This window comes from Peromyscus californicus, unplaced genomic scaffold, assembly GCF_007827085.1.
Source record: "Peromyscus californicus insignis strain IS unplaced genomic scaffold, ASM782708v3 Scaffold_5__1_contigs__length_169319896, whole genome shotgun sequence".
In the NCBI taxonomy this organism is placed as follows: Eukaryota; Metazoa; Chordata; class Mammalia; order Rodentia; family Cricetidae; genus Peromyscus; species Peromyscus californicus.
The window spans coordinates 119,907,592-119,979,680 of record NW_026294573.1 but is presented as its reverse complement, the minus strand read 5'-3'; the positions used below and the strand labels follow the sequence as shown (position 1 = coordinate 119,979,680).

Below are 72,089 nucleotides of genomic sequence, written 5' to 3'. Positions count from 1 at the left end.
ATAGCTTAGGCTTGTTCCACTAGCTCTTATTACTTAACCCATTTATATTAATCTACATTTTCCCGCATGATTTTTTATCTCTCTTCCATGTTGTATCTCCTGTTGCCTCTCTGTGTCCTCTGGAGTCTCTCTCATGCCTAGATTATCTCCTTTTTTCTCTTTGCCTGGAAGTTCCACCTAACCTCTTTTTGCCTAGCTATTGGCCATTTAGCTCTTTATTAAACCAATCAGAAGGTACCTTGGCAAAGACATCTTCACAGTGTACAAAAAAGATTATTCCACAACATTTCCCCCTTTTTGTCTAACGAAAAAGAAAAGTTTTTAACTCTAACACAAGAAAACTATAAACAATAAGAACAATTATCAGGTAAGAATTACATTCACAATGTCCAGTCCATTTGTATTTGGTGTATTCAGAGAAACTACTCTATTATCTATCCTAGCTTGGTGAGTCCAAAGTTTTGTACCTAATTCCTTTTATATCCTAAATTGTATTACCAATCCAAAACTAATGTTTTAGACATCAAAACATTTTCTTATATAAACAATTTAAGCTATTATGTCTCTCAATCTTATACACTTTACATCTCTTTTGTGAGTTTCTTCTCTGGATTTGATAACAAGGAAAGCTGACTATAACTATCTAGTCTTCAACTCTGTCAGAGACCTGAGAAGGATATAATATAACCTTAGTAAACAGGAAGTACAGAGTAAAATACTTTCAAAACTGAGAAATGACAGAAAGAACTGGCTGTCTGGACAGAGACCCAAAGTTCCTCTGCAGCATTGGGGATCCATCTTTAGCCTACAGGCCTAAAATATCTGACAGACTTTTTTGTGAAGCAAAATTTTGAAGGACTGTCCTATTTTGTCTTGGAAAAATTCAGCAGTCATTTTCTTTAGTGTACTGTTTACCCAATTTGGACATCATACTGTCAGCAGTTGAGGCAACAGCAGTGTCTTGCCCAGTGGCTAACTTTTGCTACAAAGAAAGCAAACTCCATACACAGGTTCTTTGATGCTCACCATCTCCTCTGAAGTAGATTGATGCTATCAGGAGCAAACATGTCTCGTTGTCATAAAAAGCTTTATGTCATTAAAGTCTCTAAAATGCCATATTCTGTAGATCTCTGAAGTGTTTGAAAACCATCTGTCTATCTAAAATATACCTTTGTTTGACCTTGAATGCATACCTAACATGGCTACAAATTTGATTGTTTTAGATGACTAACTACTAACTTACATTTCTTAATTATCTTAAACAATTTGTAATAATAAGCTTTGAGGACTAGAACTTTACATTACATTTTTAAATGAGCTTCATAGGTACATACCCTAAATAAGAGTAGAAACATATATATATAGTATAACAATGATAACCTTAAATTTGTATAAATATACAAAAATTCATAACAATATAAAATATTTGCTTAAAAGTGGTTGCTTAAAAATAGACTCAACAATCTAATTTTTCATCCCATTATTTCTATACTATACTCCCTTTTTTTCAGAGTGAGATCCCTGAATCTAATCACCTTTGTTTACTGACCTTGACCAGTAAAAGTTTGTAACCAGCCTCCCTAAATGACAACACACATGCATAAACCACTGAACAACCAAAACCCATCCACCTGACCTCTTTGAATGTGGGCATTGTGTTCTCTAGACTGCTTCCTGCTATCTGTGGATGATACCATTTTTAGGGAACCTTAGAAAATTGAGATAATGCTCAAGTTCTGGGTAAACTAGCCATAACATTTGCTGTCAAGTCTCTGCGCAATAGAAAAGCATAAGGCTTACCCGTAGCCCTGGCTAGAATAGTCTGTGAGGTTGGACCATCTCAGTCAGCAGCCTTGAAGGTGTTCTGGATGTAGAACTCTGAGAAGCTGGATTACCTGGGCCACCCATTTCATTGTTGTCTGGTTCCCTTGCTCTGAAAACATACAAACATTCATATCTGCATTAACATATATCTAATCTGCATTGTACACAAGCCAGCCATAAATGATTTTTTTGTTTTATGTTTGAGCAGGCAAAATATACATCACCAGTCTTGTAGTTTTTCTAGGTTCTCTGACCCTCTAAGACAAATCTTAACCTGCCATGTCAGCTGCCACATGGCTCAGCTTAGCACATGGTGCTGGCAGCTGTTTCCAGCCTCTGTATGCTGAGCACCATCCTACCCAAGAGACTGCAGGACTAGAAAGCCACATCTGGCTCCTTGTCCAGAAATTTTGTTAGCTTTCTCAGGCCCTATGTTTGGATATTCAAACTCCCACACTGGACACCACATGTAGCATACCTTTTTGGACCTCTAGCCCCAAAGTCATGACACAGAGACTTATTATTAATTACAAAAGCTATGCTAATAGCTTATGCTTATCCCACTATATCTTATAACTTAAATTAATCTATTTATATTAATCTATGTTTTGCCTCATGGCTTTTTATATCTCTTCCATCTTGCAGAGGATAATGAGGCACATGAAAGCAGAAAGATATCTGTTGGGTAGAGAAGGAGATCAACCAGAGTTAGGCTGGAGAAGAGAATTGACAAGGTCAAGGAATAATGAATAATAGAAGGAAAAACAATAATCCAGCCCATTGCTTTGCATGATCATCTTAAAACTGGTTGTTAAAAAAAGTGTTGTCTGGACTCTGAACTCTCTTCACAGACCATAGCTAGCTGCCTCTGGAGGTTTGAGAGGGTGCTAACTTAAGAGCTTGCTTCAGGGGCCCTGTGCAAGGCCTGCCTCTAAGAGGTTTCCCATTGCTAAGGATGTCAAATCATCATTCTAACAAACAGACATAAATTCTCTCACATTGTTATTGAAGACTGCTAATGAGAAATAAAATGTAGTTAAAAGATTGATCTCCATTTAAGTATTTAATAAAATTGAAAGTGATTTGTGCTATTTAGCAACACTTGGTTCATTTTTATATGTCCTAGGGTTCGGAGTAAAGCTCAGTGGTAGAAATTTACACATATCCATATCAACAAGCTAGAATCCTTTCATTCACCAAAGCAAATTTGAACCAACATCTATTCCTTCACTGTCTACAATACAGTAGGTGATTAACTTGGGCCACCTTGAAGCTACACTGGCATAAATATATTTTCTTAATTTGTTTTCACTAACCATACAGATTTTTACCAGTGAATCTCAGCTTGACTTCATATAATATTAGCATACTTACATATGTTTTACATGTTTATTCTTAATCTCTTACTATCTTAGCTATAATTAAGGTCAGTACTTCATTATAAAATTCCATTCCCTAAGTTTTACAGCATGACAAAAAATGTCCCCTGAAATCACAGTAAGGAACCTAGCCATTCAAATTTCTATATTGAAATGTACATTTGCTTCTTACACACATACGTGTGCTTTATCCAAACATGAGCATGTAAGAAATTCAGAAAGTTTTATATTTTTGTGTTGTTTTTATTTCTTAGGATCATGTAGAAGGTTAATCCAGGTCTACAATTTCTAATCATGTCCACTCTATCTTTTCTGCAAGCAATTTAGGTCATATATATCCAAAGCAAAGTTGTCTGTGTCAGAGCCGTGTTGAATCACATCTCCCATTTTGTGACTTGTGTGACTTATACATACTTTCACTAATTTAGTCTTCTCACAGTAGAAAGATCACTCACCAGAACTTTGCTCAAGGGCTATGTTTAGTAGACTAATCAGTAACTTTAAAGGCTTAGGGAACTAACTCCAAAATACTAATATAATTTATATTAAAAATATAAACCATATCTTCCCTCTGTTTTTTAACATGTATTTATTTTTTATTTTCTATGTATGAGTGTGTCTGTGAAGTCACATGCATTCAGTGCCTGCAGAGGCCAGAAGAGGGCCTTAGATCCATTGGAACTGGAGATAAAGACAGTTATGAGCCACTTGTGAGTGCTCAGAATTGAACCACAAATCTTCTAGAAGAGCAACCAATGTTCTTAACCACTGAACCATTTTTCTAGCCCCCTCATCTTTTTTATTTTATTCTATTTTTTCCAATGTTGATGGAAATCGTCCAAAAAATTCATGGTTATTTGAACTTACTGTCAAGAGATTTAACTCCTAACTGGCAGTCTGATCTTGAGCATTCTAGCCTGTTTATTTTTTTTTTCAGTTCAAAATATCAGAGTTTGGCGAAATAATTTCTAGAACATTATATTATTTTAAACTTCTGAAATTCTTATAATTGAAATTTCAATATCACAATGCTGTTATCTGAATCCCAAACACATTCAGAGTAGCATTTTCAATTAGCCAATTACATCTTTAGGGTTAGATTTTTTTTTTTCATCTATGAAACGAAAGGTTATCTGAACCTCTATCAGCCTTTCTAGTGTAACACCGAGGAGTTGTGTGGCCAGATTTGTATATATCCCTGAACAAAATGAAGACTCACCCACAGCGATGATATAGTGAAGAAATAAATGCATATGTGTGCATGGATGTATGCATGTATGCATATATGTATGTATAATGCTTTGAGATCTCCTAAGAGCTCATTTAATGATCAAAAAAAGTTGTGATGAGGCAGAGGATAAAAGTAGCAGATAAAATAAAATTTGGAAGCTGAAAGACTAAAGTACAGGGGTTACTAATTTGATTCATTCAAGAAAAGAAAACTCTAAGTCAACAATGGGTAAAGCAGGCCCTCCAAGATGCTCTGGTAACAGCTATTCTTGGATATGTGGATCCTCATCAAACTGTATGGCCTGAGTGCAGGTGGATTCCTGCACATATACCTATTTTTCTCCCTCAGCTGGGTGAAAGTTCCATCTCCAGCCAGACAACAAATAAGCTTCTAAGTTTCGGAATTAAATAAAACTATGAGTATCTGCTCTAGCATGAAGCAGGATGTGCTCAAGTTTGGGATTCATTAAAGATGAAAAGTCAATAAGAGTATTCACACTGATTGATGACTCCCCAAACCTCCTGACTTTGCATTAAGGAATTTTTAGTTCTTTCCAGGATACCCTGATACCTGAAAGGTGTATTTAAAATGAAAGACAGAATGCTAAAAACAGTGAGAATTAACTTGGAGAAAAGTGATTCAAGATGAGAAAAATTCCTTCAAAATCGCTAGGTTTACCTTTGTCAAAACACTAGGAATCATTCAAAAGTTGTCATTGAATCATGTGCATGCCTAAACTCTCTTTCCTCTCTCCTCTCTCTCTCTCAATTCTCCCTCTCGTGTGTGTGTGTGTGTGTGTGTGTGTGTGTGTGTGTGTGTGTGTGTGTGTGATTTTTTTAAAGGTAAAATGGGGCTAAAGAGATACATCAGCAAGCTAGTGCTTGCTGTGAAAGCCTGACAACTGACTTAAACCTATAGCACCTATGCAAAAAAAGGGGACATTGATCTGGTGTCTGGAGACAGAAAGATGTTTGGTGCTACTAGCCTGAGTCCAGGTTCAGTGAGAGACCATGTTCAAAGATAATAAGTTGAAGGACAATAGAGCAAAGCATCCAATGTACTCCTACGTCCTCTGGGCATATGTGCAGCACACACACACACACACACACACACACACACACACACACACACACATCAAAGTGACTAAGTTACCAAAAAGATTAAAAATATGAGGGGGGAATGGAGTGATGGAGGAGTGTAAAGGAGGAAGGGAGACAGAGAAAAAAGGAGCCCAGCAAGGGAAGGAGACTTATGTCCATCCTCCAGGTAAATAATGAATAAACTGGGCCACATTTTCAGCAATTAATGGCCCCCAAAGAACATTGCTCTATATTTTCTTGAGTTCTAGAAGCTATTTCATGTGTTTAATGTGGAGAAATCAATGGAGCCATGTAATGGAAGTGGTAAATTTCAGACTTAAGAGATAGGCAGTGAAATCCTAATCTAAGACTTTGCAATCAGCTTTCACTGGAAAGATCCTTCTGCTTTGACTTATTTGGGTCTACAGCCTCATTTTGTTGCTAAACTTCATGAGAAAAATTCCCATTACATTGACTTAAATATATTGAAATCTTTCATCTGTGCTCATTTGACAACTAATATCAATAACATTTACTTTTTGCACGTTATTATCTTCTTCCTCTTCTTTTATAATTGTTATTTTATTGCTTTGTCTGCATGTATGTCTGTGTACTTTGTTATGCCATGACAATGGAGGCCAGAAGAGGGAGGCAAATTCCAGAAATAGAGTTACAGGTGGTTATTAGCCTACATGTAGGTGCTGGGAGTGAACCAAGGTCTCTGGAAGGGTAGCCAGTACTCCTCGCTGCTGAGTCATCTCTCCAGCCCCTGGTAAAAATGTAAACAATCTGTATCAAGAATATTAGGGAAGGCTTTGCAAGGTATTTCCTAAGGGAAGGGCTACATCTATATTTAGGGATATCTTACTTATTCATTTTCATTCACCCATTCTGTGGTGAGGCAAAGCCTGAATGTTGGAAGTGTGAAGTTAGCAGCGATCATACTACATGAGTGGTGATGCCACTAATATCAGTTGGCAATGGTGAGGACAGTCACATTCTGTGCTCCGGTACCTAAGCAGGAAGCATCTAGCTGAGGTCGTGAAAGGAAGCACATACACACAGGCCTCTTCCAGATTTTACACAATAGCTTGATCTCACACATCATGGAGCAGAAAGGCATAAAAACAAGACCCAGGTCCAGCTTATTCCTTTCCAACCTGCCTCCAACAGGAGCCCCATCCAGGTCAAGGCATGCAGCCACATATGTGATGGCCAATATTCCTATTTATTTACATAATTCTATTTCCCCACCTTCACCTAAGGTCTTATCAAGGTCCTAGAGTGTCCCTCCCTGGCCATGGTGGGGGGAGGTTAGCAGAAGAGGAAGGCAACACATATTAAAATATTCTAAAGAATATTGTGGAAAGGGGATCAGTTTGTGTTTTTGTAAGTCTCCCTGGCACTGCATTCTTATTCATACGCAGGAGAGTGATGAATCTGCTGTAATCAGTGGGCTTCTTGTTTCATAGTTTTAAAGAGAGAAATGTGATTTAATCACATAGTTAGCCATGATGATGTTTCTTCTTGCTCCAACATTTTCTACTTTACAGTGGTTGAGATGATTGTCACAGTTCAGTGAAGGATCCTTCATAAATTGCAAGTGCTAGTTTGAGAAAGCTGACATTTGAGGATCCATGCTGCGTTTCCATGGAAACCACTTGCAGTTATAAGAACAACTCTTAGTGCCAGATTTTAATCTGAGATGCAGGAAGTGCAGAACTGCACCCTCTAAATGGAGACTAGGACTGGGGTACTGGAGCACATGCTAAGAGGAAGGCAGAGAGAGGGTTTCTGCGAGCTTACCACTTCTTTCTAAAGTTCTGTGCATTTTTATATACAGGTGCACACCTTAGGCATAACATATTTGTTTCATTTTGTGAAATGCCGAGGTATTTTCGAAAAGTCCTTTTTAATGAGTTACTGATTTTCATTTGTTAGAGGGAATTCAAGAAAGTCATTTACAAGCAGGGCAATTTTATGTTTGCAGTACCAATTGTGAGGTTATAATAGATTGGAATAGATTCATAGACTCATTCTTTTGAGAACACAAGAACATTCCCAGGATTAAATGAAGCACTGGTTGTGTTTACAATTATGTGCAAACTACAGAATTTGAGAAGTATGTTAAAGACACAGAGTAAATGCATAGGATTATTCTGTGATGTTAAATGCAAACAGCAATAGAAGACAAATGAAAATTTTTGTGATCTTCTGAATATCATTCATGGGAAAGGTGGAAGGAGGTAGGAGGCATTGCCAGCTAGGACAAAGCCAAGTGATTTTATAATATTACAAAAAATCTTTTGAAAGATTTTCTATTTGGTGAATGTTAAGGATAACCAAAGGATTGCTGATGAGGTAATAAACTACAAAATTTTTTAACTAATTATTTTTCCTTATTCAAAGTCCTGGAATACAAAATAATCAATTGATAATTTGAGACAGAGTGAGAGAGAGAGAGAGAGAGAGAGAGAGAGAGAGAGAGAGAGAGAGAGAGAGAGAGAAATACACAGGACATACACTTTTGTGATAGATCCCAGAGATAAATGATGAATTGTTTTAAGCAAATCATGACATTTAGGAATAAAGTGAATAGGAAAAAAGCTCTGAAGTTCTATTTTTAAATTTTATGAAATTTTGGTGCTATAAATAGAGCTGGAGGCCTCATGCATGATAGACAAGTGCTCTAACTTTCTACCGTTAACACTCAGCTCTTTCAATTTCAAGACAAGGCCCCGTTAGTTGGCCTTAAAATCACTTAGTAGCCAAGATAAGTCTTTAATTCCTGCTTCAACTTCATGAGTACTTAGGATTATAAGCCTGTGTCACCAGACTCAGCAAGTACCCCACTTTCTTCTAGAAGGGGAAAAGCCTAAAACAACAGTTATCCTTAAATAGTTATTCTCAAGTGTTGGACTTGATGCATTATAACAAATTGTTCAATCTATCAACATTTAGGGGAAATTTGACTTCCTTTGTTGACATTAATAACTTGTCTCTTTGCTTATGCTTCACCTACTGCCACCCAGGACTTGTCTACATTTTGATGCACAATGAGGACACAAAGTACCTAACAGGATATTAAATCGCTACTTCAAAATGTTTGACAGGTGCTATCATCTTAGCCCCATACTATTGTCTCTTGGTGAAATTATCCTTTAAGAAGAATGAGGTAGTATAAGAAAATACAATGGATGAGGACTGATATTTTGAAGAAGAGACGATTGAAACTTTTTTGCTTGCACTTAAATGTAGCAGGGATCAGTAATCTATAGAGAAAAGCATTATGAGAAGGAGGAGTCACAGAACAAAGAAAGGACTCACATGAGGAACACCTCTGAATAGGACAGGAACAGTATAGAGGTGTATGAAACTGAGGAGAGTGGGCAGGACAAACACAAGGACTCAGTTCTGTAAGCTGCCATAATTCTTGTAAATATGCTGTTGTTCTTGGTGATAAGGGAAGTTATTGGATGGCCATAAAAACTTAAATACCATGGTGTTACTTAAACATTTTAGAGAAAGATTATATAGTTACTAAAAGTCAAGTGGGTATCAGGTGTCAAAGAGAGAATCAGGCTGAGAAACTGAATGAATAGCCAGAGAAGACACATTGGCTACAGCTAAAATAATCCCAAATACTGTTGTGAGAAAGTTTCACATTTTGAACACAACTTGAAGGTGAAACTATAAGATGTTGAACAAAGGGATGTAAGTGGGATGTGAAATCAAGATGGATTCTAAAGATTTTGTCACAAGGAACAGAGAATATACTGATCTACTCCTTTGGGGGGGGCGGCAAATGTTTACGAAGTGGTGAAATTAATATCTCAATTTTAAATATTCAACTTTGAGCTAATATTTCAAGACCCAAGTGCTGATTAGACACATGAACCTGGAATACCAGAAAAAAAAATCACAAGTGAAGAGGCAGTTTGGAAGCTGTGTGCAGACCTGTGATTGGTTTGTTTGTTTGTTTGTTTGTCTTGGGGTGGTTTTTTTTTTTTTTGAGGCAGGGTTTCTCTGTGTAGTTTTGGTGCCTGTTCTGGATCTCACTCTGTAAAGCAGGCTTGCCTCAAACTCACAGAGATCTGGCCTGGCTCTGCACCCACCACCACCTGGCTTCGTATCTGTGATTGAAGCCATGAGATTAGAAAAATCAGTGAGGAAGGGAATGTTGATAGAAAGGAGAAGATTTACAGGAAGAGAGCCCAGAAACGTTGCAACTGTCAGTGCCAAGAAAGGAAACAGTATGCCAGAGAGAGAACAACAGGGGTTAATGTTAGAAGGAAAACATTGGGGTGGTTCATTTCACTGAAACCTGAGAAAAGACTGCTTCAAGGAGCACCTGATCAGCTCTTTCCCTGCTTGGAGTTTAAATAGAGCATAAATTGAAAAATGTGTTGAAGTTAGCAGTCTGGGGGTCATTAGGAGTCTTCAGAAGACACTCTCAGTATAATAGTGAGGAAAGATCAATAAAATTAAAAGTAAAATAGCCAGAAGTCTATGAGCTATTCAGCAATAAGGTTTCCCATTATGTTCTGGAAGGGTAACCAATAAAATTGGCAATACCCTGTAAATATTTGAGGGTCTATGGCAAGTAACTGTAACTACAATTTTTTTTTTTCTTTTTTTTTTTGGTTTTTCGAGACAGGGTTTCTCTGTGTAGCTTTGCGCCTGTCCTGGAACTCACTTGGTAGCCCAGGCTGGCCTCGAACTCACAGAGATCCGCCTGCCTCTGCCTCCCGAGTGCTGGGATTAAAGGCGTGCACCACCACCGCCCGGCCAACTACAAATTTTAACCCATTCGTGGCACTAGGCTTTTAATTCATTAGCGCTGGTGCCTAGTATGCTAATTGTACACACACACACACACACACACACACACACACACACACACACATCCCACACCTATCTATAATAAATATGAATATATAATATTTGTATATTCATATGTACAGAAGGATGTTTCCATATGACTTTTTTGAAAGATCTTTGGTGTTATTTATCATTCCTCATATATCCCCATCTTCCTTCACCCTCTGATCCTCCACCTTATTGGCAAAGATACCATATACTTGAGCCATAGAATATGAAGAAATCAATCTGGTACTCACTTAGCATCTTCATCCCTATTGATTAGCTCCCATAGTAATGGACGGCTCTATGCACAGTGCCTGAGGAAAAAAGTCATCAACCTTATCCAGCTGTGAACCCTGTGAGTTATAATAGTAACTGGCCTGGCAAAACATCCCATCAGTGCAATCGTGGCACAAATTTGATAACTTTTATTGGACTTAAAGTCTTCTCCAGAAGATGGAGCCCATACATGCCCTTGTCATAGGGGACAAGAACCTGTGGCTAAACAGGTCTTTGGCCTTAGGGGACAATGTACCACTAATAATCTGCTAAATGGTTATAGTATTAAACTGACTCTTAACTTATCCTTATACCCATGAATTAGCACATCTCTCAGTCTCATCTTTTATTTGCGGTGATTCATCCAGATAACCTGAACTAGTCAAGGTATAGAGAATAAGAGACTGAGGAATTTTCAGTCATAAATGGGATGTCTATATCACTCCCCCTCCTATCATAGCTGAGTGATCATTGCAGAAGAGGGTTTGTAAGAGAGTAACAACTACAGACAGTAAAAGATTACCAAGAAAGAATGTCTTCCAGTCAGACACAACAGTATAGTGGCACATATGGCCTCAAAGCAGCTGTGTCATCATGCACAAGTACACACTCAAGTCAGCCAAAATCCCAATACGGAGAGGGAACGTGTAATAAAGTTCTACCCCTAGCAGAGGAGCTAATAGCAATTGGTAGAGAGATGTGGGAGAGAGAAAGTCCGTTTTCTTTGAGGATGAAATGGCCCTTGGGTTCTACAGTAAAGGCCACATAATGAAGTGCAAGTTATGTCTGATGAAACTAAAGGAAAAAGAAGGTACAAAGTTACATAGAGTAGGGAAGGGCAGATGGATGTGCAGGAGGAGTTTAATGCAACAAAAATTGTAGGAAACTCACAAAGAGCATGTAGTCATACACATATGTGTGTGTGTGTGTGTGTGTGTGTGTGTGTGTGTGTGTGTGTGTGTGCATGTGTGTGTGTGTGTGTGTGTGTGTGTGTGTGTGTGTGTGTGTGTGTGTGATGATATATGATTGGATTTGTGGTTATACAAGTAAAAGTTTGTAAAACATCTAAAATCATGCAGGGCATCATTAAAGATGATCAGTGCTCTCTGTGTTATGTTAATAATATATTATTTCAGAATGCTGAACACAAAGAAGCAGCTGCCAATAATGAAAGATGCCTTAATTAAAGGAAAAAAATCTTCAGGCATTTCTTTAACTATAGAGATTGCTGAGCAACCTACGGCACTATGATCACATTTGTAATAAGTCAGATATTTGAATAAAATGAATGGATTATTCTATAAGTAGACTACTCATTGAAGTAAAAGTTAAAGGATATTTAGTACATTGAAAAAAATTTACATCAACTGGTGTGAGGTGCTATTAGTTTTTGGGAAGCAAGTAAAAATGTTCTAAAATTCACTCAAAGCTGTCAGCTTTTACAGGAATGCCTCAACATTTGCTGCTTGTACCATTTGTAAAAAATTTCCATATTATCAAAACAAAACTACTAAAAAGGCATCACTTAAAATGTTACTCCATTATTTTTTTCTTGTTTAAGTTGAAATTTGGAAACATCCCAGTTCTGACTCCACATTTGAGAAACAACAGAAGAAATACTGATTCCCATAAGTATCTGTGCATTCTTGTACTGCTCCATTCAGGAGTTAGAAGCCCCACTGACTCCAGTTAAAGTTTTTCATATATGTTTAGAACTGACCTCTTGGGATTGGATAACGTGTCAGGTGGCTTGGCCCATGGAGAAAACTAATTCCCCCTCTATCAGCAGCGGTTGACTAAATCCTATTTAGTATTGAGTATGTCTCTTAAGTATTTATCCTACTCTCCATCCACAGTGTCTTTGATGAAATCCAAGACACCATATTCTCTCCCATGACCCATTATAATAACTCAACTATTTCATAGTACCTACATCATTGCCTAATTCAAAGTGCTCTTTAACTCAGAATCTATGTCATTCCCTTGCTTCAAGATCCTTCAGTGACTACCAAGTACCTACAGAATAAAGCAAGTAGCTTCAGGGGACGTGTTCTCGAGTATGATTGTACATATATACCAATCTTCTTCCTCTTCAACTTTTCTGCAAAAATAGTATCTGATTCTGTACAACTCACCAACATGTTCATGTCACAGTGCTATGAAGATTTCACGTGTAGTGTCATCATATGCTTCCGACTGCTCTTCAGTTTGTTTATTTCTATTGCAAAGAGGAAATACTCTGGCTACTACCAGATTAACTTATAGAGAACTTTTTTTCTACAGGTACCCTCCTTTGATGCCATCACAGACAATCGGAGTAAACAATACTCTAAAACTCATCAGTACTTTGCAGTGAGGTAGGCATTATTTATGGACATAGCTATCTCAAATCTAAACACTAAGATCATTACTTTTGGTCCACATTTCTTGTGTTAAGGGAGGATTAAAAGGTGTGTGTGTGTGTGTGTGTGTGTGTGTGTGTGTGTGTGAAGTCATAAAGGTGTGGCAGTGCTATTGTGCAAGTCAGAAGACAACTTGCAGAAGTTAGTTCTCTCCTTTCTACTATATGAGTCCCAGTGATCAAGCTCAGGTCATTTGACTTGTGAGCAAGTGGCTCTACCCACTGCACCATCTTCTGAGTCTGTACATTTTTAAAAAGATAGGGACCCAACACCAATTTTAATAGACTGCACCTTGAAAACCTGGCTACTAGTGACAATGTCATCCAACTGATATTCTCAGTGCATGAAACAGAACAGATTATAGATTAAATGCATGTTGAAGTGAAGAAGGAGTCATATGATACTTTACATATACAAAAATGTCACACAGAAGATTCTTTATCAGTATTTTTACTGTTATCTGCTTCATTTTTTAGCTACTTATAAGTGTATTCTGTATGAATTCCATGATTTAATGTTTCTAGTTAACTGCTATACTGCACAGACATTTTCTTTTTATATCTGTTTACTAAAATAGTTAAAAAAAATGTCGTCTTATTTCATGAGTTTTCTTAATGGGCCTTCCATATAAAGTAAATACCAAGACAGGAAGGTTCTGTAAATAAAATAAACAGACAAAGAAAAAGCACAAATATCATTGCATTTTTAACAATAAACCAATTATGTTGGGTTAGGATTAAAGTAATATAAATTCTGGAAGCAGTCCCTTATTTAAGCTACTTTTAATCAGTCATACACTGAGTTACTTACATAGATCCTGTGTTCTCTCTATGAACACTTTTGGTAACTTTAGTAAAGCTATTAGAATAACATGTGCCAGAGACCTTTTTTTAAAGACTATTATGTTTATTTTATGTGTATGGATGTTTTTCTTGAAGGTATTCTGTGTGCCATGTATGTGTCTGGTACTCAGGGAGGCTAGAAAAGGGGGTTAGATCCCCTCGAATTGAAGTTATAGACAGTTATTAGTTGCCACATAGGTTCTGGTAATGGGATCTGGATCCTTTGAAAAAGTAGCCAGTGCTCTTAACTGCTGAGCTGTCTCTCTAGCCAACTTTTAAAAGTCAATATAAATGTTTCAGTCAATATAAATGTTTCAGTCAACCTTTTGTAGAATATTGGCTTCACTTCTCCATAACGACCATCTTTTAGTAATCAATATTTTGAATAGAATAAAAAAGTACTTTCTTGTTGATGACAGATTCCATAAATACTGCTCAGAATATTTGTATTTGACAACAGGATGGCAATGGGTTGGATAAACCATTATCTTCAATGCTTAGAAACCACACAAATTTTAAGCGCTTACTTAACGTCAAAAATTGTCTTCTTTCCTATTTATCTTGATCCCTTTCCCATTTGCTGAAGCCCAAACATCCTTGTCCTCAATTCTCTCATCCAGCTGGTGATCTTGCTGCCTACTTAACTGAGAAAACTGAAGTAACTGGAGATGGCATACTCCAAGCCAGGCTTTTGTACATCCCCATCACATGCTGGGCAAGAAAAAATAACTTGTCTTTAACAAAAAGTTAAGTTGAAGAGATTTTAGTGCCACTGAAAACTTTAAGCAAAAAGTGAATAAGCCTGGGAGGTGAGGTCTGTAAAAGCATCGTAGGCATTAAAGATTGAAAATAAGTCTTTCCTTCTAGCTTTAAAGGAGTGGGCTAAGAATACTACTGTAGTTTTAGGGGAAAGTATTCTATCGACACCAGTGTAGGTTTGGAAAGAGGACTACACCAGTCACTGCGAGCTGAAAAAATACCTAAGAAAAACAATTCAGAATGGGGAAAAATTTGAATTTGGTTCATTGCTTTAGAGCCACTGGCTCCCTTCTTGTGACATCAAAACAGGATGTCATGACAGAACCGATGTGATGTAGTAGAGCTTATCAGATTACAGCCAAGGAACAGAAGGGGACTAGGGACAAAATACACCTTCCCAGTACCTTCCCTCAGTGACCTACTTCCTCCATCCAGGCTTGACCTACTCATTTCTACCATTTTTTTTTTAAATAATTCCATTAAGTAGTAAATGCATATATGTATGAATTTGTTGTTGAAATCAGGCCCCTTCCTGCATGATCTAATCCCTTCCCCCAAACTCCACCTATCACTTATAGATGTTGCTGCATTGGGAACTAATGACTTCAATATGTCATCTTTTGAGGAGAATTCATGTGGAAATCACACACTTTTCTGAAGTCATTAATACTTGCTGACATCAGAAGTATTGGCATGTAAGATCATCAGCAGAGGATTCAGTTGAGTCATACCTGGATACATGGAAACTTTGAAAAGATAAGCATACATCAATTAAAGCTGTTCAAATTGTAATAATTTGTAACTCATACATAAGACAAAGGAAAAGACACTCAAAGCACTCCTTGTGTTTTCTCCCATGGTCTGTATTCATGTGCTCTGCAAGCCTTCCTTCTCTGTGAATGAACAGTCTATTTTCATCCAGAAGCAAGACCTCCCCCTGGGTTCTAAATCCTATTTCCTCTTTTCTGCTTGAAAGCACTTTGTCCTCTCTCACTCTATCATTAAATCACCTTTCTCTGGTGAACAATTCTTATCAGCAAACAAGATTTGTTTTCTCCTGGTTTTGTATAGCCTAGCCAAGTTCTCTCTCTCTCTCTCTCTCTCTCTCTCTCTCTCTCTCTCTCTCTCTCTCTCTCTCAGATTTCCTGCTGTAATACTCTTCCCCAAACAGAAATAAAACAAAAGCAAATGAAAACTTCAGTCTAGTTACACTAAAAATAAAATAGAATTTCAAATTGATGAATGTTCCAGAATCGGTCTAAAAGAAATGCACAAAAATATCCACATCCCATATTAAAGATAGCTTGAGAAATGGTCATAGACTAGCTTTAAGCCATAATTGGTCTCCTGATTTAGGGCATGGTGTAATATGGTTTCTGTGTATTGATCATAAGCAACCAAAAGGCAGTAAAGGAAAGATGCTGGTATCTGAATAAAATCTTAATGATTAATGTTGGCTTACTAGTCTTAATTAATTTGCCAGGGTAAACCATCACTTTCCCCAGGTATTTTCACAATTTCTTAGGATTTTTTATGGTCACTGGATTTGAAATAGTTAGTGTTTCTATTGCAGTAATAAAACATCATTGATGAAAGCAACTATAGCTTATAGTCCATCATCCGTGGAAGTCAGGGGAAGATATAAGACATGAATCTGGAGGCCATTGTAGAGAAGAGTGCTGCTTATTGGTTTGCACTCCATGACTTAATAAGGCTGTTTTCTTATACTATCCAGTACTATCATCACCCTTAGTGGGCTGGACCCACACACATCAATCATTAATTAAGAAAATGGCCTGAAGGCTTGCTTACTGGACAATCTAGTAAGGGTATTTCCTTAGTTGACATTCTCTCTTCCCAAATGACTGTAGCTTGGGACAAGTTTACATGAAACTAACAAGCACAATTGATGCCTTGTCCACTTGACACACAAACACATTGCTATTCAATTATAACCTTTTATTTCTCAGTTGCTCCCAATGTGACATGTTTATATTTATAACACAATATAAGACATTGTAACTTTTCAAAGACATAGATTTCTAAAAATTCAAATACATGTAAATTTCAGTCTTTTTAAAAACATTCAAAATCTCTTTCAAAGTTAAAAGCCTCTCTAAAATATCCAAATTCTCTCTCTAAAAATGAAAAAATTCCCTAAAATTTCAAAGTATTTTTCAAAGTTCAAAGTCTCTCAAGTGTGGGCTCCTATAAAATCAAACTAAATAAATTAGATACTTTCTTATTCTAAGAAGGAATAAGTAGGGCACAGTCACATTCAAATCAAAGAAAACACGTAGTCCAGCAGTATAAATAACTGTGTCCAACATCTGGGATTTACTCATGAAAGGGCTTGGGCATCTGACTTATCTAGGTCTGCCATTTACAGCGTATAAACATAGCTTATTCCATAGACTCAGGCAAGCTCCTCTCCATAGAGGCTTCTGTACTAAGTGGTCATTCTATGGTGTTAGCATCTCCAAAATGCTGAGGTCTCTACTGCAACTGGGTGGCAACTTCACCAACGGCCTCTCCTAGGTTTTCTCTGGGACTCTAACCCTGCCACACAGTGCCAGGCCTCAATTTCTTTTCCTTATCCCTTCAGTGTGGGGTCTGTACGGCAACTTTAGCTGCCCCTTCACCAATGAACTCTCCTGGTCTGTCATGCTGCCAAGTCCCATCTAGTTTCCATGATCCCTTCAGGCCTTCAAAACCAGTACCATCTGAGGAATTCTTACACATTAGCAAGTTGTGCTGCTAGCAAGAGGTACAGCCTTAGGCACCTCTGGAACAAAGCTGTGTGCTGATCCTCCAGAAACTGTTGCCAGAAAATTTTCCCTTAATGCTGCTCTCATCTTATTCACAACTGATTATTAAATCCCAGCTGTCAAGAAACACAGATTATTCAAAATATTAAATGGCCCCAATAGAATCTTTATGGTACTCTCAAAACTTCCTCCTGAAGCATCACAAGCCATGCCTCCATCTGTGATGCTATGGGTGTTATCTTCCAAGGTCCTACAATAGCTCATAATCTCTGATCATTCAACAGCTTTTCCAGCCAAAAGTTCCAAACTCTGTTCACAATCACCCCTCAAAATAACATGGAGCCTTTACTTTCATTTAACAAGTAAATTAAACACATTGTGTTCATTTTTAGGAGTTTTAAGTTTAACTACAATATTTTCTTTAGGAGGTATCTATTGGTGTTGTTTATTAAATGTTTCCTAGCACTTCGACACACACACGCACACACACACACACACACACACACAGAGAGAGAGAGAGAGAGAGAGAGAGAGAGAGAGAGAGAGAGACAGACAGACAGACAGACAGACAGACAGACAGACAGACAGATCTTTTAACTTTTGAGGAATCACATTTCCCAATTCAGTGAGATGGTTGGGTTTGTTAAGCCTGTGTCCTTGGGTTTGGTGTACAACTGTCTGATAAATTGCCCCACTCCCTTTGTTGTGGAATGGAATCATGGTTCAGCCTGAAAATCAAGCCTCACTTGAAGCATTTCACAGACACTTTCATCTAACATAGAGACCAAAACACAGAGGGAGACAAAAGCATGAGGGAAAGAGTTGAAGCTTTGATGGCGTATTTTGAACACTCACATTCTGCCCTGAATAAGTGTGTCCTTGGGAATTTCTATTTAACCAGTAAACTTTTCTTTTGATGAAGCTAATAGGAGTTGGGTTTGTGCCCTGGAACTCAGACAGTTGTGATTAATTGTCTGTGAGGACACATGACAAACAAAGGAACATGGCAGTTACAGAAGTATTCTGAGTGCCAGACACTATCTCAATTCTACATACATCATGGAATAGAATGTAACATTACTTCCAGTGTCCTACTTCAGAGAAAGCAGTTAAGATCTAGGCCAAGTCAACCCCTGAGAATTCCAGTCTTGTCAACTTTACCCATTATGCTTTTTCCAGAGAAGCTCATTGAGAGCTACTTGCCATTGTGTGCTAAGATCTCATTACACTAATGTCCAAATTCTTACCACAGACTGAGATTTCTTACAAATGGATGCAATTGAGGCCTGAAGCCTTCTTACTTGGATCTAATTAAGATGAAGAATGTTCCAAAGATCAAAGGATAAAACAGAAGTATGACATAGTTTAGAACAGAAGGAGATATCTAATTTACCAGCATTCTACCCGCTGAAGGCTTCTAAGTCCTGAACGGAGCAGTCATTGCTGCATGTGCACATCATACAAATACTTAGGAGAATCAAGTATTTCTTCTTGTGTTTCCAAAATATGGGGTGAGAACTTGGGTATTAATCATAATTTCAACTTAAATATGGAAAGTATAATGGAGAGATGTTTGGCTGGTGCGTTTTTTAGTAGTTTGGTTTTAAGTAATAAAGAAAATTTTACAAATGATAGATTAATTTTTATAAAGACAAGCAGCAAATGTCAAAGGGTGAATCCTACTACAAAAGCTGACAGATTTGAGAGAATTCTAGAACATTTTTACTTACTTCCAAAAACTAATGGCACCTCATACTAGTCGATATAGATATTTTCTTTTTCCCCCTTTATTGAAAATAATTTTTCCTCATACAATATGTACATTCTGATTATATTTTTCTCTCACTCTGTTCCTTCAGTTCCTCTCCACCTCCCATTACCTCTAGATTGACTCCCTTTCTATCTCTCATTTCAAAAGAACATAGTTTTAAGAAATAACAACCAAATATGACAAAATAAAACATAGTAAAATGAAGCAAAAACTATCATATTGAAGTTGTATACTGCAGCCCAACAGGAGGAAAAGAGTCCCAAGAACAGGTACAAGAGTCAGAGACCCACTTGTTCTCACAGTCAGGAGTCCCATAGAAATACTAAGCTTATAGCTATAATAGATACACAGAGGACCTGGTGAAGATGCATGTGGGCTCTGTGCTTGCTGCTTCAGTCTCTGTGCATTCATATGCACCTTGCATAGTGGATTCACAGGGCCTTGAATCCCTTGTGTCCTCCATCTTCTCTGACTTTTAAAATCTTACCTCCTCTGCTTCCTCCAGTTTCCCTGAGCTCTGTGCAGAGGGATTTCATGGAGACCACCAATTTAAACTCTCTCTTTGGGTAATGTCTGGATGTGGGTCCCTGCATCTGTTCCCATCTGCTGCCAGAGGTAACTTCTCTGATGTTAACTGGATAAAGCCCTCATCTATGAGTAGAGAAGAATATCATTAGGAATATATCTATATCTACCTATTTCATTCTCTTTCTCTCTCTCTCTCTCTCTCTCTCTCTCTCTCTCTCTCTCTCTCTCTCTGTGTGTGTGTGTGTGTGTGTGTGTGTGTGTGTGTGTGTGTGTATCAATAGTGTTTACTTTTACCCTAAGTCTCTGGGTAGTTCTCTATTATGGTCTCTGCTCTTAGTTACCCAAGACATGTAGGTATGGGAGGTATGGTTCCTTCATGTATAGTGATCCTTAAGTAAAATCATATATTGGTTGGTTACTCCCACAAGTTCTGTGTGACCATTGACCTAACATATTTTGTAAGCAGGATACATTGTATGTCAAAGGTTTTATGGCTGGGTTGGTGTCCATATTCCTCTTTTGGTAGCCTTTAGAGTACCTTCATGAACCAAAAAGACAAAACTGTAAGGGTAAAGATTCAGTGTAGGCATGAGCTTTGACTTCTCCATGTTCAATTAGTTGTGTGGTGTTGTCCTTGGTAATTTGGTAATGGGCCGCCAATGTTGGTTTGTAGAGAACAATCCTTTGTCTTAGCAACAGCCTGAATTCTTTGGAAATTTCCACGGGACCCCCTTGGCCAATAATTCAATTGAATGCAAATCCATCCCATCATTAGAAGCCTTGCCTAGCAACAAGAGATGGCCAGTTAAGACTCCATATCCCTTATTAATAGAAGTCCTCATTAGATCACCTTCATATATTGCAGGACATTTCCACTACACTATTTCCACACCTCACTCCAGATATAGCCAAATTCTAGCCATCTCTCCCTGTATTGTCTCCCTACACTCTATTTCCCCTGGCACCAGATTCCACCCCACTGTTGCTCCTTTCCACACCCTATCCCAATATGCCTGTAAAATCTATTCTATTTTCAACTGCTAGCAAGATCCATGTGTCCCCCTCAGACTACTCCTCTTTACATAACTTCTCTGGGTCTATGAATTTTAGTTTGGTTGTCTTTTCCTTAATGGCTAATATCTGCTTAAACCAAATACATACATTTATATTTCTGAGTCTGGGCTACCTCACACACAATAATTTTTTTGTAGTTCCATCCATTTGCCTACAAATTTCATGATGTCATTTTTTTTAACAGCTGAGTACCATTCCATCATTACATTGTGTAAAGTACATTCTCTTTATCCATTCATCAATTAAGTGACATCTAGGTTGTTTCCAGTTTCTGGCTATTATGAATAAATCTGCAATGAACATGTTTGAACAAGAGTCCTTGTGGTAGGAAGAAGTATCCTTTGAGTATATTCCCAAGAGTGGTATAGCTGGGTACTGAGGTAGATCAATTCCCAGTTTTCTGGAAAACTGTCATATTGATTTCCATAGTGTGTGTACATGTTTGTACTCCCACCAGCAATGAAGGAGTGTTCCCCTTGCTCCATACCCTCACCAGGAATGAGTTATCACTTGTGTTATTAATCTCAACCATTCTGACAGGTGTAAGATAGAATCTCAAAGTAGTTTTGATTTTCATTTCCTTAATGGCTAAAGATATTGAAACTTTCTTTAAGTGTTTCTCAGCCATTTGAGTTTCTTCTATTGAGAAATTTCTGTTTAGAGATGAACCACATTTTTAAATTGGATTATTTGGGGGGTTTTGAAATCTAGTTTCTTGAGTTCTTCATATATTTTGGATACTAGTTCCCTATCTAATATGGAATTGGTAAAAATCTTTTACCATTCTGTGGGCTGCTACTTTGTCCAAATGTCTGTGTTCTTTGCCTTATAGAAGTTGTTCAGTTTGATGAGGTCCTATTTATTGATTGTTGATATTAGTACCTAAACTAATTGTATTCTATTCAGGAAGTCTTCCTCTTTGCCAATGAGTTCAAGGATATTCTCCTCTCTCTTCTATTAGCTTTCATTTATCTGATTATATGTTGAGGTCTATGATCCATTTAGGTTTGTACAGAGTGGTTAGTATGGATTTATTTGCATTCTTCTAGAAGTAGACATGAAATTTGACCAGCACTGTTTTTTGAGGATGCTATCTTTTTTTCCAGTGAGTATTTCTGGATTCTTTATAAAAAAAAAAAATAGGTGTCCATAAGGTGTATGGATATATGTTTGTATCATCAATTCCATTCATCATGCTTGTTTTATGATAATACCATACTGGCTTTATTAGTATACCTCTGTAGTACAACTTCAAATAGGGAATGATGAAACCTGCAATTCTCTTAATGTTCAGTATTGTTTTGGCTATCCTGTTTTTTTCCCCCTACCAAATTGAGGATTTTCTTTTCAAAGTCTCTGAAGAATTGTGTTGGGATTTTTATGGGGATTAAATTAAATCTGTGGGTTACTTTTGGTAGGATGGCCATTATTACTATATTAATCCTACCAATCCATGAGCATGGAAGTTCTTTCTATCTTCTGATATCTTCTTTAATTTCTTTCTTCAATGACATGAAGTTTGTATCACACATGTCTTTCACTTGCTTGGTTAGAGTTACCCAAAGATATTTGTATTATTTGAGCCTGTTGTGAGGGTGTTGTTTCCATGATTTCTTTCTCAGTCTGTCATTGATATATAGGAGGGATACAGATTTTTTTTGAGTTAATCTTCTATTCTACTATTTTGCTAAAAGTGCTTATTAGCTCTGTTCCCTGGTAGAATATTTAGGGTCACTTCTCCATGCCATCACATCATCTGCAAATAGTAATACTTAGAAAGTCTGGTAGACTTCTTCAGTTTCAATTTTTATCCCTTTGATCTTCAATTGTCTTATTTCTCTACGTAAGACTTCAAGTACTTAGCTATAGAAAATAGATACGGAAAGAGTGGAAAACCTTGTCTTTCTCTTGATTTTAGTAGAATTGTTTTGAGTCTCTCTACATTGAATTTGATGCTGGTTATAGGCTTGCTGTAAACTGCCTTTATTATGTTGAAGTGTGACCTTTATATCCCTAATGCTTCCATGACTTTTATTACAAAGGAATATTGGATTTTGTGAAAAGCTTTTTCTGCTTCTAACTAGATTATTCCTTTTTTTCTTTTGGTTTGTTTATATGGTGGATTATATTAATTAGTTTTCATATGTTGAATGATCTCTGCATCTCTGGAATGAAGTCTACTTGATCATTTTGATGTGTTCTTTGATTCAGTTTGCAAGTGTTTCATTGAGTAATTTTGTATCTTTGTTCTTAAGGGAAATTGGTCTGTAATTCTCTTTCTTTGTAAAGTCTTTATGTGGTTTGTGTATCAGGGTAAATGTGTCTTCATACAACGAATTGGGCATTGCTTCCTTCTGTTTCTATTGTATGGAATAATTTGAGGAATGTTGACATTAACTTCTCTTTGAAAGTCTGGGGAACTCTATGCTCAAACCATCTGTCCATGGGTATTATTTTTTATTTTTTGACTGGGAGATTTTAATGTCTGCTTTTACTTCACTAGAGGTTGTAGATCTATTTAAGTTGTTTATCTGATCTCAATTTAATATTGATAAGTGGTATCTATTGATAAAAGTATCCATTCACTTTAGATTTTCCAAATTTGGTGAGGTTCTGCATTTCCTTGGTGTCCCTTGCTATTTACCCTGTACTTTTATAATTTTGTTACTTTGGATATTCTCTCTACTTTCCAGTTAGTTTGAATAAAAATTTGTATATTTTGTTGACTTACTCAAAGAACCAACTATTCCTTTTATTGATTGTTTGTATTGTTCTGTTTCTATTTTTGAGGATGCTATCTTTTTTTTCCAGTGTGTATTTCTAGATTCTTTATAAAAAAAATAGGTGTCCATAAGGTGTGTGGATATATGTTTGTATCATCAATTCCATTCATCATGCTTGTTTTATGATAATACCATACTGGCTTTATTAGTATACCTCTGTAGTACAACTTCAAATAGGGAATGATGAAACCTGCAATTCTCTTAATGTTCAGTATTGTTTTGGCTATCCTGTTTTTTTCCCCCTACCAAGTTGAGGATTTTCTTTTCAAAGTCTCTGAAGAATTGTGTTGGAATTTCAGCCTTCAGTTTGATTATTTCTCCCTGCCTACTCCTCTTGGATATGATTACTTCTCTTTGTTTTAGAACTTTGAAGTGTGCCATTAAGTTGCTGGCATGAGAACTCTCAATTTTTTCATTTATTCTTCTCCATTTTTTTTTTTTTTATATAGGCACATAGCGCTATGACCTTTCCTCTTAGCACTACTTTCATTGTGTCACCTGAGGTTGGGTATGCTGTATATTCATTTTCATTCAATTTTAGAAAGTCTTTAGTTTCTTTATTTCTGTCTTAATCCATTTTTCATTCAGTAGATTGTTGCTCATTTTCCAAGAGTTTGCAAGTTTTCTGTTTTTTTTTCTGTCATTTTTGATGTCTAGCTTTATCCCATGGTGCTCTGATAGAATAAAGGGAGTTATTTCAATTTTCTTGTATTTGTTTTTTGTCCAATTATGTGTTAAATTTTGGAGAAAGTTCCTTGAGGTTCAGAGAAGAAGGTATATTCTTTTGTATTTGGGTGAAATGTTCTATAAATATCTGTTAGGCCCATTTGGTTTATAACATATGTTAGCTCTAGTATTTCTCTGTTTAGTTTTTGTCTAGATGACCTATCAGTGAGGGTGGGTATTGAAGACTCCAACTTTCAGTGTGTGAGTGTCAATATATAATTTAAGGTGTAGTGATATTTCTTTTACAAACTTAGGTACCCTTGTGTTTGGGACATAGATGTTAAGAATTGAAATGTCATCTTGGTGCATTTTTCCTTTGATGTATATGTTCTTCCCCTCCTCTTTTGATTAGTTTTAGATTGAATTTTATTTTGTTAGATATTAAAATGGCTATTCTAGCTTTCTTCTACTGTCCACTTGCTTGGAATATCATTTTCCAACCCTTTATTTACCCTGAGGTTATGTTCTATTCTTGAAGTTGAGGTGTATTTCTTGGATTCACAGAAAGATACATCCTGGTTTTTTATCCATTCACTTAGTCAGTGGTTTTTAATTGGGAGATTGAGACCATTGATATTGACAGATATCATTGACCAATTACTGTTGATTTGTCTTATCTTGTTGTCCTTGTTAATGGTGTGTGTATAAGTGTATGTGTGTGTTTGCCTGTATGTGTGTGCTTTCCTTTTTCTTTTTCTTTTTTGCTGTTGCTTTGTGAGATTATTTATTTCCTGTGTTTTCAGAGGTGTAGTTATCTTCCTTAGCTTAGAGTTTTCCTTCTAGCATCTTCCATAGATAGATATTTGTAAATAGGATGTGTGGATAGAAATTGTTCAAATTTGATTTCATCATGGAATACCTTGTTTTCTCTACCTATGGTGACTGAATGTTTTTGCTGTGTATAATAATCTGGACTGGCATCTTTGAACTCTAGAGTCTATAGAACAACTATCCATTCCCTTCTAGCTTTTAGTCTCCATTGAGAAATTAAGTATAGTTCTAATAGGTCTGCTTTTAGATGTTTTCCCCTGGATTTCTTTAGGGAATTATTCATTTCCTCTGCAAGGTTCTCTGTCATCTTCATACAGGTAGTTTTAACATCTTTTTCTTGTGCTTCAACTGTATTGGAATATTCAGGGTCTGCTGTCATAGTGCTCTGATGGTGCCATATTGCCCTGGCTGCTGATTGTGTTTTTATGCCAGTATTGAGGCTTCAGGCTTCTGGTTTGGGGATGATTACAAATTTTGTTGTTTATTTCTCGGTTTGTCTTTGTTGGGTGGTTGTTTTAATTCCTTGGTTTCTGTTTCTTCTGTGGATTTTCAGAGTGTGATAGCTGTGTGTCGCCTGTTTCCCTGGCTTGCTCAGCTGCTGTGTTTACATGAAATGCCTACTGGTGTTGGAGGCTGGGATACTCAGATGAGTTCTAAGAAGGAAGGTTGGAGGAGATCTTTGTGATCCATTTGGGATGGGCTCAGAGAGGAAAGGGAGATTGCAATGGGTTTAATACTACAGAGTTGAGGACAAAACTACGTCTCAGGAGTAGTAGGAGAGGTGTGGGTCCACCTACAGCATACTTGTTACCCTGGGAAAAGCAGCCCATAGGTTAGTAGGGAGTTCCTCTTTGGGTTGGTGGCTGGGATAAAGTGACTGACTGGGGGTGAAAGGATAGAAAGGGATGGATTGTGGGATCCACAGATGTGAGCAGTGGGGAACAAAGACTGCAGCTGCTGTTCTGTTTCAGCTCTGGAGAAGAGACTGTGTGATTGGATCTGGGGGAACAGGGAGATGGTCTGCAGTCAGTCTACCTTGTTTCCTGAGATACATAATTTTCAAAGTACTAAATATACTTTAACTTTTACTGCAATCAGTATTCTGCTTATAGATAAGCTGTTCATTTCATTCAACTATCTGATTTACTGCAAATGTGATCATAATGACATAAGTTGCTTGGTCATCTCTTTATCATTAATGGAATGCCCAGAAATTTTTCTTTAATTAAGGCATCTTTCATTAATTGGCAGCTGCTCCTTTGTGTTCATGATTCTGAAATCCAATATTATTAACATAACACAGATAGCATTAATCATCTTTAATGGTGCCCTGCAAAATTTTATAAGTTTTGCAAACTTTTATAAGTTTTTTTACAAATAAGTTTTTTGTTTTTTACAAATCCAATCACATATCAAGTGAAATATTTCTTTTTATTGTACCCCAATTTCTAAGAATTCTAGAGTAATATGTTAACATTACCATCTGGAAACATCATGTGCCTTGTCCAGTCATCATCAGAGAGGCTTCCTCCGGCAGCAGATGTGAGCCGGTGAAGAGTTCCACAGCCAGATATTATACAGAGGAAGAGTCTAAACTGGAGGTCTCTATCAATTTCTTCCCCTCAGATTGGGGAACCCCACAGAAAAGGGGGAGGAAAGATTATGGGATTAAGAGGAGATGAAGGACACTAGGAGAACATGGTCTACTGAATCAAATAAACAAGGGCTCACATGGTCTCACAGAAACTAAATTGGCAAGCACAGGGCCTGCATGGGTTTGTTCCAGGTCCTCTTCATATAAGTTGACTGTTAGTTTAGTGTTTTTGTGGGACTCCTCACAGTGAACAAATGTTTCTTTGACTCCTTTGCCGGCTCTGGAGACTCGTTTCCTTCTTTGGGGTTGCCTTGTATAGTTTCCATATGAGGGCTTTTGCCTTGTCTTATTGTATCTTGATTTGTCCTGTTTTCTGTGGTCTCTTAGATGCCTTCTTTTTTTCTGAAGAAGAAATGAAGGGGGAGTAGATCTAGGGGAGAGGAGAGGTGAGGGAAGCTTGGAAGGAGTGGAGGGAGTGGGAACTATGGTTGGGATGTATTTATGAGAAAAGAATCTATTTTTAATAAAAGTAAAAAAATTTTAAAAATGAATATTATTCACAATGATCAAGTCAACTTGAACCCAGTGATGCAGGGACAGTTTAACATACATAAATGAATAAATATCATCCATCATATAAATAGACCAATAGGCAGAAACTACATGATGAACTCATTAGATACAGAATAGGCCTTTGAAAAATCCAGATGGTGGTGGCCCATGCATTTAATTTCAGCACTCAGGAGGCAGAGGAAGGTGGATCTTTCTGTGTCTTTGTGAGTTCAAGGCCAGTCTGGTCTACAGAGAGAGTTCTAGTACAGCCAGGGCTATACAGAGAAATCCTGTCTTGAAAAAATTTTAAGAAAAAGAAAAAAGAAAAAATTCAACACCCATTCATGATCAAAGTTCTAGAAACAGGAGTAATATTTCAACATAATAAAGACATTGTAAAGGAAGACCACAGCCAACATTATTTTAAATGTAGAAAACGTCAGTGCATCTCCACTGAAATCAGTAATAAAGTAAGAATGTTCACCCCACATCACCTCTGTCTTGTTCAACTTAGTACTTGATGTCTTTGCTAGATCAATAAGCAAAGTGAAGGATTGGAGGGGATAAAACAGGAAAGGAAAAAGCAAAACATCTTTATTTGCAAATGATGTGCTATCCCACTAATGTACCCTAAAGACACCACCAGGAAACTACTCAAGTCAATAAAAGCCTTCATCATATTAGTAGGATGCAGAATTAGAACACAAGCATCATAGCCTCACAATATATTAGTGATGCATATAACAAAAAAGAAATCAAGGAAACAATACCACTTAAAACAATCTCAAATGATACTATGGAATAGATATAACCAAGGAAGTGAAAGATTTGTACAATGAAAAATGTAAGTCATTGAAGAAATAGATTGAAGGAGATACCAGAAATTGAAAAAAATCTCCCATGTTCATGGGATGGATGGCAGGGCTAATATCATAGAAATGGCTATTCTGCCAAAATCAATCTACACATTGGCTATATTCTTTACAGAAGCTAATAAAAAAGAAAGTAAGGAATTTGATTGAACTTATTGACAAAGTTAAGGACTTTCTGAACAGGACCTCAATACTGCAGGCATTTAGACCAAAAATCAGTTAGTGGGAACTTATGAAACTACAAAGTTTTTGTACAGCAAGTAGTGCCATCACTCAAGATAAGATTAGGCCCACATATTGGGAAACAATCTTATGGTGATATTTGATTTGTGCTGAAATGTGATTTTTATTTGTATGTTAATAAATAAATTTGCCTAGGGGTCAGAGCTAATAGCAAGCTATAGCAGAAGTCTGGCAGTGGTAGCACATGCCCTTAATCCAATCACATGGCAGGCAGAGTCTGTGTGTTCAAGGACATAGCCAGCTTGAGACACATGCCTTTAATCTCAATACCAATCATAGAGACCTGGAGGTCTGTATAGACAGGCAGTGACGAGGAGGTCATGTGGTTGGGTTTATAACTAATGAGAAGGCAGAACAGAAAGTCAATAAAAAGACAGACACACAGGAAGTAGGTCCTTTTTCTCAGGGGAAGGACAGCAGTGGCAGTGGGTAATAAGAAGGTGGTTTTAGTCTCAGCTCTTAGCTACTGCACTGGCCTCTTGGGTTTTTAACTCTGCATTTGGCTCTGTGCTTCTTATTTAATAAGACCATTACATCTATACAATCTTTACTAGTTATACAGTTGATAAAGAGATAGTATCTAGAATATGACAAGAACTAAAAAAATCAAACATCAAGAAAAAGCAACTCAACTAAAAATTTGGGCATGGAACTCAACAGACAGTTCTCGAAAGAAATACAAATAGTCAAAAACACTTTAAATGTCCAGCATCCTTAAACATACAGAAATAAAAATTAAAACTACTTTAAGGTTTAACCTTAAATCAGATTTAACTTTAACCTTAAGGCCAATTTTTCTTTTTTTTTTTTTTTTTTAAGATTTGTTTATTTATTATGTATACAGTGTTCTGCCTGCATGTATCTCTGCAGGCCAGAAGAGGGCACCAGATCTCATTACAGATGGTTGTGAGCCACCATGTGGTTGCTGGGAATTGAACTCACGACCTCTGGGAGAGCAGTCAGTGCTCTTAACCGCTGAGCCATCTCTCCAGCTCCAAGGCCAAATTTTCTAAGACAAAAACCAAAACAAAACAAAAAATTAAAGCAAAGCAAAACAAAACACAACAACAACAACAAAAAAAGCCCAAATGACAACAAATGTTGACATGGATTTGGGACAAAGAGAACACTCGCTGACTTCTGGTGGATGTGGAAAATTGCATACCATTATGGAAGTCAGTGTAGAAATATCTTAAAAAGTATGGAAATATATTTACCACAGAATACAGCTATACCATTTTTGGGAATATACTCAAATCCATGTTCATTGTTGCACTATTCATAGAAACAACCTAGATGTCCTTCAACTGATAAGTAGATTTTAAGTAATAGAATATTATTCAGCTCTTAAGAGAAAGACAAAATTTTGAATCATCAGTTTGAATGGAAACAAACATTCTGAGATACCCAGAGCCAGAAAGATAAATATTACGTTTTCTTTCATTTGTTGGTGTTAGCTTTGATCTTCAATGGTACATAATGTAAAAGAGGAATAATGGATCAGGGAAGGTAAAATTGATGGGGGTGATGGGAAGGAAGGAATAGTGGGAGAGATACTTAACACTAACTACCAAAATGTCATATGGAAATCTACTACATTAGAAGCTTTTAAAATACTTATATATACACATAAAAAGCAACTAAAATGGGGTCATCTTATAATGGGGGGGGGGCAATGACCTTACTAGTCATCAGAGGCTTACAAATCCAGGCTTGGTGCCAGGAATAAGTTACCTCTTTTGAAGCTGCTGGCTAGGGAGGTCCCATAAGCCCCCAAACATAACAAACTATTGCTAATGCTATTGGTTACTCCTACATCTTGATGGTAAGTCCTATAAGTCACTACATACTTGACTTGTAGAACATTGAGAATTCAAGCTGATAGTGACCTGGAAGTTTCATCACTACTGGTGAGCTTTCATAATGCTGGAAGGTCTCTGCATGTTATCAGAAGGGAAAGGCAATGATCAGCCCAGCAACCAACCCTGTGATCTACAATGCTGACCTGTCTATAAAGCATGCTGGTGTAAATATTGTGGGAGTAACCAATGACTCTCTGATTGGATATAAGGCCCACCCCAAGGGATATAACCCATGTCTGATCGTGCTGGCAAGGCCAAGAACTTGAGATTGAATGGGCAGGGTCCTAGGGAGAAAACTAGTACGATTGTTCCGTTAAAGAAACACATCAATACAATAACTACTGGTGACATTCTAATACATACCCAAAGATCAGTGCATTGCAAATCCATCATTATAGAAGCTTCCTCTTGCAACTGATGGGAACTAACACAGAGACCCACAAGTGGACAATGTTCAGAGAGTGAGAGATTTTGGAACTCAGAACTAAATGGGATATCTCCATTAAACCCCTCCCAGTGCTGTGGGATGGTCTGTATGTCAAATGTGTTGCTGATTGGTCAATGAATAAATCACTGATTGGTCAGTGGCCAGGCAGGAAGTATAGGTGGGACTAACAGAGAGGAGAATTGAGAGAACAGGAAGCTGGGTGGGGGAGACACTGCCAGCCGCCACCATGACAAGCCACATGTGAAGATGCCGGTAAGCCACAAGCCATGTGGCAAGGTATAGATTAATGGAAATGGATTAATTTAAGCTGTAAGAACAGTTAGCAAGAAGCCTGCCACGGCCATATAGTTTGTAACCAATATAAGTTTCTGTGTTTACTTGGTTGGGTCTGATGGTTGTGGGACTGGTGGCTGGCAGAGATTTATCCTGACTGTGGGCCAGGCAGGAAAACTCTAGCTACACCTCCCCTCAGGGTTCAGGGAACTATGCAGAAGAGGAGGAAGAAAGACTGTAGGAGCCAGAGGGGATGGATTGTTTGAAAGAAACAGTTCTTCAAGATGCAAAAGGTCTCATGCACATATGAACTCGCATAACCAGTAGCAGCATGCACAGGGCCTGCTCAAGTTCAAGCTAGAAGGTCCCCAGTGCTGGGGGCGGGTAGACAAGAGCTCACCTTCCTCACTAAGAAGCTTCCTGCAACTGATACGAGTTTGCAAAGGACAGTTAGCTTTCTCCAATGGGATCTCACTGGGTATACTAACCATACTTCATGGTAACCCTAATATCCAATAGTTGTTGGCCAACAGAAAACAAACTGAATGAATATTTTTGTGGATTTTCTGTCTCATTTTTCTTTGTTTAAGCATTTTTTGTTACTTTTTTATTTTATTTTACAATACAATTCAGTTCTACATATCAGTCATGGATTCCCTTGTTCTCCCCCTGCCTACCCCCTTCCCCTTCCTCCCAGCTTGCCCCCCATTCCCACCTCCTCCAGGGTAAAGCCTCCCCCGAGGACTGAGATCAACCTGGTAGACTCAGTCCAGGCAGGTCCAGTCCTAGGCCGAGCCAAGAGACCCTGCATAAGCCCCAGGTTTCAAACAGCCAACTCATGCAATGAGCACAGGACCCGGTCTCACTGCCTGGATGCCTCCCAAACAGATCAGGCCAATCAACTGTCTCACCCACTCAGAGGACCTGATCCAGTTGGGGGCCCCTAAGCCAATGGTTCATAGTTCATGTGTTTCCAATTGTTTGACTATTTGTCCCTGAGCTTTATCCAACCTTGGTCACAACAATTCTCGCTCATATAAACCCTCCTCTTTCTCGCTAATTGGACTCCCGGATCTCCACCAGGGGCCTAGCCATGGATCTCTGCATCCATATCCCTCAGTCATTGGATGGGGTTTCTAGCACGACAATTAGGGTGTTTGGCCATCCCATCACCAGAGTAGGTCAGTTCGGACTGTCTCTCGACCATTGCCAGCAGTCTATTGTGGGGGTGTCTTTGTGTATTTCTGTGGGCCTCTCTAGCACTTTGCTTCTTCCTATTCTCATGTGGTCTTCATTTACCATGGTCTCCTATTCCTTGTTCTCCCTCTCTGTTGTTGATCCAGCTGGGATCTCCTGCTCCCCCAAGCTCTCTTTCCCTCGACCCTCGCCCTTCATTACCCCACTCATGTCCAGGCTGTTCATGTAGATCTCATTCCATTTCTCCGTCATTGGGCGATTCCCGTGTCTTTCTTGGGGTCCTATTTTCCAGGTAGCCTCCCTGGTGATGTGAGTAGCAGTCCAGTCATATCTGGACTTGTTCCATATCTAGTGTCCTTCTATGAGTGAGTACATACCATATTTGTCTTTCTGAGTCTGGGTTACCTCACTCAGGATGATTTTTGTCTTATGGGTATTTTGCTGGTATATCTTGGTTTCCCTTTTTGTGAGTTTTTGTCTGTGTGCTTCTTGTTTTTTGCTTTGTTTTGTTTATTTTTAAAGAGAGAGTAGAGAAAGGGAATGGAACTGGGTGTGTAGGGAGGTGGAGAGGGTCCAGGAGGAGCTAGTAGAGAGGAAAGTAATAATCAGAATATATTTTTATGAAAAATAAAATTTTCAACAAAAATAAAAAGATATTAAAAACTTTAGCACTGACACACTGAGACATCATCCATCCCAATAGCCTTTGTGATCACCTACTGTATTTCTATAACACTTGGTATTCTAAATATAGCTTGTCATTTTAAAGGTCATATAAATAAAAAAAAACATTTGGTGTATAGAATTTTTTCACTTTGCAAACACCTATCATTCATCCATATTATTGTGTGTCTTATTGGTTTGATATTGGTTTGTTTGTAAAGGTCTTAACACAGCCAGGTTGGCCCTGAACATTTTGCATAGGTGAAGATAACCTGAACATATAATCATTTTACCTCTCAACTCACTGCTTGGATGGATGACAGGCATGTTCCACGATGCTCATCTCAGCTTATTTTATTGTTATGCAGTTTTCCATTGCAAATCAGAAGTCATTCATCTGCTCAGCCATTCAAAAATATGTGCTTTAAAATGATAATAGCAACATTTATTGAAGAATGTCATGTTCTGGGAGGTTTTAGATCTTCTATTTTTGTTAACATATTTAATAACCACAACAATAGTATTTAAGAGCTAGAGATTAGAGAAATAATTTCCTAGTGAATTAGATGTGTGATTCTCACTTGGTATGATATTACTGAATTTATTATTAATTTACTAAAATTACTTTATAAGTATATATGGGTAGGGAACATTTGTTTGTGCAAGTATGCTTTTGTATGTGGGTACATGCATGTACTTTCATGTAGAGGCCAGTGGACAACCTCATCTGTCATTCCTCTAACGCCATCGACATAGTTTTTGAGAATCTCTCACTAGCTTGGAACTCTTCAAGTAAGTCCCTGCCTCCCTGGCACTGGGAATTCAAATGTGTATCATCATGCACAGCTTCTTTTTACTCGGGTTCTAGTGTTCCAACTCAGATCCTCATGCTTGTAAGGCAGCAAATCCTTTACCAACTGAGCTGTCACTGAAGTTAGCCCTAATGGATTTTAGGACAGTTTATAGGAATAATGTCCACCTCCCATTCCACTTTTTGTATCAATAGCAATAAAATGATTTAGCATTAAACAAGTCTCAAAAGATATCCAGTTCATTCTCCTCATATTAAAAAGTTAGAAAAGCATCCAGTTCTGAGTCCATATGGTGGCTTCCTGACAAATCCAGACAAAGGACGAGTTCCAGCTAAGAGGTCCATTCAGCAAGTGTAAACTATTTGAAGTATAACAGTCTAAATACATCAAACTTCATGTTCCTACAGTACTAAGCACTACATCTAAGTTCATTTTCCTTTGTGGAACTAGTATATATTTGTCCTGCTTGCTCTTCATCTCGATTAATTATGAATATTCTGATACAATCATAAGTAATCAAAAGAAGCCTGTATGAACTAGAACATAATACTTTCCTGATTAAAAACAAAACAAAACTGTAACCATATTGAAAGCATAGGGCCAGTGTCACATTCACTACCGAACTCAAAATCCCGGGACAAGTGTTTGAGTTATCACATTATCAATGAGCACTCCACTACTTATCATCATCATCTAATATCTACATCATCTACTTACCTATCTGCAATCTATCATTTGCCATCTTTAATGATGTATGCATTATTGTGAATAATATATTACTTAGTTTTATTTGAAACAAATTTTATGTTACAGTATCATCATGAAAATCCTCAAGGGCCCAGGTAGATGGATTGATTGGTAAAATGATTGCTCCATTCCCCAGAACCTTGTAAAAAGCCAGATGTGGTTGTATCTGTACCTGTAAATGCTGGTGAGGTGGATATAAGGAGGACTCCTAGTGTTTGCTATCCAGCTAGTCTTGCTGAATTAATGAGCTCTTGGTTGAGTGGTAGTCCTTTCTTGGACCAGTAAGGTATGGGGGAAGACACTTGACATTGACCTCTGGCCAACACATGCACACATACAATTATATGTGCCTCTACTTGTACATGAGCATGCATACACACACACACATATAATAGATAGATAGATAGATAGATAGATAGATAGATAGATAGATAGATAGATACACACATACACACATGAAGACTTGATTCAGAAGAAATTCTCTATTAACAAGGTACTCACATCATTCTTGATAATTTCTCCTATAGCTATAAAAATTGTTCAATGCATGAATCACATTTTTCATACTGGCTATCCAAGTTTAGAAGAAATTTTGTGACCATCAATTAACATCGTATTACAATAGAGCTGACTTTTTATATTGAATTCAAAATGCATCTTCCTATTATTTTTCTGTTCCTGAGAGCAGACAGCCATGTCCTATGCATTGTAATGAATCATTGACATGTTTCTAAAACAAAGAGTGTTGAAAAAAAAATCCAGGTAGGCTAAGACTAAGAAAGAAAGACAGGTAAAGTTGTGGGCAGGAAGCGACTGGTGATGAAAGATTCCAAGTAGGTTGCAAAAGTGGGGCCAAAATAAAATGTGTATGTCTTGTTTATCACCTTGCAAGACTTCAAAAATAGTCTATATTATATTGCATGTTGTATATAAACAACATGTAGCAAAACCATGCCACATGATCCTCAGGTGAATAAAAACTTAAAACTAACTTCCCAAATCAAAATTATGAGGAATATTAGAAAATTAGAGACTGATGAGATATATAAACCTAGCTAATTTGTTTTAATTTCTGAAAGTACATCAGGTTAGCACTTGGGCAGGCTAAAATAAATGCAGAACCCTTCTTGAATTCTGCACTTTTCTTCTATTGCTATGGCTAAATTATCACTTTAAGTGATCAATCTTTGGGAACTGGTGAGTACTATGTATTGATGTGTGTGTGTGTGTGTGTGTGTGTGTGTGTGTGTGTGTGTGTGTGTGCGCGCACAATAATCTTAAGCATGCATTAGTGGCACACATACCGAGGTGGTAACCAACAGGTCTCTAATTGAATTTAAGACTCGCTCAACAAAAGGATGATGATGACAGATACTGGAAACCTAGACAATTACTCAGTGCTAGTCTAGTCATTGTTATTGAAGAATCTACAACCACTAATTTATGATCTTTTCTTAGAGTTTTCACTTATTTGCTTCAAAAGCAACAGATATACACATATGATGTGTTACAGAATACATAATATACATTGAAATATGAGCATTATCATCCCATGGCAATCCTTGCTTTGAATCATGAGGTATTTGTTTCAAAGCATTTTCTAAAGGCCATTTAACTTTATAGTTGAATTATACTAGCTTTATGTAATCTGTGCAACCTGAAGTTTATTTTATATTTTAAAATAAAATCTGAACATGCACTTGGCAAATGCCATTATATATTGATTTTAGTAAGTTTTAAAGTCATGACTTGCTTTTATCTTTGTATCATAATTTAAATAGTAATTATATAACAACAAAATCCTCAGTTATGTTGAAAAATGCTCCTCCTTTCATTGGTGGATTAGAACAACAGGGCTTAGCTCACTGATTTGCCTAAAGCTGAGTCTCTATAAAGTAGTGAATGAAAACAGAGCCTGCATTCTTAAGGATTAAAAAAAATAGATTAAGCTCAAGAGTAATATTTAGACTTTAAGTAGCTATACAGCAAAGTGGTTTTAAATTTAATTTGGAGTACATTTTTCTTTCAAAAGAATGTGCTAAACCATGAAGACCTTTTGCCTGTACTTAAGTAATTTTATTCTAAAATAGTACTTATATAAATACATTTTTGCTGGCTTTAAGTAAAATGGTGCTTTTCTACATAATGAGACTCAAATGCCTGTTAATTAAAATACCCCAACATCTCTGTATTTATTAAACATAGTAAGGTAGTCTCATCTAGCACATGAGTCAAGAGGAACAAAAGCATATACAAATTGAAAATTACACTGCCACCATGGGCACATGGAATGATACAGAGGTGACTCTTTTCCTGCTAACTCTACCCAGAACTGCTGGAATACATAAGTCCAGCACAGTTGTGGGGCATGATGTTAACATACAAAACCAGCACTGTTTCTACATGGCAGTACTGAATTATCTGAAACAGAAATTAAGAAAGCAAGTTGATTTACTACAGTTACCATATTTTGACAGTTTCTGTTTGGTTTTTTGAGACAGGGTTTCTTTGTGTAGCTTTGGCGCCTTTCCTGGAACTCACTCTGTAGCCCAGGCTGGCCTTGAACTCACAGAGATTCGCCTACCTCTGCCTCCCAATGCTGGGATTAAAGGCATGCTCTTACAGAGATTGTAAAGTCACTATTATTAAAATGAGTAGCTGTCACCAGTTTACAAAGCCTATGGCTATAGGTGTGTTCATTCTTTAGAGGCCTGTTACTTCACTATTTTAGATTAGTTTTCATCAGAGGCAATGTATAATTAGACTGAAGCAAAAAATTACAGAATTTTTAAATTTTGCAATACAATTTTAAAACTTAAGTTTTTAAAATTTTGTAAAAATGCAAAAAATTAAATTTTGTAATAAAATTTAAACATTTTGTAATGAAACTTAAAAATTTAAATTTTGTAATAAATTTTTTAAATTTTATGATAAAATTCTAAAATTTTTAAAATTTAAAAAGTCACATCTCCACAATTAGACAAAATTTGGCAATTATGTGAATATGAAGCAAAGTTAAATATGCCTAACTTGTAAGTACTCCATCTCATACTGAGGAAATATTATCTTTCCTACATTAATAAGAAATTAAATAAAACAGATAAGTTACAGATTTTCAGTTAAGAACATTATTTATTTTTCATTTATGTTTTTATTAAAAAATTAACATATTACAAATCATCTTCCAAATTATACACATAAATAAAAGAAAGTAAACAAGTAAATATACAACTCAGATAAACATTAATAAGAGCAGCCTTTTACAATTATTCCTTAAAAGCAGAAATAGACCTGGTTCTTTTTTACAATTTAAACAATTAGATGGGCTAATTCACAAAAACAAATACCTTATAAAAGAAGATTTATAATGTTATAATCCAAACATTACACATATCATATCTTTAAGTTGACTGATTTCAAACATTCAGATTTTTTAAAGTAAAAACTGGATCATTTGATTAAATTTACTTGTAATCACTGCAATCCCAGCTGCGTTTCCAGTCAGACAGCAGAGGTAGACCTAAGGAACATCTGGGGGGGGGAAGATGCTCTGAAGGCCTTACTCTAACAAGCGTTAGCAATAACTGCTAATATAGCTGTCCCTCAGAACTAGTGTGGAACTGGCTCCATGATCCAGAGATAAAATGGCTGAAAATGCTCAGGTCCTTTGAAAAAGTGGAACAGTACTTGAATATACCCTAGAACGATCCTCAGGTACACACCTAATGCCCTCAGCTTATTTATAATACATAGAATAATGTAAATTGTGATTATACTGTATGGCTTACATAAATAAAACACCCTGAACATGGTTGTTATATACAAATGGATTTTTTCTTCTCACAGAGTATTTCTGATCTTAGTTGGTTGAATATTTGGTTGCGGAAACCAGAGGGGTGACTCTGTTTATTTATATAATTGTCAACTAATAAGTTTTATGAAAAGATACTTCAGTCATTTGTTAGAGTGATTCTGTTGAGAATTTAATTTTAAATTAAATTCTGACTGAGTGCTATCGATAGGTGGAGATGGACCGGCAACAGCAGGAGCTAGAGCAAGCTGTCTGGAGTGGGAATTGAACTCTTACTGACAATTGTTTGGCCTTAGTTTTGTACTTTCCCTTAATCTCAGAATTGTTTCATAAAATTCATTTTCTGTCATGGCAGATTCAAATATAAAATGCAACATAAGGAATGAAGAAAACAACATACGCTATACAATATTATGTATTGATTATTCATTTCTAATGTAGTAGCAAAAAACCTGCAGGTTTTATTTCTATTTATTCCAATGGAGAAACTTGGTAATATTAAATATTACTATATTATTATTCTTAGAATTTATCCTGGAAAATATCAGATTATTCTCATAATTTTCTATGGCCTAATAATTCTCTATCAATAGAAATTTTTAATTTTATACATAAGGTTACTATAACTCTTCAAAGAGTTTATTCCAAAAGCATTATTTAAAAAATAAGTTTAAAACATTTCTCTGTGTGTCTGCAAACATTCATAAGTAACTGTGGGACTAAATGTGACATGGAGTGGCTCCATGGAGTGTGTTGCTCCTTCCTCCCACCATTTTTGATACAGGCTCTTGCTTGCTGCTGGCTTAAATACTTTGGGGCTCGTTCCTGTGGACACTGTCCAGCTCTCTGCAGGAGCAGTGGAAGAACACGTCTGCTGGCGAGCTCATCTTCATGTGCTCTGGGTGTGCAGATGCAGGGCCTCATGCTTACAGAGAAAGCATTTTACTCGCCCATCAGTCTCCCTCCCCCGAAAAATGTCTCCTCTCTGCTATGTATTCTATGATAACTTCCAGAACCAATCTGTTTCTGAATGTCTTTATCCTCTGGAGATTGGGTGTGCAGTACTTGTTAACATGACTCAACTGACTCACTCTCTCAGTAGAACTAAGAAATAACACTTGTGTAAAACTAGGTAGACTAGCTGTTTTTTTCTATTACAATTATAAATATTTAATTCAGCAGGTTTTTACTATTTTTCATTTTTAAAATAATTTATTTTTAGCATAAAAGTTATCAATTTGTAACCGTATGACAGCTATGGATCACTGACAATTTCTTTTTAACCCAATAGACAACGTAAAAGTGTAAGACTTTCATATGAGCACATAACTCAAAAAACATGGTGTTACTTTAAAAATAATTTTGGATCTATCTCTAGTTTTGAAGTGGTAAGTAAATTTTCTCTATTATTTACAATAAAATTAAATTAAAAGGAAAACAATTCTAATATTAACATTATCCTTTCTTAGTTCAGTAGTCTCTGGTGAACATTAAATTTTAAGATATGAATAAGAAAACGAGACCTAGAAAGACTGACAAAATGCCCTCAAAACAGAGTATGTGAACACAGTAAACCTTCTGACTGAGAAACAACGGTTTCCTCATAGCTGAGAAACAGTCACTAACATTTACCAAGCTTCCTCCTAAGGTTCCTAGTCTTTAATTCAGCAGAGCGAACCATGGGCATTACACACACAAAGGCACTCTGTACCGTGGGCACGTGAGTCTTCAAATGATGACACTACAGATGCTGTGCACAAAGCCCGTCTTTAACAGAACACGGTGAACAGTGAGACTAAAAAAATACAATAGAATAGCCTGTAATTTAAACAAGTCTGTGTTCACAAGAAACTTGAGAAGTGAATTTGATCACCGGGGAAGCCAGCCAGAAACTGGATACAAATTTCCGAGTCACTGAAGTGTTCAGAAATGAAGCACATCTGTCTATTGTCCTTAGGTCTGTATTTTTTTTTTCTTTTTTTTCTGGCTTTTCACAACAGGGTTTCTCTGTGTAGCTTTGGAGCCTGTTCTGGTACTCGCTCTGTAGATCACGCTGGCCTCGAACTCAGAGATCCGTTTGCCTCTGCCTCCAGAGTGCTGGGATTAAAGGTGTGAGCCACCACCACCTGAAGGTAGGTCTGTATTTTTGTTGTCAGATGTACCTGACACGTACGCACTCCTATGTCTTTGGACCCAGAATACAAGTACAGCTGACTTGTGCGTTAGATGGTTTATGTAATGCAAGCATTTTCTCTACTGTGAAACAAAAACCTAAAGGCAATTCCATTAAAACTTCAATTGCAGTCAGAAATTCAGAAAATTATGCAATCAGGAATGTTACCAACATGACTTTTCTCATCAAATGTTTTCTTTGTACAGTACTGTCCATTGTAGGACAAATAATATAATTTTTTTAAAGAATAAAAATGAAATAATTGATAAAGGTAACAGTAGCAAGTGCTCATTGATTTTTGATAGTTTTCTCTCCATAACATAAAACACAAGGCGTTTACTGAAGCTAGACGATTTGATAGACTCTAAGTGAGACATTACAAGGCAGGCAGCTGTTGATCCAATGAATATGTCATTCTTTCCTTACTGTATTTCTCAGACCACTTTCGTGTTAGTTCTAGATAGTAGCTTGGCTTATGAGGCCGGTAATCCAGGTACACTGTGTTAGTGGTTCTTTTGGGGACAGCCTTTTCAATTTGAGTTCCTTCATGCCACTCATTGAAAGAGGTGATGGAAATTAAACTGGGGTGAGTCTGGAGTGCAGCACTTAGACCAACTTCATAATACTTCCCGTTGATGCGGTTTCTAGTGTTCTGAGTGTTCCATGGACGGATGCTTGTATCTATGTATCCTGGGCCTACACTTGGGATAAATATCAAGTTGTTCTTATCACAAAATGATTTCAGGTTAGCCCAATTCTGATGTGATGAGCCATATGTAAAACCATTCGTAGCAAAGTATGTGTAAATTCCATCAAATCCACTTTGAAGAATATCATATTTATGCTTTTCTTCTACTAAAAGTGCAATAAACAATCCATCATAAGGAGAACTGCGAACACTCCGAGATCCTGAAGGTGTTAACAGATTGGCCCACACTTTAGGCTTCGTGATATAGGAATCATAGACATAAAACATAGGCAGAGAATGCCCGGTCCTTGTCTTGTATCTATAAAAGGCTGGATGGCTTCCATATCTACAACAGAGACACATTGAAAAGTGAGACGAACACTCAGAATATGTCAGAATAAAATTGCACTGAAACTGAAAATGATTCGTGAAGCTTAAGCACATCGTTTCCAATCTTCAGTTAGTCAGTTATGTAAGAATAGTAATACTAATGCAAACATACTTTTAATATTGTACATTATAAGACACTGGTATACTACCAAACAGGAGGTTAATTATCTCATGCCAAAGTTAACAAATGGAGGCTAAAATCATAAAAGTCCATTATGAGCTACAAAAACAGAAAAACCAGTTTATCTTATCAGTGGCAGGTGTCTATTTGTTGCTGACATGATTCTTTGTAAAATGAAATACCTCAGAGAATCTTATCATTAAAATACTTCATCAGAATGAAACTAATTACAAAATTCTTTATTTTAGTCATTCTAGAAACAAGTGATGACAGATATGCAAACACTGCTATGAAATTAGTTCACATTTCGTCTGAACCTTTCTTTAAAAGACAAAAGTGTAGGCCGGGCGGTGGTGGCGCACGCCTTTAATCCCAGCACTTGGGAGGCAGAGCCAGGTGGATCTCTGTGAGTTCGAGGCCAGCCTGGGCTACCAAGTGAGTCCCAGGAAAGGCGCAAAGCTACACAGAGAAACCCTGTCTCGAAAAACCAAAAAAAAAAAAAAAAAAAAAAAAAAAAAAAAAAAGACAAAAGTGTATACTCACAAGATTTTAAAAACAGAAATGTAAAATGAGCATGGAAGGAAATAAGTAGCCTTTAAAATATAAAAAAAAATAGCTAAAGTAGCAACCTTTATTCATGCAAAAACTGAACTGTAAAAAACCTGAGAATGTTCTTCAGCTTACTTTGTGGTAAACTTATCAGAAATGACAGATCATAAACCAACTCTCAGTTATTACTTCAATGTACTTGTAACAGTGGTTATCACCAAATCATACAGTATAACTATGAACATTGAAAAAACTCACTTGTCTATAATATATTTGACATTTTTATACATGTTTTGATCATCTCGATTGCTATATGGCTCTATGTGAAAAGTGACCTAAAAAAAAAGAAGAAAAAAATCAATTAAAGAAAGCATTATCTATGAAAGTATATTTTGCATAGTTAATAAGTTGCCAATTCAACAATATTAAGGTGAATATTTAGAGAGCCCAGTGATTACAAAATAAATCTTAGTAGATAATACTGAGTTTTCAGTACTAAATGTAAGGGAAGCATTTCATATGCATTAACTCAGCCTGCTTTACTACATTAGGTAGCCGCTGACTCTATTTTCTAAATAAAGAAGTGGGCATAGGTCTAGTAAATTGCCAATAGCTCGCCAGTTTGTTGGATACAATGTGTGGTATAGGATTGAAAGCTTTTCCAGGAGGTTATTTTTCATGACATAGATTGCAAAGGCTATATTCTTTATAAGACATAAGAATATACTCTGTATTCAGACATAGCATTCTAAAAAAAAAAAAAAAAAAAAAGGGGGGGGGGACTCCAAAATGTTCAGGTTTCAAATTAATATGCAATTTTTTCTTATGTATATGACCATTACATTTATACTTATATAGAAACAACAAAATATTCAATTAATTGATAGCTTACTATCATTAGAAGGGGATCTTTGAGTATGTACTTTTAATATTCAAAGAATTTATAAGAAAATATTTAGAAAATAATATCTAAAAGCTTTACAGAGCACAGTGATTTTCATATTGCTACTGTTAAGGCCCATCTATAACTACTGTAATAATAGAAATCACAAACTATCATACACAGATTTAAAATTCCTACCTACAAATATCAGTTGTACATAATCAAGTTTAATAAATTATGTCTAATAAACGTTTTGCTTTGTACTCTATCTCCATCTACAAAGATATACAGCATAGGGAATAAAGTAACTTACGTGATGCTCATAAAAATTATTCTTAAATTCACTGTTATCCATATCAAGTACATTTTATTACTAATCTAGTAAAATTAATTACTGTTTGAATCTTACATTTTAAGTGTGATATTGCCTGTTTGACAAGACTTCTAAGCACTGCAGCTTAAATCTTGTGTTTTTGTCAATTACTCAATTAAAGCAAAATGTATTTTCATTAATTAATTTACACAAAATTAATTTTCAAGTTGGGTCATTTAGTAAATCAATCATTGTCTACTTTAGAGAGCACGATGATATAATGTTCTGTCAGTAACAAACTCAGGTCGAGACGTCCTTGCAATCTGCTTCCAAACCTGCAGGCCATAAACGGTCAGCTTCTTCCATCAAGTGCAGATCCACATACTGCAGCAAATTCAGTCATATACTTAGAACTTCTCAACTAATCAATTCAATTTATAGTTTATTTTTAATTAATGACAGGATTTGGTCACTATTTCTCTCTTCCCTTCAGAAAAATCTATTACATTAACATTAAAATGAATTTAAAATGACACAATTTGATGCATAAAATTAAATGTGTGCATAACTTTTTGAGAAAATGAGTCATGTTAAGAATTCCATCTCACCCTTCTGATTTTGTCTTTACCAAAATTCTTCTGAACTCTGTAGCCAAACACTTTCTTCCTTAATTCCCCTACCCCTTGACTTTACCGGGTACCACCCTTTAAGTCATACATGAGTGAGGCAATTCCTGGTAGTGTCAAATATTTTGCAATTTTCTCCTTCTACAACTCACTTGTTTGGTTTTGGCCTTCAGTAGACTGCAAATTGACTTAATATGAGACATCAAATCTGGTTCTTTCTCTTTTGTTTTATTTTGATATGGTTGGCTTTGAAGCCCGCTCCTTTTGCTCTACCTTTCACCTACGATTACAGGTGTGTACAAACATGTCCAGCTCTCTTTCTTAATACTGTTCATACATAGAACAGAACCTGCTGCAGAGTAAATACTGCATGAGTATCTGCAAGCATGAATTAACAAGTTCTATACAAAACTACCCAACAGTCAAATTGAACTCTAAGTGGTCTACTTACCCCCCATTAAGGCAAGATCTGCCAAGTTCTCACTGTGAACACATATTCCTCATTTAAGAAACGTAACTGCTTACAAACCATTAGTATTAAACAAATGATTTATGCAAAGGTTATAAAACTTGTTACTTTAAAATAAAATTTTAAATTTATTGAAATACAAGGTGTTTGTTTTGCTTATAATTGTAGAAGAAAGAAGTGATAGCTCCAACTGATTTTATGTTGTTAGGTCTTTGCTTTCTTTGAGATCTGATACCATGATGATGTTGTCTAACACACACCCCCACAATTTTTAACTTTCAATTTTATTTGATGTACATGAAGTCTGCGTATTACTGTGATGGCTTTGCTCTAAGCTGTGGATCAAGTTTAAATAAGTTCCACAGGTTTGGTCATTTGGGTCCTAGGGAAGGGTGGAGTTTCTTCTCACAAAAACAAACAAACAAAAGAGAAGCACAACCATGAATACATGTAGCATCCTTAGTGGAAGCAGGCCAGGCAGAAAACCTGACATCAACTGGACAGGAAACACTCACACTTTCTAAGAAAGAAAAGAAAATAGAACTGTGCTCAACAGTGGCAGCATCTACCAATCAGCTCCACCACATGTCCTATAAAAGGCTGCTTGAACGTTTTTTTCTTAGGATGCTATATAGAGAAGACAGTGAGCTGAAAGGATCCAGCTCTGATCCTTATAACTGTGGCTTAAGTAGCCTCTGGAATGCCAGTTACAAGTGAGTCATGTGTATGCTCCAAGAAATAATACAAACATATACACAAAAATTTATCTTTGAAAAAACAAGTCACCACTTAGAATTAGATTTTACTGATTTGAGTCAACCTTTGCAAACAGTAATACAAAAGAAGTCACTAATTCTTCATACTTGTTTTATTAACTTTGCTTCTTTGTTTACAATTAAAAACGCTCACCTAAAATTACTTTTAGTTTAAATTAATCAAAATTTCAGTTACAAATTTAGTGACTAATGCTATTGTGTAATCAAAGCTAGTAGGCTATAGCAAAAGCTTAACTGTAAGACAAAGCAATGACCTAGAAACTCTATTTCTAAACAAGTAATAACAAAAGTGAAGGAAATCCCTTTTTACATTCCAAAAGAAAGAGAACTGTAAAATCAACCCAACCAAAAGAGTCAGAAACATATTTGTAAAGGATAACATCAAATTAATATAGTATAATCATTTTCAAAATAAGTTTGGTAAGTTTAAGAGCTACTGAGGGTAAGCAATCATTGTTCACTGGAAAATCTGAACATTTGCAAGAAAAAAATGGAGAACAGTATTTTATCAAATTCCATCTCTTCTGGTCATTAAATATCAAATCTAAAGTATGGAGAGAACACATATGTTGCTCGTATTTACAGAGACAATTAATGGCTGAGATCTTTGCTACTTTCCTGTTCCACGTAAAGATTTTCAGTAGAATTAAAAGCAGTCTATTTTCATGCAGCTTGATATTTTTAACTACTTTACCTTTAAAAACCCCATTAAAAGAAAATGTCTAGTTTTGTTACCTCCCACTACAGAACTGGGGCATAGAGGTCTTGGATTTACTTTGTGTGAAATATATCAATCACTTATTCAACCTCAGCTGTGGTTCCCGAACTTGAAGATTTGACTATCTGCAGACTCCAAATGCCTATGAGAACTCAATGAATGGTACTGTGGAGCATGTTATGTGGCAGTTCCTGTCAGTTCATTTGAGAGACACTATCTCAAGACTTTCTTTAGGGCTACAGAAATATTCAAGTTAGTTTTATACAAAAAAAAATGCCAGACTATAATATAAACTACAAAAGAAAATCCTTCCTCCTCCTACTCTGGATCCACAAAAAGGTAAATTTCTAGAAGCAAAGACAGAAAAAAAATTTATTTTTTTTAAAGAACAGACCAACAAACTGCATGAAGCAGATTTTGGGAAATTACCCTTGGCCTCTAGCCTAAGATCTCACATACTATGTTGGAGCAAGTAGGGAGAAGGTATAAGCAATTAAATATATTGCTAGGAAGCAGAGAAAACAGTACATACCCATGTCTCCAAACTCCAACCCCATGAGAGGAGACCCAGAGAACCTCAGAACCCCTCATGGGAGTTCATCTGATCTAAAACTCTGTGGAACAAACAAAGTCATATTAAGACCACTGACACAGGCAGGCTGAGCCTCAGTAGGATGAACATTGTTAGCCGGAAAGGGACACAGGAATGGGGTGGGACAGGAAGCACTGAAATCCATGCAAGGTTAGTGAGACCACCAATCACACTTGGAAAAAGGGAACTGCCTTGGGCAACAACATCCCATGCCAAGGGTTGGAAGACATCGGAGGCAGGCTGAACTTTGTTTGTGAAACCAAGGCAGAAATTCAACCCCACAGGTAAACTTATGGATCCCCACTGATGAGACCCTGCACAGTCAGATAAGAACTGCACATAAATGTAAACTGCTCTCTCACCAGCAAAGTTAAATTAATAAGACTTCTCAGGCAGGAGAGGGCTTTTCCTGATGCTCTAATCAAGGAAGCAATTTAAACTGGTATTTTTATTTTATTTTAATTATTTTTAAATCTCCATTCTTGCATAAATAATTGTCTTTTATATTGCTCTATTAGATTTAACACTCTTTCCACTGTGTCTTTTCAAGTATTTCCCTAACCTACAACCCATATACTTTCCCTTATTCCTACTTCATTTTATCTTTTTCTCTCCCACCCACGCCCTCCTCTAAAATTACAATTTTCTAATGCCAATAATCTTTAGGGTCTCTGTTCCCTAACACTTTCCCGATTCCTCTACTTACTATTTTATATGAATTCCTAGTCATATTCAATTTATTGTCTTCCCATACCTATGTTTGGTAGGTAATATCCTAGCAAATACTTATTATCCTTGTTCCTTTATTCCCTAATGGTCACTGGACTTAACGGAGATAGTTGTTTTTAACTATGACTGAGTTTTCACAGTATGTCTCCTCACCAGTGGAGTTTCTCCTGAAATAGTCTATTGGAGTTGAGCTGGATATTACCCTTCCTGCCTCCTGAACACGTGAGCATTATTACAAGCCTAATACATGAGATGGGAGGGGAAGGCAGCTTAACCCTGCTACAAGCTAGTCCCAGAAGAAAACTGCCAAAAGAATTTCAAATTTCAATGCAAAAAAACAAAGGAGATATAATACCCACAATAACCAGATGTGCAAATATTAACAAAGAAACATGACCATGAAAAACCATGAAAAGGACCCTTTCCAAAATGACCACTTCTACCATATTAAATTTTCTAAAAAGAGTGACCAGAATGAAATAGCAGACAAAGAATTTAAGAGAATGATACAAAAGAAGATTGAACAAATTCTAAAAGGACACGAGTAAGTTCCGGAAAGAATCAAAAGAGAAGGTAAATGAACACCTGGATAAAATAAGGAAATCAATGCATGATATGAACACAAATTTAATACAGACAAAAAATACTTTAAAAGAATCAAATGAGTATCTGGAAAAAGATCACTCAAAAAATTCAGTGGAAAACTGTTGCTGAGGACAATACTTGCATAATTCATTGAACATGGAAAAGTTGAGCTGGTGCCTAACTAGAGGCTTGACCCCTGAGTGCTCACGGGACTGGAAGGTACTCTGCACACTACTGGAGGAGAGAGTGAAAAGCCAACCCAGATACAAACCCTGCCATCTACAATGATGACCATCTGCAGGACCCACTAATACAATAGCGACACAAGCATTGTGGGAGTAATGAACCACTCTTCCTGGATCTAAGGTCCACTCCAAGAGCTGGATCCCACGCCAGGCATTTCTTGCGTGGCCCAGAACCTGAGACTGGATAGTCCATGGGTCTAAAGGAAAACCAAGCACTACTGTTCTGTTACAAGGAGCATAGTGATAAAAATGATTTCTAACATGATTCTGCTATACCCACAGATCAGTGTCTTAGCCATCATTAGAGAAGTTTTCTCTTGCAGTAGATGGGAACTAACATAAAGACTCACAACTTCATAATGTATAAAGAGTAAGAAATTTTGAAATACTCAGTACTAAGTGAGATGTTTCAATGTTAGAATGAAAGAAGATGGATGATTCCAAGACTCCATTGTCTTCCAATCCTAATAGGCATGGTATACATATGAATTCACAGAGACTATGACACCACACACAGGTTCAATCAGAGTGGGTTACACTGCTGAATGGTGTAAGTGGATGTGAGTCCCCACATCTATCCAAGAAGCTATCTGCAGCTGACACCCACTTGCAAAGGAAAAAATTAAGTTTTCTCACTGAGTACGTCAGGTTGGCCCTATGCCCAGCAGAAGATGGCCAATATAAAAACAAACAAACAAATAAACAAACAAACTCCAAGTTGCTTTTATAGACCTTTCATCTCATATTGTTCTGTTTGGATAATATTTGTCTAACTGGTCATTTGTATGCATACTTTGTGTGTTTATGTATGTGTGGAAGTTTCTTTTTTGTTTGTTTGTTTTCTTTTGTGTGTTTGTTTTCTAAAGAGAGAAAGAAAAGACATGGAGTTGGGGAGGTGAGGAGGATCTGGAAGGAGTGGGGAGGGCAAAGCATGATCGGAATATATGGTATGAAAGAAAATTTTTCAATGAAAAAGAAATAAAAATGAAAGATTTAAAAAATATCTCTGACAGATCATATAACTCAAAAAGACCTAAAATATTTTATATTTGGCCCAATTTAGAAACTGTGTCCCAATCTATTATGTGGATTTTAATATAAAAATAAAATGTAAGAAAGAACTAAAAAAAAACATTCAGTGGAAATTGTTACCAATGAATGGATCAAGAAAAACTCAGATCAAGACTTTTAAGATAAGCCTGGTGGTGGTGGTGCACACCTCTAATCCCAGCACTCAGGAGAGGCAGGTGGATCTCTGTGAATTTGAGGCCAGTCTGGGCTACAGAGTGAGTTCCAGGAAAGGTGCAAAGCTACACAGAGAAACCCTGTCTCAAAAAAAAAAAAAAAAAAAAAAAAAAGAGAGAGACTTGAAGATAACATAGATAAACAAGAATATTCGGTAAAGAAAAAATAAAAAGAAAGTATGAGCGAAGCATGTGAGGTCCATAGTATATAATTAAAAGATCAATTTACAAATCAAGGGCATAGAAAAAGATGAAAAAACTAAAAGGTATGTTCAATAAAATTTCAAATTTCCTAAATCTAGGAAAAGATGCAGGAAGCATTCAGAATTTCAAACAGACAAGACTAGAAAAGAATCTGTCATTTAATATTACTAACTATATAGAACAAAGGAGTGGTGAAGTGACATACAGAAGATGTCAGGGCATATTTTCAAACATATGTTCCAAAACTGAATAATTTTGAAATAATACATTTATAGGAACCTATGTCCTCCTAGAATTAAAACAAGAGAATATAAATATCATTAACAGATCTATACACACAATAAAATTGAAGGCATAGCTAAAAACTCCCATTAATTTGAAAAAAAAAAAAAAAAAGAAAAGAAATCCCAACCCTAGGTGTATATTCACTGCTGAAATCTACCAGACTTTAGAGACCTAGCCCTATGTTTTTCAAATTATTCCATAAAATAGAAAGGGAAAGAATGCTACCAGACCCATTTTATGAATCCAGTATTACACGAATATTCAAGCCCAATAAAGACATGAGAGAAAAAAATTTAAAAGGCAATTTTCTGTTGAATATGGATGCAACTAATCTCAATAAAATATGAACAAACCAAATACTACAACATACCCAGAAGACCACTTTCATGATCAAGGTGACTTCATTCTAAGGGTGCAACATGGTTCAAACAATGCAAATCAACAAATGTAAGAAATTACATAACTAGGTTCAAGGATAAAATCACATGATCACATAAACAGACAAAAAAAGCCCAACATTCTTTCATGATAAAAGCAAAGAACAGCTGGGCGGTGGTGGTGCACGCCTTTAATCCCAGCACTCGGGAGGCAGAGCCAGGTGGATCTCTGTGAGTTCGAGGCCAGCCTGGGCTACCAAGTGAGTTCCAGGAAAAGGCGCAAAGCTACACAGAGAAACCCTGTCTCGAAAAACCAAAAAAAAAAAAAAAAAGCAAAGAACAAAAACAACCCCCCAAGCCCTAGGAATACTTCAACATAATATGGCATATTTATACCCAACATCATACTAATGAGAAAGATTCAAAGCATAACCATAAAAATCATGAATGAGACAAGGGTGCCCCCCCTTTTTTCCATGCTGAAGTCAATAGAGAACTTTAAACCTTAGCTATAGAAATAAAAGACAAATGTAAAAGATATAAAGGGGAAATATTATACTATGTGAAGAAAAACCAGAGCCAAGCAGTGGTGATGCATGCCTTTAATCCCAGCACTCGGGAGGCAGAGGCAGGTAGATCTTTGTGAGTTCGAGGCCAACCCTGGCTATAGTATGAGTGAGGTCTAGGATAGCCAAGGCTACACAAAGAAAGTCTATATTAAAAAAAACAAAACAAAGCAAAGCAAAAAAGACAGGCATAAACAACTGAGAAAAAATTGTTTAAAATGTTGAACTAAAGACATTACTCTTTCGCTCTTCCTTACTCCCAAGACACTACTATAACATTCTACTGCTGAAGACACTACAAACTTGAGTTGTAGAACATGGAGAAATCAAGGTGGTACAAATATGGAAGCTTTGTCCCTACTAAATAGCTTTAATAGTGCTGGAAGTTGCTACACACACTACTGATTGACACAAGAATCTTACCTATGAACCCTGTGAGCTACAATAATAACCAGCCTGAAAACATATAACCACTGGTGAAATAGTAGCATAAATGCCATGAGAGAACAAACTTTTGGTATAAGGCCCACTCTTTAAGATTAAAGCCATACCTAGAACCTTTATGTAGCTAAGAACCTATGGCTAAATAGATCATAGGCCCTAGAAGAGAACTTACTACTATTATTCTGCTAAATGGACATAGTATTAAGCCAAACTCCTAATGATTTATTGTTATACCCATAGATTAGTTCATCTCACAACCCTCAGAGATAATTGTTTCTGCAGTATATGATGAACTGGTCAAGATGCAGAGAATAAGACACTACAAAAATGCTGAGCACTACATGGGATGTCTATATCACACATGTCTTCACTAGGACAAAGGATCAATGCAGAAAAGGAAGTAGAAGGATGCTAAGAATCAGAGCACAGAATTACTGTAAGGAAACAGTATTTTCTGGATACAACAGGGTAGCTGCACATATGAACTCACCACAATTGTAACAACACTCATGAGATGTGTGAAAGCTCAAGCCAGACAAAACGCCAGCATGGAGAGGGTAGATGGATCAAGTTCTACCCCTGGCTGAAGAACTATTGGCAGGAGACAGCTTCTGGGAGAGTTAGAGTCAGTTTTCTTTAAGACTATGGGCCCTAGTAGGCCAATCAAACTCCAGTGGAAGGCCAAACATCCAAGAATATATAGACAGTACAAACTGGACTTGGTGGGATAATTAGAGAGAGAGAGGACACAAAATTGAGTGGGTAGGGAAAAGGGGGGGGTGGATCTCATAGGAGATATGGTGAATAGTAACAAAATGCACTGTACAAAATTCTCAAAGAAATAATTTAAAATTTAAAAAATGAAAATTACTTGGATCAAAATTTATTTTCTAACTATTTTTTAAAGATGTAAAGTTATATAGTTAAACATAGTCGTTTTTGACATTTAAAGGATATTCAGACATTAATTTCACTAACTCCTATATTCTGCTCACAAAGGAACCTGTCAACCCTTTCTCTTCCTAGTAAACACATAGGAAAGGCCAGACAATGTGGTATATGTCTTTAATCACAACACCTGAGAGGCGGAGGCCAGAGGATTAATATGAGCTCCATATCAACTTGGTCTACATACTAAATTCCAAGTCAGTCAGAGCTACATAGTGAGTCCCTGTTTAAAAAACAACACAAAAATGTAATAGATGAATATAAAACATGGTTAGAAAAAAACAGGAAGGGGTATCTTATAATTGGATAACTTTTAAAATTTAAATAATTAAAACAAACTTTTACGAACTACTATTATTTCAAATTATTTCTACATATATACAATTTTAATTAAAATGAGTACATAAAATAGTATTACTATCAAAAGGTAAGAGGATTAACAGTGATACATATAGTTTGAAGACAAATTACATACCTTCAGATTATATTTATGAGCTTTATCCAAAATAGTTGGTACCAAGTGATCAGTAGCTTCTCCGTTCTCATCACTGGAATCAGGTGGGTACCAAGAAAGGGCCAGGACTCCTAATAGAAAAGCATAATAAATAATATAATAATATAATAATATAATAATATAATAATAAAAACAGCTTGGTACTGGCATAAAAACCGACATGTGGACCAATGGAATCGATTTGAAGACTCTGACATTAATCCGCACACCTATGAACATATAATTTTTGACAAAGAAGCTAAAACTGTACAATGGAAAAAAGAAAGCATCTTCAACAAATGGTGCTGGCATAACTGGATATCAATGTGTAGAGGGCTGCAAATAGATCCTTATCTGTCATTGTGCACAAAACTTAACTCCAAATGGATCAAAGACCTCAACATAAATCCAGGTACTCTGAACCTGCTAGAAGAGAAAGTAGGAAGTAGTCTTGAATGATTGGCATAGGAGATCATTTCCTAAATATAACACCAGTAGCACAGACACTGAGAGAAACAATCAATCAATGGGACCTCTTGAAACTGAGAAGCTTTTGTAGAGCAAAGGATATGGTCAACAAGGCAAAGCGACAGCCTATAGAATGGTAAAAGGTCTTGACCAACCCCACATCTGACAGAGGACTGATATCCAGAATATATAAAGAACTCAAGAAATTAGACATCAAAATGCCCAACAGGTCAATTAAGAAATGGGCTATTGAACTAAACAGAGAATTCTCAACAGAGGAAACTCAAATGGCTGAAAGACATTTAAGGAATTGTTCAACATCCCTAATTATCAGGGAAATGCAAATTAAAACAACTCTGAGATCTACGTAGTATGAATTGTTAGAAGGTCTTATTAATTAAAAACAAACCTGGAGCCAGGTACTGGGGTAAACGCTGAAAGATCAGAGAAACAGAACCAGCTACAGCTAACCTCACTTTGCCAATTCCTCAGCTGGTCTTGTTTCCTCAGACTGAAAGCCTCTGAGTCCTCACCCGAATGGATCTCAGCTGAACTGCTGCTAAAACCTAAAAGCTTAGCCAGGCTATAGTTCCTGGTCCTCATGACTTATATACCTTTCTGCTTCCTGCCATCACTTCCTGGGATTAAAGGCATGTGTCACAATGCCTAGCTGTTTCCAGTGTGGTTTTAAACTCACAGAGATCCAGACAGATCTCTGCCTTTGGAAGGCTAGGATTAATGGTATGTGTGCCACCATTTTCTGGCCTCTATATCTAGTGGCTGTTCTGTTCTCTGACCCCATATAAGTTTATTAGGGTGCACAATATATTGGGAAACACAAGATCACCACAGATCTAGGCACTTCAGAACATCTGAGAAAAAGTATATTTTTTTTCTTTTTTTTTTTTTTTTTTTTGGTTTTTTTTTTTTTTTGGTTTTTCGAGACAGGGTTTCTCTGTGTAGCTTTGCGCCTTTCCTGGAACTCACTTGGTAGCCCAGGCTGGCCTCGAACTCACAGAGATCCGCCTGGCTCTGCCTCCCGAGTGCTGGGATTAAAGGCGTGCGCCACCACCGCCCGGCTTTTTCTTTTCTTTTTTTTTTTTTTATTTGCAAAAGTTTATCTCTTTTTTCTTTTTTTATTTTGCAATACAATTCAGTTCTACATATCAGCCACGGATTTCCTTGTTCTCCCCCCTCACCTTCCCCCCAGCCCACCCCCCATTCCCACCTCCTCCAGGGCAAAGCCTCCCCCAGGACTGAGATCAACCTGGTAGACTCAGTCCAGGCTGTACACCAAAAATAATTGAAATCATAACATACAACATGCCATACATGAAATATAGTCCCCAAGTCACAAAGACTTTACTCAGTGGCTGATATGTAAAATTAAATTAATTATAAAATAAAATAAAAAATGATGAACTGCTAATTTAGTAGTGATGCAAAAACGCTATACATGCAACAGAGCACTTTGTTTGAATTTCAAATTTCACTAGAGCTAGTAAAATATAGTGAAATACTTTCACAATACTTTGTAGCTTCATGGAGTTATAACTTGCACTCAGCCATATGGTCACAGGGTTAAGAGAGAACCCTCTGCAGTATAGTTTACTAAGCTCTGGTGTGTAGGGCCCTGGCCTCAGGTTTGGGTAGCTGTTGCCTTGCTTGCTGACCTTGACCTTGATGTCCTCCCTATGCTACTTCCCTGCAGGTTTCCACCCTCCTGAATGCTTAAGGGAAGTTCCTTGTTTGTGTATCCTGCATATTGGGCGTTAACAGCTTAGATGCAAGATTGTAAACATCAGTAGTGAACTTCTGCCCTCTGGGGTTCTCCCATTATGCTGTAAGCCTGTATTTAAGACTTCCTCCCTCTTTCAATAAACAGCATTCAGCATTCTGCTGAGGCAAATGAAAAAAAAAAAAAACGACTCTGAGATACCACCTTATGCCTGTCAGATTGGCTAAGATCAAAAACACTGAAGACACCTTATGCTGGAGAGGATGTGGAGCTAGGGGAACTCTCCCCTCCACTGCTGGTGGGAATACAAGCTTGTACAACCACTTTGGAAATCAATATGGCGCTTTCTTAGAAAATTGGGAATCAATCTCCCCCAAGATCCAGCTATACCACTCTTGGGCATATACCCAAGGAATGCTCAATCATACCACAAGGGCACTTGCTCAGCTATGCTCATATCAGCAGTTTCTAATAGCCAGAACTTGGAAACAACCTAGATGCCCTTCAACTGAAGAATGGATAAAGAAAATGTGGTACATATACACAATGGAATACTACTCAGCAGAGAAAAACAATGACATCATGAGGTTTGCAGGCAAATGGATGGATCTAGAAAAAATCATCCTGAGTGAGGTAACCCAGACTCAGAAAGACAAACAAGGTATGCACTCACTCATAGGAGGATAGTAGATGTTAAACAAAGATGACTAGACTGCTACTCACAACTCCAGGGAGGCTACCTAGAAAACAGGATCCCAGTCTACAGAGAAAATATTTAAGACAAACACTTCAAACCTTCAAATATAAATAAAGAAATGAAGGTCACTAGAGAGACATCATGGATATCTCAATGAATCAATACTTTTTTTAATAAAAGGAAAGAAATAATAGTGTTATATAGAGGAAAGCTTGCAGAAATTATGAAATCAAATCAGCCAAAATTCCACCATGGATGGGGGCAGGGCTAATCCAGTGCCACCATTAGCTGAGGAATTATTGGCAATTTGAAGGCTCTTAGTGGAGCAAGAGTCAGTTTTCTACAGGGATGTGGTCCCTAAGCGGTGACCCAAGTTCCAGTAGATGGTCCTATCACGCACATATAAGCTCTACTATCACTGGACTCAGTAGGTTTAAAAACAGAGCACACAAGGTTGAAACTGAAAAGTGGTGGTGGCTGGTGGGGTAGGGGAAGAATGAGAGGGGAGGAAATGGGGACTAGATTTTATTAATACACATTAAATACATAGATTCTTAAAAGTAAAGAAAAAGAAACTGCTGGAGAGCTAGATTTTTAACACTTATATTTTCTCAGAGTCCTAATATGTAGAAAAGAATTCTAGCTAGAGGAACACAGTGGCCATTTCATTAAAGCTAATAGGGGAAAATGCTATCTTTGTGTGCTATGCATAGAATAGCAAAAAAAAAAAAAGCAAAAACATGAAAAACACGTAAGACAGAACAAAGAACTAATAGTGGACAGGGATCCAGGGAAGTTACGGCTATTGAAGAAGGGAGTGCACCTAGATAAGATTGTTGGTAAAAACCAAAGTTGGGAGAAAACTGATCAACATTTAAGCAGCCCTCTAGCCCAACTTGTAACAGCATCAAGAGCAACAATAAACATTTTCTCAGCACACAGCCTAGGAAAGAAATTTCCATCTCACAAAACGCAATGAAAATAAATATACATAAGGGAAACAGCACATGTCAAAAAGCCACAAAGTATGTGAGCACTGTAAAAAATGCATTCTTCCACGTAATTCAAACCAGGATTCTAATTCTAATAATCATGCAGTAATTTCTAATAGCTATTGGTCTAATAGCAGAACAACATCAAACATGGGCAACAAGAACTGCCATGAAGACAAAGCCCTTCTTCGTAAACAAGCAGGTACTAGCAGAGTGAGTAAGCTGGTAATGGCAGTGCTCATGGAAGGGCAGCTTCTGCAGCTGTGCCTGGCAGGAGTGAAGCAGCTCTAGGAAGCAGCCCTTTCTCTGCAGCCTGGCTTTCAATGCCCATGGGTCTCCGCTGCGCTTTATGCAGACATTTAGGTGAGCCAGCATCAGCATTCGCAACAGCAAAGACAAAGCAAAGTCACTCAGGAAGCTATCTTCTTCCTGAGCTCAGAAGCATGTTTCAAAGAATAATGAATAAAACACAAGCAAACATGATTTTAAAATAACATAAGGAAATAAAGCATCAGGCTTTATTAAGGGAACACCAAAGACAACAGGCCTATGTGGAACCTCCAGACACTGGCTCTAGAGACATTTCTCAGACACTAGATAATATACTGTCATTGGAAGATTTTATGACTAAAGACATGTACCTGGAAATCACACACAGGACAGAGAAAGATGAGGGGCATTGGTGACATGAGAATAATCATGATCAATTACTTTTCACCACTAAGTTAAAGGTATACACTGCAATGCTACAGCAATTTTAAAAGTAAATAAGAAGAATAACTATGTATTAGGCCAAAAGAGACTGCAGGATGGAGTAATTCACACATTCAATGTCAGATACGGCACGTAAAAGATGAAGAAAAGATCATAAACAGGTCAAGTGGAAATGCAAAATGGAACACTGAAAACCACATTACATTAAATAAAAATGAAATTGACACAGAAATTGAAAAGGAATAGTTAAAGAAAGTCAAATTGTATACTACAGAAAGGAAGGAACAGCTGAAATGTCCAACACATGGCTGCAGAAGCAAACACCCTCAATCATAAAAGGAAATACAATCACCAGTAAAAATGACAAAAACCGATTTCTTACAAGAGGTGAATCACAAAATTCTGTGCTATACACATTAAGACAAGCAAACAGGATAGCGAACTCATTTTGCTATCATAAAGGAACAAAACAATCATAACTTTACAGTGACAGAAATCAGACACAGTTGTTGGAGTGACGTCAAGGTCAGCAGTAAATAGGGCAATGATGATGACAATTTTAGGGCAGGTGGAAAGGTCCTGCTGAACTGAACTCAGGACCCTTTTCCCTCAGCTTTCCAAGTGCTACAAGTGCAGGCATGCTCCACCATGCATAGCTCAGGTGTAGAGGGGTTGCCTAGCACAAATGAAGTCATCAGTTCAATTACCAGTACTGCAAAAACAAAAATAAACAACAAAAACAGAAAAGGACACAAATACAGTTTAATCCAGGGAAATGAATTAAGACTGTAATTACTAAAAGTATGAAAACTGATTAGTAATTTAATTGTCAACCCAAATTATTTATATATGTAAATAAAATAAACTAATTACCAACCAATTGAGGCTGAGCACATCTGTCTCATGTGAGTTTCTATGACAGAAGGGTCCTGAGAGCTGTAACTTCCTAACTCAGGATAAAAGTTGGAGCCAATGTCATCTGGAGGAGTATGTCTCCCTTGTGGATAGTTCTTGGCTATTCTAGGGTCCCAATGCTCCAGGACTGGATGATTCCAGTGAATATATTTACCATCAAATTGTGGATTTCCATACCAACTGTAATAAAATGCATGTAAAAAATAATTCAGAGGAGGCAGTTCCTCCAGGTTCCCTTCAGAGGTTTTGGTTGGCCTCACAGTCATGCCAGCAGTTTTGAAATTCTTGGTATTCGTTTCCATGTTGATTCTATCACTCTTTTGGAAGTCAACTTTGTTTCCCAAGGGGGCCTTCGGTGGATGAAGTTCTGGAAGAAGGTCAAGCCCAAAAGGAGTTCCAAAGGATGCTGTATTCGGCCTCAGCATCTTTAAGCCCATCATCAGAGAGAAAATAAATAGAATAAAAAGTGACAAAATGATGCAAGTCTTTCTTCGAAATTTTGCCATGATGACATAGTTTAAACTCCAAAATAGTGAATGTTTTGCTGCAATTCAATGAAAAAAAGATCATTAGTAAGTGATAGCTACATATTTTCTACAGTATTTAAAATGAAAACTAAAATTCAGTGACATTAAAAAACAAACAAAATATAATAAACCACCAAATACTGTTAAATAAAAGAACATGCTTATGCGCACACACGTGTGCACACACACACACACATGCAGACTGGCAAATACATATACTCAAGAGGTACTGATTTGGAAACAACACTATGTACATGCCAACAACATTTAGTCAGGTGAAACTCAGAAATCTGTTTAATAAAATGAAATATATTTTTCATCATGTGAGTAAGTTTTGTGTATACAGAATATACAAAGTCAATAATTCACATATATGGACTAAATTTTAAAATGGTAGTTAATGAAAGGAAATACTTATGAGTCTTCTAAGTAAAAACATTCAAGTCCAGTGATAAAGTTTTAAAAAGGGTCCTTAAACTGAAAAAAATAATAAATATTACAAAAGGGAATAACTACACATTTTTAATTTTATTTGGGAATGGAATAGAATCAGATAAAACTTTCTAATGATAGTAGTAGGGAAAAAAAGTTAGATATTCTGGCAACAACCACTCACCACTGAATGACTGTGTCCCCCCACACCCATGAGTCAGAAACTTATTAACTCCTAATTCACATTGTTGAGAGGCAGACTCGATGGGAGTTGATGAATCCATCTATCATGAATATGTTTTTCAATTTGTATTAAAATTTTAGCTACTGTGTTAGGTTTCCTGATGGCTCTTTCAAGTGGATTTGTTTTTAATGGAGCTCTTCCTCTTCCTTGTCCCCCCCAGCCCCTATTCAAACCCTTGCATCTTGGCCACTCCAACTAGCTTCCTTTCCACTACCATGCTACCTGTGTCCTGCTATCCTCACCTCCTTGTTCAATACCTTTCCCACCCTTGAATCTTCCTTTGACGTTCCAGAACCTGTACCATGCTTTCGCACCTCCTTCTACACATACATACAAACATACCTTGAAGATCTGTATGAGAGAGAACGTGTGATTTCTGACTTGAGTTACATCATTTAATATCATTTCCTGATACCTCAATTTTCCTGAAAATTTCCTTATTTCATTTTCCTTAAAGGCTTAACAAAACTCAGTTGTATACATATACCTCATCAGGAATGAATTAATGAGGCTGTTGGTTAATTAATGAGCTCCTCCCATTCAGAGGATACAGCATCTAGACACTATCAGCATCCATCCCCAGACATCTGATCCTGTCAAATCTTGATTTTAGACATCCCACTGTCAGAGCTGTGAGAAATACATTTCTCTTCTATATAAATTATCTAGTTTTCTGAACCTTGTTATAGCAGCACATAATGGACAAATATACAAAGCAACAGGCAAGAATCATGTTCAAGTTTGATGGGACACAGGATAGCCACATATTGGTATTTCATCAAAACATACTTCATTCATAAAATGGAAAGCATCAAAGTTTTGAACAAGTGATCAAGATTAATCTGGGGCATATTTGACAATGGTTTTCTAGAGAGGATATACTGAGAATGATGAAATAATCACTGCTGGGTAATTTTGTTCAGAAATTAACTTCATGAAGAAACTTGTAAAAGCATATTAAGGACATACACAAAAAGAAACATGCACATATATTTGTACACACATATACACACATACTTATCCACTATATATAGTCTTCTCTCTATATCAGGGTTCTGCATCCATGGTTTAAGTAACCATGGATGGCTTCTGACAAAGAAATTTACACCTATACCAAATATATACAGATTTTTTTCTTGGCATTATTTTCTAAACAACACATAATATTGATTATTTAGACAACACTGATAGTGAATTTTGTCACCTAGAGATGATAAGAAAAACACAGAGGAAGGATGTAGGTTATATTCAATATCTCATATAAATGAACATCCATGAATTTTGCTTCCCAGGAAATTCCCAGAACCAATCTCCTGAACCTGCTTAGAGACTAGCTGTGTGTGTGTGTGTGTGTGTGTGTGTGTGTGTGTGTGTGTGTGTGTGTACACATACATATATATGTATATAACACAGTGTAATTATATGTAATTGTACATATTAACATGATTGAAACTGTAGGAAAACTAAAGGAATTGAAATGTTCATACTATTTTGGCAACATTTTTAATGTCGAAAACATTTTTTAAAAAGGAAGAAAACAAAAATAAAAAATCCCACTAGACAAGTATAGGGTGAGAAAGAAATTTTAACACAACCTCCGCTCATTTCTGGGAAGGAACAGTTCTATAGTCCTTCAGGCTCAGCACTGCATGCCAGGAAGTGAAAGCTCTGCCGTGGGAATGTGACGGGCCTATTCACAAGGAACTGACCACTTTGGTTGCTGCTATAACTTGCTGTCCTGAAATTTCCAAGCTATTGATGTAATAACATATCCTTTCTTCCCTTCGATTACAGAATATGATAATTTTGACCAGACAAGAAACAGAAAAAATGATTTTGGGATATTATCTTGTCTATATTAATCAGACACAAAATGAAAATATGTTCAAAGCATGTACAGTTGCTATCTCTAAGTGAGAAAAAAAACAGCAATATCTTTTCCTGTCTTCTCAAATCAGAACTGTTTGTTTGGGGTTAAGTATTTCATAAGAATTAATTACTGGTGTTGCAAGATGAACACACACACACACACACACACACACACACACACACACACTCACACAGAGAAAGAGAGAGAGAGAATGAATGAATGAATACAGGAGAGCTATTAGATTTAGATGTAACTGAAGAATTAACTTTAGAAATGCTGACTTAGGGCAGGGCAGTGGTGGCTCACACCTTCAATCTCAGCACTCAGGAGGCAGAGGCAGGTGGATCTCTATGAGTTCGAGGCCAGTCTGGCCTACAGAGTGAGATCCAGGACAGGCACCAAAGATACACAGAGAAACCCTGTCTTGAAAAACCAAAAAAAAAGAAGAAGAAGAAATGCTGATTTAGTAGGCTGGTGTAATATACTACTCAGGGTATATAACAGAAAAAAAAATTGACTCTGGAATTTGAAAAACACATTAATGATCCACTTGTGTGATCTTGGATAACTCACTGAGACTCACATTATCTTTTTTGTTTTTTGATAAAAACCGTTCTGTGGACAATGCAAGGTAATGTTGGCAAATGAAAAAAAAAGAGAAGTGTTTAAATTAATGACTGAATATTACTTAAGATTTAAAGTAAATGAGGAAAGAAACATAAAAAGAACACTAAAGATCTGTGTGTGTGCGTGCATGTGTGATTTCTGGTTCATTTCTTAAATAGATCCATCAATGACCAAAATTTGCATTTATGGACACTGCCTATGTTTTTCCCCCATTCTTATTGTCTATAAATTCAATTTCTTAAGCTGTACCTTTATTTATTTTATTCATTTCAAATGACTATTATATCATTGCAAACCATCAATTTCATCTTTAAGATCACCCATGAAGGGTATTCCAACCTTCTTAATTAACAAGTCACTTCAATCACTGTGTTTAAAAGTCTGAACTCTGCCCTTGCTAGGTCTCTTTCACAGTGCTGGAAGGTGCTCTTAAGGTGGCTGGGGTAGGAAAGATATCAGTGGTCTTACCCAGTGCTAAATCCTGCATGCTACAATACTGACATGCCAGATATGCCTACTGGTGCAATAGTAGCTAAGACTATTCATGTGGGTAACCAACTACTCTCTGGATTAGATTTAAAGTCTGTTCTACAGGGAGATTTCATGCCTGCTAACTATAAACATGGTCGAAACCCATGGAACATTGCTGGAGGAGAGCAAAGAGGATTTAAGAGCTGGAGGATGGATAGGAACTCTGGGAACGCAGTTCTCTGGACATGACCCGGCGGTTGCACACATGAACTCAGCAGGTGTGCTGAGCTGCACAAAAACTAGAGAATTAAAAGTTCCAGCATGCAGCAGTGTACCCAAGACCCAAAAGCCAGCTGAGGACTACTGGTAATTGATGACTGATTGGAGAAGGACAGAGTCACATGTTCTTGGGGGCATGGCCACCCCTACATTGTTCATAACACAGGAGATGACCCCACACTCATGTGTTCTTGTGCAGCACTAAGTAAAATACTTTATTAATCAATTATGGAGGACATAAAGTTGGGAGATGGGATGGTGGAATTCTGAGAACTTGGAGTGGGGAGGAGAGGGTAGATAAGATTAAAATACATTATATATACACATAAAAGTTTCAAAGAATAGGTAAAAACTATTATTTAAAAAAAAATTGAGCTCTGTAGTTATAACAAGTTAGGTCCAGATCTCATCTTTTCCTTATGTAGTCTGATGTTTCTATACTTCTTTCTTCCACTGCCGTTATCTCCCTCATAGGATTCATGTCAGGATGAAGCCTTATTTCACGTCTGACAATGTATCACTAAGTAATGATGAGCCATGAGCAATTATTCATGATGATAATGATAAAAAGATGGGTGGCATGAAAACATTCCAGAAGTAGCAATATGGTAGCTGGACCTGGTGACACACACCTTTAATCCTAGAACCTGTCAAACAAAGGCTGCCAGATCTCTATGAGTTTCCAGGTCACCCTGGAACTTCCACCCCAGCCTGGGCTATATAATGAGGCTCCACTTCAAAATAAATAAATAAATAAATAAATGAATAGGCTCTGCCTCAACATAAATAAATATACTAACAATAATGAAATCAACCTAGCATATGGAACTGAGCATGTAGTTCAGTAGTTAGAACAAATATCTAGCATGAACAATTCCTTGGGTTCTGGGTTTGACCCTTAACCCTACAGAAAACAAACAAACAAATAAATACAGCATATGCCTTATTCTCTCTAAAATGATATTCAAGGTTCCAGACAAAGCAGAGGTCTGCCTCCTCTTCCTGATGCCTCCCCTAAAGACTCCTGAGTAGCACTGTTCTCCTTTAATGGTGGTATTTCTAACACTGTACATTGCATTAAACTATATGTGTACAAGTTTTCTATCTCCTAGAAATGGAGAACACTTATACTCTAGTAGATCCCAACAAATATTATGGTCACTCATCATTATTCAGCTTCCTTAAGCTTTGGTCCTTCTGTTTCTGACACTGGCATGTGTTTGGGCAGTATGTGCTGTGGGATGTTCTGTATGGCAAATGTGTTGCTAATTAGTCAATAAATAAAACACTGATTGGCCATTGGCTAGGCAGGAAGTGTAGGCGGGACAAGGAGGAGAATAAAGCTGGGAAGTGGAAGGTTGAGTCAGAGAGACACTGCCAGCCACCACGATGAGAAACAGCATGTGAAGATGCCTGGTAAGCCACGAGCCATGTGGCAAGGTATAGATTTATAAAAATGGATTAATTTAAGCTGAAAGAACAGTTAGCAAGAAGCCTGCCATGGCCATACAGTTTGAAACCAATACAAGTCTCTGTGTTTACTTGGTCGGGTCTGACGGCTGTGGGACTGGCAGGTGAGAGAGATTTGCCCTGACTGTGGGCCAGGCAGGAAAACTCTAGCTACAAATGGCGTCCAACGTGGTGGCAAGAATTTCCACCTAAAAACTGACAAAAGAAAAGATTCTAAAACGGAGCTAAAAACAGTTCCTAATTGTCTCTCTCAAATGAGCGGCAGCTGCTGGTTTGAGCTACTGGTGGGTTCCTAACGTGCGTGCTCGACCTGCCTATGGCGGGAATGAGGCCTTTGCAAGTGGCACATTAAGCTGCATGGTGGATTTAGCCTTTGCTGGTACAAAACAAAAAAAGAGGTTTCTGGACTACACGCTGCTTGGATAAAAGCATAGACCCACGATAGCTCCCAGAGCTGGCAGTAAACCACCGCCATGTTGGGAAGCTGAGGTGGGCAGAGCCAGCAGCCACAGCTGCTGCAGTTTAAGGCAATAGATTCACAATAAGACAGATTCAGATGTAATAGTTTACAATGTGTGTAAAAGATACGTAGGCTTGAAAGAGACAAAAAAGGTGATATATAGAGTTATAGAAACAAATACATAGTTTTAAAAAATAAAGTCTTTAAAGAGACAGTAAAGGTAGTATAAAAAATAAGCCACGTAAAAATGGATATTACACAGAGAATCTGGATTGTGTTGTCTTTGGGATTTTTAACTGCAGAAAAACATTTGATTGTAAAAACTGTTGAGTTAAACCAAAATGTATATTTTAAAGGTAACTTGACTTCAAAATTTGAATATAAGGATATGTTACTTTGGAAAGGAGACTCTGCTTATGTTCCCACAGAAAGCCAGAGGCTATGGATTTGTTGCAGATTAAGATACATCAGGTTTGACCAGCCAAGACCCCCTGAAAGGTCTCTGATGACACCATGGCCCAGATGATCCAACATCCAGAATGGTTTGAAGGCAACTGGCTCAGACGATACACCCTCATGGACTTTTCCATGATCCTAAAATTTTCTTTGTATCCCCATAAGATACAGCGCCCCCCTCCAGCAGGAAGTAGTAAGAGAAGCTACGCCCAAATTCCCAAATTATATGTAATTTTACTTTGTTAAGGTTAAAACCTTCCTTTTTTTTTTTAAAAAAAAAAGGGGGGAAGTGCTGTGGGATGTTCTGTATGGCAAATGTGTTGCTAATTAGTCAATAAATAAAACACTGATTGGCCATTGGCTAGGCAGGAAGTGTAGGCGGGACAAGGAGGAGAATAAAGCTGGGAAGTGGAAGGTTGAGTCAGAGAGACACTGCCAGCCACCACGATGAGAAACAGCATGTGAAGATGCCTGGTAAGCCACGAGCCATGTGGCAAGGTATAGATTTATAAAAATGGATTAATTTAAGCTGAAAGAACAGTTAGCAAGAAGCCTGCCATGGCCATACAGTTTGAAACCAATACAAGTCTCTGTGTTTACTTGGTCGGGTCTGACGGCTGTGGGACTGGCAGGTGAGAGAGATTTGCCCTGACTGTGGGCCAGGCAGGAAAACTCTAGCTACAAGTATGTCTATAACACATTCAACTGTACATATGCAGACCAGATCTTTGTAGAGTCTATAATCAACAACACTGTAAAAGAAAACTCACGAAGATTCAATAATTTTAAAGTCCATTTAAACAAACTACTATCTTAGTATCTGTGACAACACAGTACCTCTGGAGCCTAAAACAAGCATCGCTCTTGCAGGAGACAGGCAAAGGAACTATTTACCTAGTTTTAACTAAAGAAAGGTTTCAGAAGTTCCTTGTGAGAAAAACAGAAACAAAAGCTCTACAAGTCACCTAGAGGTGTAGAGGTTCCAACACAGGAAGCTCAAAGTACTGGCTACTGACAATGTGTCCTCATCAAACGGAAATTTGCGTGACCCAGGGTTATACAACTGGTTCATCAGAAACCATGCTATTTTTATGTTTGGTGCTTTTAACCTTTTAAAATGATACTTAATATGGAAGTCTATTTCTTTCTAATAAAAGGTATTACATACTTAAGTAGCTGAGATCTAAATGATTAAGAGTATTTTGCTCATATATAACTCGAAAAGTCACAGTTTCCATTTTAAAATAATCAATTAAGTTATAAAGATTCCTCCTACTTATTCTTTTGTGTTCATACTGCTTTCTTCTAATTTTATGCTAGAGGAAGTACCTAGAGACAGAGAAAACTAAAGTTAAGAACACATATTTGGAATTTTCAGAATCTTGCCCAGGTCGGTTTTACTGCAAACACGGGCAACCTTTTGCACAGAAGCTCCGTCAGGCCTAACCTCTGTCTTGCATTTTTATCTTCACATTACAGATGATGGAACTGAGTAGATGAGTTTTTCCAAGCTTTTGGGGTAGCTGGCAAACAGCCAAGAAACCTGCCACTGAGCATCTTGCAAGGGCAAAATACAGTGCTGTAACTTAGGCTCCCGGCTGCGGCTCAAGTGGCCTCAAGTGTAGAAGGCATACTACAATGACTTTTTTTTGCACCATGGAAGCTGACTTAGAAGAAATGACCAATGGTTCCCTCCTCCTTGAACTGTGGCCCACACTGAGAAGGCAGTTCATGATCACACACTAGTTACTTATTATAGGAATAAAGAGCAGCAGCTTTGCGTGTTACACAGACTAAAAGCCATAAAATTCTGTTTTTCGTGGATTACAAGCAGCTCACAGAGTGCAGTAATGTATTGCATGAAAGTGATTCACAAACCTGAATTCGTTTTAGCAAAACCTACATCCACTTTTCACTTTCCTTTCAAGCTGACGCCTACACACTGGAATGTGAACAGACCACCCTCCAGTCTCATTTCTTATTTGTATTTCTAAGCTCATACAGATCCACATGTAAGCCTCCTCTGAATGAGTTAAGTTTTAGTACTTCTCCATCTTCCACTCTATTATCCGTAGGTCCTCGACACAACAAAACGAAAACTTTTAACCGCTTCTACTCCCAACTTGTTCCTCCGCAAATGGAAGAGGAACCAACCACCCTCGTCAGGGGAAGTCGTCCGTACTGAGCCAGGCGTGTTAAAAGGGGACAGAACAAAGACCTCGGAGGGCGGACTTGAACCGGCCGTCTTCCGGGTGCAAGCTGGGCTGGGAGACGTGCTCCGCGACCGCCAGCGGCCTCCGGACCCCCTCCAAGGTTCGGAACTCAAGGTGGAGGCGTGGGGAACCACCAAGGGGCAAACTTCCACCTTGCGGGGAGCGGGGCAGCCGGGCCAGGCCGGGCTCCGATGCGTTGGGGACACTAACCTAGCGGGAACCGGCAGGGAAGCCGGCGTCTGGGCCGAGCAGGTCGGGATTCCCAGGCGCCGGGGCGCAGGGTCAAAGGGCGCAGCAGGAAGGAGGCCTGCCTGCGATTGGCTGGCGGGCCAGCGCGCAGGCGCTAGCGGTGCAGTCTGTGTGGGCCGCAGCTTCGGGATCCCGCAGCGACTCACCTGGGTCTGGGGCCCTGCCACCAGCGGGGACTCACCGACCGAGAGAAGGTGCCCTGAGTCCTCCCAGGCCTGACAGCTCTGGCCGCGGCCGCCTAGTCCCGCCAACCTCCCAGAGGACAGCGCGGGGCGCGGCACGGGGGGCGGGGCTGTGGGCGGGGCTCGGGGGCGGGGCTTCGCGTCTCTAAGTCCTGACCTGGCCTGTAGCAGGGTCATGGTGCAGGCTGCCTAAGAGGTGTATGTCAGGCTGAATTCCCATCATTTCTCCAAGGAAGCTCTCTTACACTTTGGCCTTTCAGGCTACGCCTTACACCTGGTCAAGGGTGTTTTGTTTTTCGCTTTTTAAAAATTCACTCAAATGTTGTTTGTATTTATAATCCATTGGATATTTCCAAAATTTTAAAGTTGAAAATGTGTTTTAATTTATAAATGGGTCTTTATTTGCAAGACAGAAGTAGACAGACAAAGGTGATATGTGAAAATTAAAGGTCTACTAGAAATCATGTGTGTACAAGTACAATAAAAATAGAGAATAAGTCAGATGCAAAAACCAAGAATTTTTCCGAGGGTACAACTGGGGTTTCCATCTTACATCAGCCTAAGACACCAAGAGGATTCTGTGTTTTGTTTTGGTTACATGGTAACAAGGAAACCTTGACTCAAAGTGAAACTTGCAGGTGTGAGGTATTGTAAAGTCTCCCCTTAAAAAAACAACAACTGAGCCGGGCGGTGGTGGCGCACGCCTTTAATCCCAGCACACGGGAGGCAGAGGCAGGCGGATCTCTGTGAGTTCAAGGCCAGCCTGGTCTACAGAGCGAGATCCAGGTAAAGGCGCAAAGCTACACAGAGAAACCCTGTCTCGAAAAAAAAAACAAAAAAACAAAAAAAAACAACAACTGGCTTTTTAAAGAGATTTGAAATATAAATATATATACATATATATATATATATATATGTATATATAGAATAAAAAAATAATAAAAAAATATGTCCTAGTACTTAACTGCAAAAGCTTAAGACCAAAAAATTATTATTTTCCTATCACCATTAGGCACCATTTTGTGTTTTTTATTGTCTTGCTTTTTTGAAAATATGTAGTTTCCTAAAAACCCTGTCTCCCTGGCTTTTCATGTTTTAGAAGTGAAATATGCTCTGGTTTTCTATGCTAACATGTTTTGCTACGTGTTTACGTTTTGAAATTTCTAAACATACAAATCAATTTTACATCAATTAGTTTGCTTCACCAATGTAAAAACTGTTTTTTAAGGGTTGGCAAGATGACTCAGCAGTTAAGAGCACTTTTTGCTCTTCCAGAAGACCCAGGTTCAATTCCCAGCACCCATATGGCTGCTCACAACTGTCTGTAACTTGTAGGTGGAAGTTTTCCTGTATCCCACCAGGTCTGCAGCAGACCCAAATAAACACACAGAGGCTTACATTAATTAAAACTGCTTGGCCATTTGCTCAGGCCTACCACTGACTAGCTCTTACACTTAAATTTGGCCCATTTTTGTTAAGCTATGTGTTGCAATGTTTTCCGTGGCTTTACCTGTGTGTCATTACATGCTGCTCCCTGGATGGTGGGATGGCACCTCCTGACTCAGCCTCCCTCTTCCCAGAATTCTCCTTGTTTACTTATCCTGCCTATACTTCCTGCCTGGCTACTGGCCAATCAGTACTTTATTTATCAACCAATCAGAGCAACACATATTCACAGCATACAGAGTGACATCACCCATCAGTAACTCCAGTTCCTAGTAATTTTACACCCTCGAACAAGCATCCAGGCAAAACACCAATGCAAAAAAAAATAAATAAATAAATAAATAAGCCATTTAAGAAAAACTTTTCATTTTTGCTTGAAAAATGTTATCTAATTGAAGTTCCTTTAATTTGTGTGTTGCCTCTCCATCATGGAAATATGCACCTGTTTAGATCACTGTGGCTATTAGGCCTTTGGGAAAAATGCCTGTTCTCAGTCTAGGTTCATTTTATTTTGGATTGTTTGGGGTTTTTTTTTAATTAATTTATATGTGAATAAATAAATTTACCTTATGGGTTACAAATGCCTTCTTCACTGCATTTACTTTTGTGGTATCTTGATAATCAAAATCCTTAAAGCTTAGTATACTGCTTGGTGCATTTAAGAACTCAGGAGGCAGAGGCAGGCAGATCTTTGTGAGTTTGAGGCCAGCCTGGTCTATGGAGTGAGATCCAGGAAAGGCGCAAAGCTTCACAGAGAAACCCTGTCTCAAAAAAAACAACAACAAAAAATAATAATATTGTAATTGCATAATCTTACATTTACATCACACACCAAAATTTATGGCGAAACTTTAATAGTGTTAACTAATGTTAAGGACAAGATAAAAATGTTAGTAGGTCCATTCAACATGATACTGAAGGCCATCTTATTATATCATTTTCAAAATAGTCATAATCTATTTTCTTTTGCTTCTAAATTTTGCAAGTTCAGTTATGAGATATATTAGACACAAATAAATGAACATGAACAATTTTGACAATAACTAATGAACACCTGTGCACTAAACTATATGTACCTATGAATTTTTGCAACTTCGTTTTTCTTATTGATGTTATTTGAATTATGTTAGCTAAGATAGGGTCTGTATTCATTTTTGCAAGTTTTAAAATAAATCAGCCAAGATCCATTAAAAGATTCTGTTTGGATATTGATTGTGCTTTAATGAAATTTGAGAAATAAATTTATAGATTTTTATAGTTTTGAGAAATAACTTCTGTGAGCATGTTATGTTTATAGATTTATATTTGGGTTTGGTATGTTCTGTAATGCTTTTTTAATTCATACTATTAAAGTTTGTGCAGGGTTTTATTACATAGATTCCTCACATTTATTGCTAATATTGGACATAACTTTCTTTAAATTACATATTCTATAGTCTAATGCCATGGTCAATGGTAAAATGCATGAGACCCTGAGATTAATTTCAAGCACTGCAAAATGAAATTCCAGCAGTTTATTAGCATTATTAGCATGACAGGGCATTGGTCTTATATGTACCTCACTCATGTCCACAAGATGTGCTCATGTTTTGTGTGTTTGCTTTACTTCTGGTTACATATCCAGTCTATGTAAACAATTGTTTCATTTATAAATGTGACTTTTTTTCACTTTTAAAAAAATCTTTAACATACATTCATGCAACCTTTAGTGCAATGTCTTATGTCCTAGTGACAGCATTATTATACTATTCCTAGGTTAATACAATACCATTAAAATTTTATCATGAATTTTGAGGAGTGATGTTGGCTTTTCATTATATAATTAATTGCTTTGAATCAGTTAGCTTACTAAGTATCCTATTTCCAACTTTAGCATGTATACTTGCTTAGTTGATCAAATTAACTTTAACATCTATTGAGATAGTCATAGTTTCCTATTCTAATATATTTACGGATATTAATAGATTTTTCTGATGTTGAATGCAAGGGGAAGACTTTATTTTATAAATATGTGTATTTATGCCCATGTTAAAACAGTCATTTACTACTGCCACGGCAAATCAATTAGAATGGATTCACATTGGATCCCCCTGTGTTTGTAAGATGTGGGGAATAATGTTTTAAAAAGTGAGTTGGAATTGTAGATAATGTGATTTTCTGTAATGCTGGCCACTGAGTTCCTCCCCTGCTGTACCTAGGAAGGTTGAGATGGATGGATGAAGCCAACATTGCCAGCATTCTTTTTTGTCCATGTCAGTTTACAACTTATTTTATACGGACTTTATATTTATTTGTCTTTCTTGTATCCCTAGTGCTTTCTTTTATTGTCATGGATGAAACATTCTTATATGCCAGATTTTAGCATTTTTCAAATATTTGGTGATCATAGTCACTACAAAGTCTAATTTTCTGTTTCATGTAATTTTAAACAGTACAGAATTTGGTTGGTGCTTTTCTAAATATCAATTAGATAAATATCTAAAATGAACAAATAACTAGTAATTGATAGTTAATGAAAGTTCTTTTATAAAAAGTTTGTGTGTGTGCATGTAAACACATACAAAATATCTGAGAAGATGTGTTCATTGTGATCTGTTGTGACTCTTGTTTATTTGTCCTTCTTTCCTTCCTTCCATTTTTCTTTTGTCATCACATATTTTGTTGTTAAAACTAAAGTACTGAAAGAATGTGCCATACATTTAATAGGTGAATTACATTAAGAAATCAGAGCTGTACATGCATTGGTTTATGTATAATGCATTGACTGTAATCAGTCATTGAGAAACTCAATAAGAAATATTATGAAGAGGTAAGGATGAAGGGAAGTAATTCATATATTTTTCCTCATGAATTATTTTTATGAACTAGCCTAACACAATAACCTGCTAGATGAACCCATCAACCCATGAGCAGCCTTTGACTTCTACTGTCATTTTATTATTATAAGAGTTCCCACACCATAAGATGCCTGTGGTTTCACTTATCCCATTACTGAAAGACCAGCAACCATTATTTTCCTTTGAGCGTTAGAAATGAATAGCCTTCTTATTTCCTACACCTAGCCGCAC

General features: G+C 37.2%; 1 protein-coding gene across 4 annotated transcripts; it reads right to left on the bottom strand.

The window, feature by feature from the left end:
- Nucleotides 1-37,474: 37,474 nt before the first annotated feature.
- Nucleotides 37,475-67,671, bottom strand: Manea (mannosidase endo-alpha). Of its 4 annotated transcripts, none has more exons than XM_052717371.1 (5): nucleotides 67,540-67,671; nucleotides 58,250-58,639; nucleotides 52,554-52,663; nucleotides 42,333-42,409; nucleotides 37,475-41,360 (listed from the first exon to the last, which is right to left on the bottom strand). In XM_052717371.1, exons 2-5 carry the CDS (start codon nucleotides 58,599-58,601, stop codon nucleotides 40,703-40,705), a joined length of 1,197 nt encoding a protein of 398 aa, XP_052573331.1. In that variant the 5' UTR covers nucleotides 58,602-58,639; nucleotides 67,540-67,671; the 3' UTR covers nucleotides 37,475-40,702. The 4 variants fall into 4 exon arrangements, with proteins under 4 accessions (XP_052573331.1, XP_052573332.1, XP_052573328.1 ...); XM_052717368.1 differs by having other exon boundaries at nucleotides 37,476-41,360; nucleotides 58,058-58,639; XM_052717369.1 differs by lacking the exon at nucleotides 67,540-67,671 and adding an exon at nucleotides 67,355-67,504 and having other exon boundaries at nucleotides 37,476-41,360; nucleotides 58,058-58,639.
- Between the last annotated feature and the right edge of the window lie 4,418 nt (nucleotides 67,672-72,089).

Excerpts from the sequence above, each read along its gene's own strand:
- Manea (XM_052717368.1), bottom strand. The coding sequence starts at position 58,601 with ATGGCAAAATTTCGAAGAAAGACTTGCATCATTTTGTCACTTTTTATT. Across the intron at positions 52,664-58,057 it reads GATGTGCTCAGCCTCAATTG|GAGTCCTGGCCCTTTCTTGG; the intron begins GTTGGTAATTAG and ends CTTTTCTATTAG. Across the intron at positions 42,410-52,553 it reads CTCATAAATATAATCTGAAG|GTCACTTTTCACATAGAGCC; the intron begins GTATGTAATTTG and ends CTTTTTTTTTAG.